Source organism: Epargyreus clarus, unplaced genomic scaffold (genome assembly GCF_041222505.1).
Source record: "Epargyreus clarus isolate Ecla_fem2 unplaced genomic scaffold, WU_Ecla_fem_2.2 ptg000007l, whole genome shotgun sequence".
In the NCBI taxonomy this organism is placed as follows: domain Eukaryota; kingdom Metazoa; phylum Arthropoda; class Insecta; order Lepidoptera; family Hesperiidae; genus Epargyreus; species Epargyreus clarus.
Window position 1 is genome coordinate 16,175,301 of NW_027332215.1, and position 62,358 is coordinate 16,237,658.

General features: G+C 34.1%; 3 protein-coding genes and 2 non-coding genes across 5 annotated transcripts; 2 read left to right on the top strand and 3 right to left on the bottom strand.

Moving 5' to 3' along the window:
* Positions 1–1,972: 1,972 nt before the first annotated feature.
* Positions 1,973–2,044, bottom strand: TRNAY-AUA (transfer RNA tyrosine (anticodon AUA)). The gene has a single exon. It is a non-coding gene; the product is annotated as a tRNA-Tyr (tRNA).
* Positions 2,045–15,110: 13,066 nt separating this feature from the next.
* On the bottom strand, positions 15,111–15,183 carry TRNAH-AUG (transfer RNA histidin (anticodon AUG)). Its single transcript has one exon. It is a non-coding gene; the product is annotated as a tRNA-His (tRNA).
* A 13,452-nt stretch (positions 15,184–28,635) lies between these two features.
* Positions 28,636–30,377, top strand: LOC140743520 (cytochrome b-c1 complex subunit 1, mitochondrial). The gene has a single exon (XM_083058992.1). The coding sequence runs from the start codon at positions 28,977–28,979 to the stop codon at positions 30,375–30,377; it is 1,401 nt and encodes a 466-aa protein (XP_082915118.1). The 5' UTR covers positions 28,636–28,976.
* A 10,904-nt stretch (positions 30,378–41,281) lies between these two features.
* On the bottom strand, positions 41,282–53,938 carry LOC140743521 (uncharacterized). The gene is made up of 8 exons (XM_073074853.1): positions 53,283–53,938; positions 50,653–50,826; positions 49,299–49,462; positions 49,090–49,194; positions 45,980–46,053; positions 45,043–45,283; positions 44,123–44,194; positions 41,282–41,637 (listed from the first exon to the last, which is right to left on the bottom strand). The coding sequence occupies exons 1-8, from the start codon at positions 53,466–53,468 to the stop codon at positions 41,469–41,471; spliced, it is 1,185 nt and encodes a 394-aa protein (XP_072930954.1). The 5' UTR covers positions 53,469–53,938; the 3' UTR covers positions 41,282–41,468.
* A 1,435-nt stretch (positions 53,939–55,373) lies between these two features.
* On the top strand, positions 55,374–59,051 carry frc (UDP-sugar transporter UST74c fringe connection). Its single transcript, XM_073074854.1, has one exon. It carries the CDS (start codon positions 55,630–55,632, stop codon positions 56,620–56,622), a length of 993 nt encoding a protein of 330 aa, XP_072930955.1. The 5' UTR covers positions 55,374–55,629; the 3' UTR covers positions 56,623–59,051.
* The last annotated feature ends 3,307 nt before the right edge of the window (positions 59,052–62,358 follow it).

Consider the following 62,358-nt stretch of genomic DNA (forward strand, 5'->3'; position numbering starts at 1 on the left):
TTCTGTGTTCATTATACCCAGTAATATTCCACTACAGTAACGAATGAAATTGCCAATGATTCTTGGTAAACAAATACGTCAACAGCGAATGTCAACAATATAGACCACTTTATTTGACAAGCCACTTTATTTGACATTGTTTACAGGGAACTTTTGGCAAAATTGCAGCCCTAGTGCCAATTGATAAAATAATTGTCCAAGTGCGAGTCAAACCTGCAAATGGAGGGTTCCGTACCACCAAATTCTTATTTATTTATTATTTTTAGTGTTTCTTATCCTAGAAGCCATAGAAGTACATGAATAATGAACATTTGATCTTGGTTAAAAACGGAACCCTATTACTAAGCCACAGCAGTCTGTCCGTCAGTCTGTCTGTTATAGGGTTCTACTGACCCGTAATAGTTTTTTTACAGAAGATGTATAACGGTAGCCGCTATAAAAAGCAATAGTTGTGGCGGTGGTGGCGCCGAAGTCATAGGTAATTTATTATTTTAACAAAAGAAAATACTTACACGGATTATCCACATTTATAGACATAAAGAGAAACATATAGTCTACTGTCTATGACTCAACATTATCCTGACGGAATCGGCGGGAATGTTCTAGTTCCGGTCTCGTGTTGGACCCACTTGCTTGCGCTGTCTGATATTATCTATCACTTGGCAGAGACAAGAAAAATATAGCATACATATTTATTGCGTTCGAAAACATTTGTGTATTCTATATTTTATATTAAACAAGGAAAGACTTACACCGATTATTCACATTTATATACTTAAAGAATGAGTTTATTCTATAGAATATTCTTTTTTTAAAGACGCATTAGATATTACGAGTAAGAGTATATGAATAATTGTATCATGGATTGATCAATACAACACAAGTTATGATTAAGTACAGGCAATAGATATTCAATTACTGAATAATATTATTAATTATAACGTAATAACTAATAAAGTGCAAATTTCTTAGTATTGTATGTGTACTTATCTATAATTTATTCGATTTATTCGTCGTATTTTTAATCGAGACTATAGTTAAGTACCGCGCGCGCTCTCTCCTCTATCTCGAAAACGGATATTCTCAATATACAAAAAAATAGTCAATCAAAAGTTGTAGAAAATTTAATTCTACACAATATTTATAACAAATACAAATAGCATAAACCCATACAAAACGAGATATTTACAATAAATGTGTAAAAATCCATTATTTGAGCTTTGGCCTTGGAATGTAGGTTTTGAGACAAGTTATATTATTCGTATACCTTATAAGTTCTACTTCTTATATTCATCATATCATTAAGCAAAACTATATTAAATAAAAGTGTTCATTCTTCTTATAGAAAAAATCGCTATTTCTTCAAATATTCTAAAATTTATATATGCACCTCTGATATATTCATTATTCATATCAAAATGAAAGCCGTCGAATTGTATGAACCTCACCGGTTACGGCTGACATGACTACGTATTGACATTTTCAAACCATGCGTGAGAATCGCGAATATAAAATATTGTTACAAATATCCATAAGCGTGGAGACACAGGAAATTGAAACGTGCGAATAAAAACAAACAACATTGTGCGGTATTTCATTTGTGCGAGGTTCCGTAGATTTTTACTTATAAACTACGGAGATGATAATTTCGTTTGAGTTAATTTTGAATTTTATTATTTGGATTTTCAATATATTTGTATATCTTTCCAGTGTAAACATGATTGATGTGTTTTAAGGAAGACATGTTCGAGACGTTAAACCTTAGTCTTAAGTGGACGTAAATTCGTATCTGAGTTATAAATATTAAATATTTTATAACACACAAACAATATGTGAAATTAAACAAGGTAAAAATAAAATAATAAAATCTATAAAATATTACACTGTATTAAAAAAATACATATGACCAGAGATAACAGAGGAAGAACTATTATTTGAAGTAAAAAAAATATATCACAAAGTGTCTATCAAGCGCCCCCGAGTGGATTCGAACCACCAACTTCTCGGTCTATAGCCGAACGCGCTAGCCATTGCGCCACGGGGCTATGTGAGTAACGGGCAAGTCAGCCTACAGTACCAGCTTTTACTTATTAAAAAACTATGCTTTTAGTTATATAAAAAAAACTATTCCAACGATGGTGTTTCAGAATACGTTAAGAAGTGTATCCAGCAATATTACGCTTTATATTAAAACAGGGGGGCACTGCATATTCATATGTACCGATTTTGGAACCAACCGATGGCAGCAGTTAGGAAATTGTAGAGGTTGATAAAAAATATCACTAACCTTGACATGCATTTATTATGATGACATAATTTTAAAAGATAATTTAACAAGATGCAAATATCTCATGATATTTGAATGATCAAATATCATGAGATATTTGCATCGTGTTAAATTCAAAATCACGATACAATGTACTTATATAATAATCAACAACTTTACAACTAATACCTATTTCTGCCTCATACCAGCAGTGTTAAGCGCTGCTGTGTTCTGGTTTGAAGGGTGTGGTAAGGGAGACATACTTATCCGAGGCGTTCCAGCTTAGTCCTCAGGGATGGCGGCGCATCTGTTGACCTCTGGTAGGAATATCTAATACTATCTGGGGTTGATTACGGATGTCCATGCGGCAGTAGCCACTTACGATCAGGTGGTCTGTATGCTCGTCTGCTACTCATAGATTGAAAAAAAAATAACCTTAATTGAACTTTGACGATTGAATTCGACTCGGTAGCGTCAAATGGATCATGCTTTTAACGTGTTCATACCCGATTTTCAATAATTTTTGATAATTCTTCCTTGTAAAAATACAACCGAGGTTTTTTTTAATATTGTCAAAACTTTAATTGTAAGTCTAATTGTTTAAGGTTACTTAAGATTAAACAATTACTCGATCTTGACCCACTATAAGACAGAAAACATTGAAGGACAATAAATTGATTTCAACTTACTTTTTAAATCATACGATAGTAACGCCACCTAAAGGTCCACAAGAATCATATAAGTCAAGCGGAATCCTATTGTACCCACACATTTTCATTAAAATAGTTGAATATTTCGGAGAGTAGCATGTACTAACGCAGTGACTTATGACATGTGACTTGTGTATGACTTATGTATGACATGTATTTGTGTTTACGTAATTTTCGAAAGACGAGAAAAGACGGTTACTATAAGTGTAAAAAGATTTTAGCAACATTTTCCGAATTATCAAAAGCGTTTTCAAAGTGATGATATCAAAGCGTTGTATAAAATGTATTGTATTTATTAAATTCATATCATGTGCATTGTACATGATAGAAAATAAGAATTCTATCTATACTTAGTTTCCTCATTTTCCAGGCTATTCGTTATTTGAGTAACGAAATGGAATTATCAGTTTTTTGCGTAACCTTACTGGTATTGTTATTTTAGTAAGTGAAATTTTTATTCCGTTTCGCCGGATATTACGAGATATCGTCTTTGTTTGTTTTCCTTGTTCATTTATTGTTTTATTATTTGTCCTAATATTCTTATCTCTTGTATTATAATTTATTTGACTTTCCTGTTTGTTAAATAAATATTTCCTGGAAGAGTGTCTTGTTAGCTAAAGATACCTATTTATTTCTCAACAGTAAATATAAAATATTTTTGCACTGTACCTACAGTCTGACTGCCACTCATAATATACTAATAAAAAAGACAAGCTATATTTCCTTCTTTAAACTGTATTTATTAGAACTTTTTTAAAAGAACACTCAGGCATGTTGCCAGTTAATCCATTACTGTCCCACGGCTGGGCACGGGTCTCCTCACAGCATGCGGAGGATTGGACCAAAGTCGACCGCACTGGCCAAGTACGTTTTTTTTTTATTTTTATAATATAGGAGTAGCAGACGCGCATGCAGTCCACCTGATGGTAAGTGGCTACTGCCGCCAATGGACATCTGTAATCAACCCTAGATAGGATTAGATATTCCTACCTGAGGTCGGCCACAGATGCGCCGCTACCCCTGAGGACTAAGCTGGAACGCCTCGGAAAAGTCTGTCTCCCTTACCACACCCTTCAAAACGGAACACAGCAGCGCCTAACACTGCTGTTATTAGGTAGAAATAGATGTGGCGGTGGTGCCGCCGGAGTCGAACCACTAAGGGTTCTACCACCTTCAAAAATTAACGTATTGAGATTTTTTAAATAAATTTCTGGGGTACGCACGTTTCCTCATTATGTTTTTATTCATTGTTATGGTAACTGATAATTAATTTCTATTCGCACATAACTTTGAAGAATGTGATGTGAATGCGTGGAATTCGAGCATAGCACCCACCTTATAAGAGGCCGAATTTCAAATAGCCTATAACTATCAATCATTAGCCTATCACTGCTTTTGTATCTTCACAACATTCTTAAAACCGGAACAAAGTAGCACTTAGCACATATAATTTAAAGGAAACAATGTTTAATCCAAGTAGTTCCTCAAACAAGAACAGTATAACAATTTTAAATGAATTAACTTGTTATAAATGTCCATTCATATTTTACACTGCGTCGAAAATTTGATTTACACAAGGGGGCCACGGGGCCATTAAAGTTTTTCGGATCCAATCTCCTCTGTTCAAATCCGCTAATGGCTCTTCCTATTATATTTTTATTTTCACAACTTCGCCGTAATTGGGGTGCTTTTGTATTATTTCATTTTTCATCAACGCAAACATTCTGTAACAATAGCAAAACATCCATGTATCAAATCATTTACTGTACGTTTAAGGCACCGGAACAATTCAAACTAAAAGTTTGATGAATTTATTATTAATTTTATTAATGACTATAGTTTTATCAATACGATGACTATGTCAATGGTATTATTGAAAACCAAAAACTCGACTGTTTAAATATATAGCCTTAATTACTCACTCACTTTATAGGACGTGTCAAAGAATGAGAGTTACGTATATACTTACAATGTACATACATTATATCCAAACGCAAGGGCAGTGATAGTCTAGTGATTAAGAAACTCGGTCTCTCGATCGAGGGGTCCGAGGTTCAAATCGCAGGCCCCACTTCTGATTTTTCAAAGTGTGTAATAGAAATTAATTATCACTTGCTAACCGGTGAAGGAAAACATCGTGAGGAAACCTGAGAGATTTATATAAAAAAAAGTCAAAGGTATGTGAAGTCGCACTTGGCCAGCGCGGTGGACTATGGCCTAATCCTCCTCATTCTGAGAGGAGACCCGTGCCCAGCAGTGGGACAATAATGGGTTGATGATGATGATGATGATATACAAACGCTTGAAAAACAGAACATTCCCTTCGCTCTCCCATACATGACTAAAACTTTAATTATGGTTAAAATAAAATACTGGCTTCATGGTATGACCAATTAAAAGCGTGTTCTTAGTGATATATTATAATAAAGACCTTACACATTTTATTAAGGTTTGTAGAGGAAATTGTGATGTAGTCTAGCTTACATAGCGTAGATAGGGCGCGTTGTCACCGATCCAATGTCCGGCCTGCCAACAACAGCTCCTCTGTTTGTTTTTATAAAAATAGCTGAACATATTCTGAGTTTATGATGAATTCTTTCAATAGAATATAAAAATATGTTTAGTAGAGTAATTAAGGTTATCTCGTTTAATTTATTAGAGAACAAAAACTTTTTTATAAAATTAGATAAGTAATTAAGCATAGGTAGTTCTTTTAAAACTGGTCTTTTTAAATTATATCGGAAATAAATATTTTTCCATACAGTACAAATTATATATAAGAGATTCATGTAATTATTTTACATGCTCATAATCTAGTACAACACTAATAGTAACAGAAGTTTCACAAGCTCATACTTATCGTAAATCATTTTATTTTACATGTCTAATGTGTATACCTTAAAATATTGAAAGCAGGCATATTTTAACATTTGACGAGTATAACTGAAAATTGGAAAACACTGAGAAACCTTTCCCGTGTCCAAAAAGGATGAATTAATGCATATGTATAATTAGCTTATTCCTTCATATTTATATTTACAAGACTCGGAAATGTCTGGGAATATTTTTAAACCAGACGCTTTAGCTTCGCGCCGGAAACCAATTAGTCCGTTGGCTCCAGCTTCAAATCTATTGAAAAGCCGTCCCTTTAGTAAAGCTCGATATCTATCTGGCAAACTGCAATCAGATGACTCCGTTAGCAGTTGATCGCTCAGTCAACTGATACTTGATCTGTTTTTTGCCGGGAAAAATAAGCTCGCTTTGGGATTAATATAGGGAGCAGCAGCCATTTGTAAATGGCCAATTTATGGACGAAATAAACACGAGATCAGTTTTCCAATTTAAATATAGTTTATGTATATCTCTAAATAATACTGGAGTAGCAAACGAGCATGTAGTCCTTGATGGTAAGTGGCTACTGTCACTCATTGGCTTCTATGATCGACCACAGATGCGTTGCTACAGCCAGAGGACTAGCCTGGAACGCCTCGGGTAAATATGTATATCATTATTTTAAACCGGAATACGACAGCGCTTAACACAGTTTTTATTAAGTAGAAATAGTTGTGGCGGTGGTGTCTCGGGAGTCGAAGCAGATGGTTAAAATCAAATTAATTATCATACCATATTAATATATATTTACCCCTATGTTTTGATAAGCTGTGTTGTTGATCGCAGCGCTATATCCTAATACCGTTTTGTATTTTCTAATATAACAATTCAGTCGACTTAATTAAATGCCGAAAAGGCTACTCCTCCGCTTCCTTAAAATAACATCGTGTTCACTTCAACAGGTAATACGCATATCAATCTTGTTACTTTCGAGGGTTCCGTATCCAAAGGGGGAAAAAGGAACCCAATAGTCCGCTGTCTGTCCGTCTTTCACAGTTCACTAGCTCGTGAACAGCAATTGATAGAAACTTGAAATTTACAGTGTGTATAACAGTGGCCGCTATAATAACAACGCGCAAAGGGTTCCAGATTCGATCCCCGGCCGTTCGGATTTGGATATCTGTTCTGGGTCTGGGTGTTTGTGTATTTGCCTTTGTTTGTGTCCACCGCACCCACGACAAATAGAATCCTAGTATAGTGCTGTATGAAAGCGTCTTTTTATTACCATTTTCTCCTTCCTTAAATCAATTAATAATAAGCGATATAAGGAATTCAATTATGACAAAATACGTTCAAAGAAACCAATGTACTCAGTTTCTATTATATTTTATTATAACAAACGTATGGATGTTCTCCCTTCAATTAAGGCATTCGTCTTTTTGTGTTTTATACAAACAAAGCGGTGAAAACGTATTCAAATAAAAGTGGATTCAGACCGCGCAATACAAAGGGGAGTATTGTCGAGTCGCGTGTTTTTTCACTCTAAACGTTTTACCATCTCCTAACGTACTCTAACTGAAAGGTGGGTACAGACTGTCGTAACGTAACATTGAATGCAACATGAAAGGAGCATTTCATAAGTGTGGACGCATAGCGGTTTTTTCGGACATCGACAATCATCATCGCTAATATTTGGTCTGGTTTGGTCTGGATGGACTGAACTACGTTCGCCGCGAGCTTACTAGAAACAGATGCGAGTGGGTACATGCTTAGTTCGTGCGCACTCTGTATCCATACTCATGAAGTGCTCCTTTCATGTTACATTACATGTTACGTTACAACAGTCTGTACCCACCTTAACTCCATGGTAATTTTCGCGTCATCAATCTATTAAACACGTGTTATTTTTCTGTTCGGTATCGTCAACTCATTACTCACTAATATTCCACTATTGGACAGGGGCTTAATCTCATAATGAGGAGAATTAGCCAATAGTCCACCATCTCAGTCATAGCCATATTGGAAGTTTTCACACGCGTTTGACAACTTTTTGTTTTTTGGTTTGTTTTTAAAGTTCACATTAGGTTTTTTTACCCATTTACTTAATCCATACCTTTGCAAATAGATTATTTGAAAAGGTTAGTTATAAAATAATAATAATTGGTCAAGTGCTAGTCGATCTCACACATGGAGGGTTCTGTACCAACAGATACATTTTTACTTTTAGATTTGATATCGTAGCAACAACAGAACGTCGTAAAATAAGCTATTTATTATTAGTATACGTTGTTAAAGCGGCCACCGTTTCACATACTCTCTAAAAATCAAGTATATATCTATTACAATTCAAGAGATAGAGCCCTGTGACACGTAACGGAAAGACCTTGGGGAAGATTACCAATTAGGGGAAGATCAAAGGCCTCACCAAAATGTCTGTTACGGAGTGCTTTAAAAGAAGACACGTAACGGAGTCTTTGATAGGTTTTCGTTTTTCCCTTGGCTTTGGAACCTTAATTATTAAGAATCATATTGTACCAATGCAAAACATTAACTAAGTTTAGGATAGCTAATCGTGTTTATTAAGCGACTATAAAGCATGTATGGTGCTACTTAAAGTAAATAACTTAAAGCTAAGCAAAATTCCAAGTACATACTATCACAGAAATTCCGCTAAAATTAATTAAACTCGTGTAGGTCTTCCAAGGTTCGTTTACTGCGATTGATTTGTACTTTGAATCACTAAACATGCTCAAATTAATTAGTCGCAGGTGAAAATTAATTAACAAAATAATGTGTCTTTGACAAATTTTAATTTGCTTTTATTTCCTCTGGGGCAAATGAAATTAACACGAAACATTTTCTTTCACGTTACTTCAAAAAATATGAAGTTGAACAATAATCTTATTTTTGAGGATACATATTTTAAAGTTCCCTGAAAGTTAAGCGTTGCTGTGTTATGGTTCGAAGGGTTTAGTAAGGAAGACTTTTCCGAGGCGTTCCACATTGTCCTCAGTAGCAGCAACGCATCTGTGGTCGACCTGAGGTAAGAATCTATTTTTTTCTGGGATTGATTACAGATCTACTTAGGCGGCAGAAGACACTTACCATCACTACATGGACTCATGCTCGTCTGCTACTCCTATATTATAACGACAGAAGACAAAAGACTCGAGCGTAGCCGCGGTATTTTGTTCAAATTTGCTGTATTCGATTTTGCAGTTTGTTCTATTGATAGAAGATATAAAACAATTGGTTTACTTATCATCATTTTTAAAATTATGAAAAAATATTTGTACTACCAATTAAAGGAAATTGTAAAACATATTGGAATTTAAGATCTTACTTGTAATTAAGGACGGCGGAAAACATGATTTTTGCGTAACAAAGGCAATTATTTTTGAAAGTCTATTTTTCTCCCTTGTTATTTACTTCTTTTCACCGTTTAATATAATTTTCATTACCTTTGTCATAGAATTTTGGAAAACATTTCGTTCAAATTTTTATCCTAAAACACGGCCGCCGGATTACAGATCGTCTTAAAACTTCTGACAACAGATTCGTCCCCGACAGATAGTGGTAAAGCTCTTATAAAGAATTTAGGGCGCACTTGGATTTAAGAACCCTTAGTTGTTCGCAGAAGGTTTTTACTATCAACAGAATCTCAGGAGAAGGATCTTCGGGGATTTGTTCTCGTTTCTTTAGTCGTTCGCTTATTTGTCGTTTATATATTTAGGCGGTACTAAAATAAACTTCCTGACTTTGTCTAAAGCAAAATATATTTTGTCTAAGTCGAAGCAACATAATTTAATATTTTTATCATTAAAAATTAAGTAGAAGCTTCATAATTCCAAGCAATGGAACATTTTTGTTTCATTATTGATTTGTAGCTTTCTCGCAGGGCTAATATATTAATGAATTATAATATTTTACTGAAAAACTAATGAACAATAAATTTCTTCAAAATATTTAATAATATGTGTCTGTGTGTGTTTAGTTGTGATGTACTCATATGTGTATGCTGGATGTATGGATGCTGTATGTGAGTGTATCTAGATTTTTTCTGAAGAAAGTTATTAAAATGGCTTCTAATTAAAGGTATTACGATATTAAGAGAAATTTCTTACAAGCGATAAATTATATAAAGTATTGCGATCACTAATTTAATTTCAAGCTTAAGCAACAGCTAAGTAACCCCAAGTCCCAGTCTTGTCGTTTTACGAGGAAAAAAGAGAAACAAATTACATCGATTACGTATTCTCGTGTAACTAATTCGAAAACGAACCATTTTGATACTTGCAAGACTTGTTAAGGACAAAAGATATCCACCTTGTGTAAGATAAGGACAGAAAATCTGACGGAATCCAATATCGCAATACATAATTGCAAATCTATGCTGTATCTCGATCTCGATAGCTCTGGAAAGCCGGGAAAACAGAACGTAGTCACCTGGAAAGTAATATAAAACTTAACAAGTTGTTGTTCAAAGGCTTCGATTAAGAATTACTTAGACGTTCGCTAAGTTATACCTGCATGATCAATATAACTTTCAGCACAAAGTGATTTCAGAAGTCAGAAGAAAGATTGTGTTCCTTATAGGGATAGGGAAATATCTTGTGTTAAGTCTTTAAATAGAAATTTAAATATTTAAGACATTTGAGAGGTTCGTTTAAAATAGGCAGATTCCTGTATTAGATAAACAGAATATACTTACTAGAGATGTGCCGAGTCAGGTCGACTCGATTCAGTACTCGAGTACTTACATAAACTCGCATACTCGAGTACCAATAGTGATACTCGAGTACCAGTAATACTCGAATACTGACGATACTCGTACACTACTACTCGTACAAGTAAAAACTTGTTTAATTTTGTGTAGTGAGTGGCGTTTTTTTTTTTGCTCTTCCGTGCTATTGGACTGTATGTTGTGGAAAGTACTCGAGTACTTTGTGAATACTTTGGACTCGAGTACTGACTCGATTCTTTTTTATATGAGTACTAAAGTACTCGAATACCAAAAATGGCCGACTCGGCACATCATTAATACTAAAAGTAAAGCTCCTACGCTTGTGCCTCCAGCCAGGTATGTGTATCTATATAAAACAGAATACTTTTTTTATGCGTAGATATACTTGGAAAGTTCATACACATTGACTATTCTGTATGTTTAGCCATGATAGAATTAGACCTGTGAATGAAACCTTTTAAGCTAGGAATTCCACTTCCTTAAATATGAGAAAACCCATCGTTTTCGTTTGATTTAATTAGGTTTTAAACATGTTCTTTGCCACCAACAGAGTGCCGGATGGTTAATTAACCAAATATTTTAGTTCTACTTTAGTACTACTAATTGGACTTGCTTCTTCATTGCAATGCTGATATAACTTATTATTAAAGTATACAAGCAGAGATCCCCTAACGAGCGATCACTAATGGCGCCGACAAAAGTTTGTGTTTTCTTTCAATCAAAAGTTAAATTAGCTTATTTGTCTTTAGTCGAAGTTGATATTTTTCATAAATATTTAAAAAATCTTTCGAATTTCGTCGTTAGTGTAAACTAAATTCATAATCATATTGTGATCTGAAAAGGTAATTAAATACTTCAGAGTAATGTTTATATTTTTAAGACATTGAAATTGCAAACGAGTATGCATTTCAGCTGATGATAAGTGACCACAACTACCTTCGGCCACCCCTCTAACTTCGGACATCCCTACCATGGATTCGTAAGAACTGTTGATAGATTTCAGATAGAAATCGTTTTTAAATCCTGCAGAGTATGCGCTATTAGTGGGTATTAAAATTACCTATAGGTTCAAGTAAGATAGGTTAAAAAATATGTTTATTCCGGAAGCAGGGGAAACCATTCAACTAAATTTCTACTGCTAGTAATTTGTCCATAAAATTAACCGTACTTTACACCTACAAGGGATGTGACACCAATACTTGTTAAGAATGTTTGTGGTTAACAATGTATCGGTTTTATAACAAAAACATGTCACCTAGCGATGATAATATGTGAAAGACAGCGTCGGGTGAATGAAGATGTTATGCAATTAACATGCCGGATCGATTTCCGTTTCCGCCGATGAAGGACCCTTGGGCGCCTGCTTTGGCTGGTACCTACCAGAGCATGGACATATGTACAACTAGAACTAATGCATGTGTGAAATAAGTTCGCTTATAATGCAATCATTTATAGTTTACAATGTTAAACAATATTTAAAATTTTAAATAATTATATATTAAATGAATTTCTATAAATTTATATCTATATTAACTTATTTCAAATGATTCTTAAAAACACTTGTATTATTTGAGTTCTATTCTTGTAGGTATATAATATTGAAGTAAAATTTAGAAGTGCTTAAAAATATTCATATCTTTATGGTGTTTGATCAGATAACTGATTAACTGAAATTACTTTCTAGGTTGAAAGATAATAGATAAATTTCATTAGTAAACATGTATATAGGTACTAGAACCAAGTCTAAACAATATAGCGAATCACCCAGCAAAATTAATGAGGTTCACGAAATATGGTTTCCGGTAGCCCGAATACACTAATAACCTACATATTTTTATGAAAATGGAGTAGGAAATGAGATTGTAGTCCACCTGATGGTAAGGATCTATTGCTACCTATAGGCATAATTATGTTTGTTGGCATGTTATGTCTGCAGAAAGATCTACCTCAGCGGATAAAGTTAGCACGCGTTGTTTAAATAAGCGCTTCTTTCTACTTTAAATAGTGCTTTTTCATCAGCCATGTGAGATGAAGCGAAAATATGGACGTACGTTACATTCACTAACAGGAGCGCTTGATTTTCATTGCGTAGACTAACGTAGCACCGTTGGGTATAGTTTGAACAAAACTTTAAAGTTGGAGAGAGCGAGCTTAGGATCGCATCACATCTACATCGAATTACATCTACAAGCGTCCGCGACGTTTGCAGATGTAACGGAGTAGATGTCTAAATGCTGAGCCGAATTCCTTTTGTCATATTAATATTACTGTAAAATGTACATCTATTCTTTCTGTAACTGTGTTATTATGGCAATAAACGTTTATTATTATTATTATTATTATTATTAAATGCGTTTATAATTTTTATAGTACAGCTTAGCTATAATTAAAATGGTCAAATAGTTTCGTAGCTCAGTTTTGACATTTTTTATGTGTCAGTGCCAGGGGAGCGACACGGGGTTAAATGGGATTCTTACCGCACTAAAACTTCCGAGGCTTCCATGATCTTCAAAGGAACCCAACCGGAGTCCCGAGTTTAGTCACCTCGCACTTATCTAATGGACAAACGTCCTAATGTTGAATTTATGTAGGCTACATTTTTTGTATTATAAGATATATAGAATGTAGAACCTTATATTAATTCCATAGGTGCCACCACTATATCCATTTTTGACTTAAACTTAATAATTAGGCAAGGCGTTTTAATTATGTTCTTACTAATGGAAACACATTTCTGATCAAATACAAGAAGTTAACGCATCTAGCGAGAACTCAGATTTAAAAATTTGTCAAGCTGTTTGGGTTGAAAGACGTGCTATATGAGACATACATGCATACGGTCGAAAAGCTTTACCATCCACGGACGCGTAAAAACGAATTTTAAGTCAGAAAAAGTGTAGAGTATAAACCACGTAACATGAGTTACATACATCCACGTAACATTACATCCCTTCCACCGTATAAGAACTGCTGATAGATCTCAGGTAGAAACGCTAATTCTACAGAAGATGATCTATTAGTAGGTATTTTAATTAAAGCTACAAAGCTGGAGAGTTGCGAGTGAAGATTGCACAATATATGTGGAGTGTGAACCGCATAACATGAGTACTAGGCTGTTATAAAATGTGTGCAGTGTGTGCACGTACCTACGTGCTCAAGCCTGTGATCGTGCGATCCACCTTGTCGACAGCTGCTATGTAGATTTCGGACAATTGAGCCACACTACAGACATCGATGGGTCTCAACGGAGACTTATCACATTAGTTTCGTGGAAACCTACATTAAATGATCCTTGATCAGATTAGTTTGTTTCAATTTACGTAAAAGAGGTTAATATTGAAGCAACTGCAAAACTCTTTATTCAGTTCCTATTTAAAATTGTCTATGGTACAAATTTTCAGTTATTTGTATGTCATATTATTTTTTAACTCCTAGTCAATGACAGGTTATACATCTATGCTCCTAGTATTATTACTATACAAGTATACTTACCAAACATAATAAAACATTAAAGAAAAAAAATTCTATTAATACATACAATTATATATTTGAACATTAATACCCGTTAATGCCCGTGTTAAATAATGAAAACCTTTTTGACAAATCGCTTTTTACGTGGGGACCGCAATTAGTTTATACATCTATGGGGGACCGTCATAAACACCCAGTATGATTCTGTCTTTCGTAACATCCGTTAATTGTTTCCGTGGTGTAGCGGTAATCATGTCTGCTGACGTGCAGAAGGTGACACGGGAACTGGTGTGACACGAGAATTTTATATATAAGATTTCCCTAGCCGGAAATGGAACGATTTTATTTAAAAAAAATGTATTATTCCATTTCAGCCATTAACGTTTAAACTATCGGATAATATCGCTTATAAGGATCAAATTCGGGGAAGTAATGATACACGTAAATAAGAAACTACATGTTGCCAACTCATTGGAAAACATGGTTTCCATTTCCAGTGTTCCAGTTCAGTCATATCCCGTATGGTTTAGTGACTGGGATACCTGGCTTTCACCCTTTTGACGAGGACTCTAATATTAAATGAAGTCTAATGATGGAGCTGGAAGTGACTATGCGATCTCATTAATTAAATGACACATCCCTATCGAGTATTGGTTATTTTGGTTGGTCTATGACAGATCTGGAACGTTACTATGGAAAATTATTTTATTATAACATAATATTCTTATAAGCAATTCTAAGAAAAGTATTTTTTATAGTTTAGGATTAGCCATGAAAGCCCACTTGAAAAGTTCACCCTGTATAAGAAAAACATAGAAATAATTACCCATTTTCACTACAAGGAACTACCTCTTTCTGTCTATTTGAACGCGATAAACTCAATACCCCGTCCCCCTTAAAAATGAACCTTAAAAATGAAAAGATTTGTACAAACATATTTATAGAACATATATATAAAAAATACGAGGTAGGACAAATTCAGAAAAGGAAAATCTCTGAAAAGAAATTCATAACCACAATGCTGAAAGAGGAAAATTTTAATGGAAAAAGGAAGAAAATAGAAAAAAGGCTGACCAAAGATGGTAAAGGCTCCCGGGTGGAATCGAACCACCAACCTCTCGGTTCATAGCCGAGCGCGCTTACCAATGCGCCACGGAAGCTATGGGCATTAGGGCGAAATAAGCCAACACTATGTGCCGCTGTTGTAACTACTCGTACTATTCAGCGGTATCTCGACGCAAAGAAGCTTAAAACAAAATATTTATGAGTGTTGTTGAATTTTGTGGGCCAATACGTAGGTACATTTTGTGTGATAGAATGTTTGTGTTTAAACGCACTCTTAGTGGTCATAAAAGGAAGAAGCTCTAACTAGCTACTACAACTAACATTATACTGCTAGTACAAAACAAAAATAACGTAGTGGCTGTAGGTGGGTACCATTGTACGAGTATTTAAGATAGTTAGTTAGTAAAGTTACTTACAAATAGCTACAGAAAAATTAAAATAAATCTTTTATATTTTACGTAACTGAAGGTAGTAGAACCTCTTTCTGAGTGTTCTATTTTGAAGGCTGTAGTAAGGGAGACATACTTTTCCAAAGCTTTCCAGCTTAGACCTCAGGGGTAGTAGCACATCTGTGGCCGACCTCAGGTAGGAAGCGAATATTATCTGGGGTCCATTACAGTTGTCGGTACATGGGCGGCAGTTGCCAATTACTATGAGATGATCTGCATGTTCGTCTGTTACTCCTGTACAATAAAAAATGCGCACGGTGGTAGATCGTCGTCAATGAAGCTGTTGTCATGCAAATGGTGTCTGCGACAATGATAAATTGGACATAGTTACACGAAAAGGATCCAATCCACAATATGACTTCATATGGATTGGATCTTTTTCGTTTAAGTATGTCCAATTGTTTCGAACCCAGAAATATTATAAAGTGACGACATTACTTTTACATATTGGCAGGGACACCGTTCCTCTACGGCAAATAACTTATGAATTGTAATTGAGTTAACATAGTTTAAAATCAATCGAAAGGAATTGTATGACCAAATCATATGGAATAGAAAACGTAAGAGGAATGCAGTCTGCAATTTTAGGATTTGTATTAGATTCCGAACCACGGGAATAAAAATTATTCTTTTTCATACAAAACAAGATACGAGTACTTAACCGACTTTTATGTCACTACAATGTAAAAAAAAATATAAATAAGTGTTCTGTTCTGGGGGGTTACTATCATCTCTTAAAATAATATTTTTTTAATCATACTTTTACTTTTTTTTTGCAAGAAATTTAACTTTTTAAGCAAAATATGACAATTTCAGATGGTTTTATACAATGGATAAGCGAAAAATTAATAAGGGTTTCAGTTTGTTAAACTGTGTATGACGGAATATTTTTCTGTTTTAGTACGGTAAAAATCTACTAGATGGACTACATCTAATTGCGAGTGGCTACTACTGCCCATGGACATCTGTAATCAACCCTAGATATGTACGTCTACCATCTTAAACTAGATACGAGTCGATATTAGGATATAAGGCATACGATGTATTAATGATGGTGCGAAGATCAGTTCAAGATAACGAATAACAGACGTGATGTTGCCGAAATGTGATAAGAACATCTTTAAATTTAATAACAGTGGGAACAGACCTGGAAAAGCAATCTGAATGAATTTGTGTATAAGTAGCGGTGATTTCGGGTCAGAGTATCGGATATAACAGCTCCCAAGTGCAGAGCGGGAGCGAATCTGCTTTATGTCTCCATTAAAACGCGGAATACCACGTACATTAGCCATATTTTTGCGTATACCGCTTACTTAAAGAATGCGTAAATATTTCGTATTTTTAAGGCTGTTCGTTAAAATTTTAGCTATTCCATTTCCATGGAATAATAATGTTTATCTAACTAATAATAATGATCATATATCCTTTATTTGCAGGATGTGTACGCGCTAAAGCAGTGATACCCTAATGGTTTAGAAATTCGGCCTCTCGATACAGGGGTCCGAGGTTCAAATCCTAGGCACGCACCTCTGATTTTTCAAAGTTATGTGCCTATTAGAAATTAATTATCACTTGCTTAAAGCGTTGAAGGAAAACATTTCGAGTAAACCTGCATACCTGAGAGATTAATATAAAAAAAATATATAAAGGTATGTGAAGTCTAACAACTTGGCCAGCGCGGCGGACAATGGCCTAATCCTTCTGAGAGGAGACCCCTGCCCAACAGTGGGACAATAATGGGTTGATGAGGTGACGTGACATACGCGCTTACAAATATTAGTTGTGAAAAAATCTTTATTAATTAGTTGTGATACACGAATATGCACATGTCTACCCCGCAATGGAAAACTTATGAATAGCTTGTAACCAATGATAGATCATCTTCTCAATTATCTTTTTCAAATGCACAGAACCTTCCACACGAACACTGTTATCTCGTTAGAGTTCAATCAATCACTCGGAACAAATGCTGCCAACTCAAATAATAGAACGGGGATGTAAGCAGTAAGGGAGTTTAATTACTTTTATGAAGTATATCATAATATGTTCACAGATTTTAGTTTTCTGAAATACATTGTAAGGTGCATTAATTTTACTACTTTAACACGTAGAGGGTTTTCGGTTCAATTTGAAACGGTGAATTATTTTACTTGTACTGGGTCTGGGTTTTCTCGTCCTCGCATTTATGTCCTTGTCATCTAGGAAATACTAGTCCACTACACTTACTTAGTAGCAAATGAGCTTGCAGTCCAGTCGATGATAAATGTTCACTGCTGCCCACGAACATCTGCGGTTAACTCCGTATAAAACATAAGTTCTACCTTATCAGAGATCAGTTCAACTTCTGATGACCAAAATGGTTGTTTTCTAAAGTCACCCAGCATACACACTCTGCCAGAAAAAAATACTTAACGTTAAAAAACGTATGGACTCTGGTATCTTACCGAACGAACCATACCCAATAGTTCTACAACTTGACAATCAGCGCCCTCGGTGGGCTGTATCAGAAATGATTGGAAATGTATGGGAAATACGTAAACAAATACAAAAACAGTCAGTTTTGTAATACGTAAACTCTCATACTAAGGGTACAGATAACACAACTGTGTACCCCATTTTTTGTAACTTAATCTCATTATTTGTTAGTAAAAAAACTTAAACAGTTACACATAATCATCTTATATATAAAATTCTCGTGTCACAATGTTACTTACCATACGCCTCCAATACGGCTTTACCGATTTTCACCAAATTTTATATGCATATTCAGTAGCTCTGAGAATCGGCTACTATATATTTTTCATACCCATAGATGCTAAGGGTTGTTCACGCTTAACATTTTTTTTATTTATATGGCAAAACAACGTTTGCCGGGTCAGCTAGTATAGTATGAAATGTCATTGCATATAATAATCGAACTTAATACATCAAATTATCGGAATCGTAGCCACAATCGTAGTACTCTATGTCTTTGTCAACGATACAAGTGGTCTACGACGTAGACAATAGTCAAGCCGATTATTTCCGATTTTGCTGAGTATTATTACGAGTATTTAACAACAAGTTTTTATCATATCACTAATATTCAAGTGTATTCATAGTTATATAAACGATAATAACACCTTTGCAAGTCTTTTTGTTTTTCTTTTTTTTTAATATTTATACACAGATAGATTTAAAATGGTAATTATAACCCAGCCAAATTGGAAGAAGAATGATTATCAACAATCTTTGCTTAGCAACCGACAAGGGGCATATAACAATAACCTTTTTTCATTGGTGCTATTTATTTACAAATAATATTGTAAAATTTAAATTGTTTTCTATCAATATTGCTTGTTCTATTGTGCACATTATGTCTGCTTTGAATTCAATATTGTCAAATATTTAATTTTACTTTGACTTTACTTTTAGTTTTCAAGATGAATTATTAAAATATACGAGTATTTTAATAATTTTTAATTCGTATTCAATTGTGTATTGAGTAAATTCATACTTCTTGTACTTATAATTAAATATGAAATTATATTTTGATGATATAAATTCATATTATATCATATTACAACGAACTGTGATAGAATTGGTAGATACTCATATCCAACCAACAAACCACTCTGCTGCGTTGTGGATTAGTGAAAAGTATAATAAGTTAATTTAAATTGTATTTAAAACACCAAATCAAAATGAGACCAAATGTTTTTACAACCTGGCATTCGTATGACATGGCCTATTTCTAGGGTTATAACTAACTAGTTTTTGCCCGCATACTGACAACATACATAAAACTGAAAATTCGTTCTTTCTTTGGCGCCAGATGGCGCCACTGTCATTCCAAAGAAAATTCGTCGTACCAACTCTGAAATCTTCGTGGGCTCATGGACAACAACTTTGCTAAAGATCATCACTTGATCAAATGCATAATTTACGATTCAATCCTTACTAATATCGATTAAAATAATCGACTTTTTGGTCCAAAAGATGAATTCTCCGATGTAGCGATCTTAGATCGCCATCCCTAGTTCCCGTGGGATTTCCGGGATAAAAACTATCCTATGCCCTTTCTCGGGTTTTAGACTATCTTTGTACAAAATTTCATTAAAATCGGTTCAGTGGTTTAGGCGTGAAGAAGAGACAACCAGACAGACAGACAGACAGAGTTACTTTCGGATTTATAATATTAGTAAGGATAAGGATTAACTTTTATGGATATTTTATTTTTCATTGTCTAAACGCAATAATATTAAAGTTGTGAAAGTGCATCGCATGTAATGAGATATAGAAATAATGGATATAATTTAAATATGAGTTTATCTGTAGAATTAAACATGAAAACAAGGAAATTAGTAATTTTTACAGTACCAGATTGTTGATGACCCTAAAATCGGTTTGTTTACATGAATTCTCTTGGCATCGTGGCGGAGGTCTACATCTTGGACGCGGTCGGCAACAGTATATTCACTAAAAAACTCAGGAACTTAGGAACTCAGTGATATTAATAATGAGTTGTTGGTGACTATAATAAAAGTGTTGGTGGTAAAAATTCGTTTCTTTTTAAAGATTAGAATAAGGCCTAACAGTACGTCAAGGTAGCTTTCAGAGCAAGAATTTTAGCGCCTAACTCGCTATTTATCATTACACCCATAATGTATTTTTAAATTGTAGTCTATACTTATGTTGTTTTGATCAAGTTATAAGGTACATATGTACGTCCAACTGCACATACTATCGCCTATATAGTATTTAGGGTAGGATAGAATTAGTAGTCCGTAGCATGTTGGTCGTATTTTCAAAATGTCCATATAAATCTGAATTTTTGTATTGACATGTATTTTGACCTATTTACGGCAGATCCTCATAATATCAATATAGGCTAATTACTGGTAATACCGGCATCGTCGAATCATAATAGTTCTACAACTTCTAAAAAAGAGACGAGGCTACCTACAGCGAATCACAATATCAATATTTATAAAAGACAGTAAGCATAGTGTTATCTGTAGGGCTTTTTCGCCTTCTAATAACATAGCTCTCGTGGCGCAGTGGTAGCGCGCTCGCTGATAAGCCGAGAGGCGGTGGTTCGGTCCCACCCGAGAGCAATGGGCAACATTGTGGTAACGTTTTCACATTTTTCTTTTCTGAATTTGTTCTACATAATTTTGATATTTATATTTATGATTTTTTCTTACCTTTTTATTTTTTATAAATTTTTCCTTTTTCACTTTCATTTTCGTTTTTATATTTTGCATATAACAATAAAATATTTTACAATCAATGATAATTTGTAGAAATAATATTTTATCTAAAATTATTTCAATATATAATTACATTAAATTAGAAATGCATATCAAAGAGCAGATCATATACTTAATCCGCAGAGCTCTTGTCACCGTCTCCGTTCCAGCCTCATTAGAACCGAGTGGTTTGTGCAGAGACGACGGCAAGAGACCTGATGGTGCGACTCTTGTGCCGTGGAAATTGGGTCGCGCCCTGGTGTGGGATGTTACATGCGTGGACACTCTAGCCCCAACCTACATAAATGACACCTGCAGTAGTGTTGGGGCAGCAGCCGACCGCGCTCAGTTTCTCAAGCGCCGCAAATATGCTACTATTATAAAAGATTATGAGTTTGCGGCGCTTGCAATTGAGACGTTGGGTCCGTGGTCGGCTGACATGAAATTTTTCATGAAAGAGTTGTCCCATCGGCTTATCCTCGCTTCGGGTGACCAGAGGGCTGGCAGCTATTTTGCCCAAAAAATTAGCCTCGCTATACAGCGAGGCAACGCTGCCAGCGTTCTGGGCACTATGCCACAAGTTGGAGTTTTGGACGATATCTTTATCTTATAAGTTTAATTTATTTTTTAATATTATAGTTGGAGTTTTTAATATAATTAGTATCATATTTTTATTAGTATTATATAGATTATTTAGTATTGTATATCAAAGAGTAATCTCAAATTATAAATACTCAGATTTCCTCTCAGAATTTGGAGGGTTGCTTTCCAGGAATACATCAGGTAGACATCGGATTACATGCAAATGCATAAAACGCCATTTTTGTGGCGTTATTGCATATTTTAGTACTATTTTATTGATAGTGCATATATCAATAGTTATCGTGTATTTGGTTTATTGGTTTTATGGTTCATAACTGTAAAATGGCAGTTTGGCGATGCCCCATTTATATTATTTCCCTTCCAATACGTAAAGAGTTGTAAGGGTCATATTCAAGGTACATACGTCGTAGTCACACCTTATTCAAACTTGCCATAAATATTACACTAATAATTATAGATTTTTCGATAAAACTTGACCGTAATGCCAATAACTAAAGACTCTGGCACCATTGGCTGGATACCCTATATGAATTTGCATAAATGAACGTAAAACTTAATAATACTTTATAAAGCTATATTTCTTGAGTGTATCACAATAAAAAAACATTTGGAGGAAGATGATATATTTTCATAAATACTTTATAACAATGATAATTATGACAAATAGCTTCCCGCCAAAACTCAATTTCTCCCGCCACTACGCACCGCGCCTCGCCGCATCACAGATTAAAAATCATTCTGCCACAACTTAAATAGTAATTTGTAATTGAATATTTTGGCCATATTTTGCCCTTTTAGTGCGTATTTGCATGCATATTTCGGCATTTTGATAGTGCATATAATGCGATGTCTAATCATTAGAAATATTAACCTCCTTCAATAATGTATATTAAGGCGCTGCGCAAACGGGGACACTTTTGTGTCTTGTGTCAGACACAAGCTACCGATGAATATTTGATTTCTATAGAATAAGTATGAAATCATTCAACTCCCTGCGCATACGTGTGTCCAGTTGCTTCCACTTAACACTATATTCATAACGATCAAGAAGTGTTCGGTGTCGGTAACTTTAAACTAAAAGTCGTCAGTTGAAGACACAAGCAACATTAACAAATTTCCTTACAATTACGGTTTCTTACAGCTACGGTTTCTAGTGGTGTCCCGTGTGACAGGACATCGGCAACTGTGTCCGATTGCCGACACGGGACACAGTGAGCACGGTTGCTTGAGATGGTGTGCTGTGTCAGTAACAGAAAGTGTCCCCGTTTGCGCAGCGCCTTAGGAACCTTTTTGGCGACGGTGGCGACCGATGAAACATTTCACCGAGAGTGATTTTTTAAATTTGTGACTTCCACTTAAATATTCACCCGAATGATAAAGCGTAAAACAATTTTTTTTATCTAGATTTATTAATTAAAGTGAATAACATATTTATTTGAATAAGGTTTAATAATAAACTGGAGAAAATAGGTTCGCAAATAGCCCCATATTTTTATTCATACTTTAAAGATTATAATGCTTATTGTGACTTACCCATAACAGATAGACATATGCCATCGCTGACTTGTAGATTTTTTTAAGGTGGACAATACTGTAGAACATAATTTTCATCTATCTGGTAGCATTCAGCCAGGGTTTGCAATGTAAGCACAAAAAAATGTGTTTATTGAGACATCACATTAGAAAGTGTTTTTCTACTATGTTATGCATGTATTATACGTATAAAACTTCCTCTCTTGAATCAGTCTGTCTATTAATAAAAACTGCATCAAAATCCGTTGCGTAGCTTTAAAGATCTAAACGAACAGGGGGACAGACAGCGGGAAGCGACTTTGTTTTATACTATGTACGAGTAGTGAAGAGACCTGTGGGAAGAGCCCAGCAGTGGTAAAGTGATGTATCGTTTTTTCAAACTGACCACGCTCGATTCGCGGCGAGAGAAATATACTTACAAAAAAATATATGCAATTTTAATATACCAACCGTTTCCGTTCCGTGGCGGGTAAAACCTAATAATATACTCGTATATTCAATCATTGAGCATTCAATAATATTTTTAGTCATTAGTATTTTCCAAAGGAATTTACTCGTATTTCAGGATCTTCCTGTCATTTTTCAGCGATATGGGAGCACTGGGCCGATACAGCAGCTGGGTATTTAGGTAGCCTAGAATTAAATAAAGTAAATAAAATATGCAAATGAAAGTTAGTTTATTTACTAAAAATCCTGAGACTGATAAAAGCGTATTCGTTAGCATGTAATGATTGTTTACAAAACTCGAGCAAAATTTGAACGAAAGGAAAATATTTTTTGTCACGTTCGCATCCTAAATGCTGGGAAAACTCGCCAAATTCAATTAGATTTCAGCGCGGGGATGTTTTTTCGTACGATTTACCATTTCTGATTCCTTTGTTTACGGAGGCACGGACGGATACATGCCATATTCCGTTTTCTAATGATTGTGTTTCACGGGATTTCATTTCATTTATTAAAAGCTTATAAACAAAAACAAAAGCTTCACGGACAAAAAAAATAAACGTTACACTCTACTATTTGCGAAATTTTCGTATATGCAATACGTAATTCAATTATCACTTCCTTTAACAGCGAAAGAAAACATTATGAGGCAACCTGCTTACTTGATTGTTTTAAAGATAAAGTTCTCAAAGGTGTGCGTAGTCTACCAATTTGGATTTGGCCAGCGTGAGGGACCTGGGCTTGAACTCTTGTCACTGTCACTCTAAAGGAGACCCATGACCAGCGGTAGGTCAGTAATGGGATGGCAATTTAATATCGATCGATATTAAATTCTTTATTTAAAATGGTCGCTCGTACAAGCGGCGGTAGAGAATATTACTTATTGTCACCGGTTCGGATTCACAGCCTTGGAGATTCTGGGAGAATTTAATGCCGCTCATAAATTCATTAGGACAACCTATTTGTCTTGGCCAAGTTGCAATTTAACGACCATATCTGAGCTAGTAGATCAAGTACGGTAGACAGTATCTATTGTAAATCATTTCCGAGCAGAGGCTCTTTTTTAGACAATTCGCTGAGGAAAATTAAATTGCTAAATTTTTTTGAAAACAAAACCCCGACTGTTATCGACTTAAATTAAGACTCATGTGAAATTTGATATCGTGCACAGACCATGGATACCACTTAACAGTAGGAGGGATGCGTAGTCATTTTCTGATTAATACATGTACCTATACGTATACCTATCTAAAGGTACGAATCCTTTTGCACAGTACATTATATCTAATAATCATAAAATATACGCTAATAGGAGCAGATCGCGGTGTAGTTGGTAGTAGTAATTGGACATGATTACGTTAGTAGATATAAGCGCCAATTCACCCCAATTCTCTTTAGTTAGGGCAATATATTTTGATTTCGTTCGTAATCTGTTTTGCTAAATAAACATTAGAAACATTAAAATATTACCGATTATAAATAGTGTCTATAAATAAAATATTCATTATGATTGAAAAGAAATATATTTTTGCTCATATTTTGCACGGTGGAAAACCACGAACGAAATGTCTGTAACAAATTAAGTGAACTGAAATATGAAGCAATTAAAACAGACATAACCATAAGACTGGGTGTGCACTGCCGATCCAGACTTGAAGCAATCGGGGTCCAGACTGGCAAGCGACCCCGCGCTAATGGGCTCGTTTATTCTCCCGCACGGAAGTGATTTTCGGGGTTCCGTACCAAAAGCGTAAAAACAGAACCATTACTAAGCCTCCGCTGTCTGTTCGTTTGTCCTTCACATGACTCTATATCTCTTAAACTATAGTTCCAGAGAAAGTTCACCGGTGAAATCTATAAGAACAAATAGGTACCTACTAAAAATAACAATAGCTTGAAAATAAACGGGGGTTGCAATAAAAGAAACCTTTATTTTATGTTGTTTTCCGCGTTATCTATTGAACCGTAACAGTCGGTTAAAAATTTTACAACGCAATTACTCTTATGACTGCTCTGATAAAAAATACTAAAATAAACAAAATAAATTAAAATTTGGTATTGGATTCATTTTACCATTTCCATGCTGACGTTTCATCCGACGTTGATTGCTATTTAAAAACTCTGTGTAGGTACGAAATGGATGTTCTTATAGAATAATAATTCAATTTCGAGTTGAGAAGATTGAAATTGGTAGAATAGCGTAGAACTGCGAATTAAAATGACGGGGTAGTTATAAAGTTATGTGTATGTGGGGATTATTTTTCGGGGTTCTAACCCCGGTCAGACAGATCTAAACGATGAATTTAGATTTTTATTCTGGGTCTGTATTTGTGACTTCATGGCATTCACGATATGCGAAAAATATAATGTGGGATTATGAGTGTAGAATTAAACATTTGTTAAGTAAGCGGGAGGGTCCGAAGTTCAAATCCCAGACGCTTACCTCTAATTTTGGGTACCTTGGCGGATTACACAACAATAAAGACGAGATAGCTTTTCGCTTGATATGACTTATTGGTAAAAATGCTAAATTCGTATACCTGAGTACCTTCAATAAGTTTCAACTGGTGTGTGAAGTTTACCAACCCGCATATGGCCAGCATTAAGATTACAACACTTCTTATTCGGAGAGAGCGTACGGTTCACCACATATGACCACATATGCCACACCCATGAATATCATTGTTTTCATATTATGATGTCTTCTACTTCTTTATAACGGCTTGAGTATGCAGGCTTCATAAGAAACTATTATAATATCATATTAGGAGTTAATTTAATAACTAAATTTATTAATTTTAAAGGTGGTAGAACCCTTTGTGGTTCGACTCCGGCGGCACCACCGCCACACCTATTTCTACCTAATAACAGCAGTGTTAGGCGCTGCTATGTTCCGGTTTGAAGGGTGTGGTAAGGGAGACAGACTTTTCCGAGGCGTTCCAGCTTAGTCCTCAGGGGTAGCAGCGCATCTGTGACTGACCTCAGGTAGGAATATCTAATCCTATCTGGGGTTGATTACAGATGTCCATGGGCGGCAGTAGCCACTTACCATCAGGTGGACTGCATGCTCGTCTGCTACTCCTATAATAAAAAAAAAATACTTCGTACAAGGCAGATTTTATCTTCTTTGTACACTTCAATAAGTCTTTGTAGGTCTCGTCACGCTGTACTTTTCTGTTATATATTCCGCATATTCCAGCGTTTTTAATAATTCGCTATGAGTTTTGTCTGTATGAGTGGAATTTTGTAGTAAATTAAACAATACCTTCCCGATAGCTTCAAACTTTTATTTATTAGTAACGGATGAGAATACCTACTGAAAATACAAGATAATAATAAAACCAAGAGAATTTTACACTTCCAAGACAATAAAGAAACAAAACTTAACTATAACCATAGATTAGTAAAGATACTTCGGCGCCTTGAAATTGAATGAAGCCACAAACGGCTTATTATAGTAAGTTCTTTTTTTGAATTCTTGACAAATAAAAACATTTTTAGAGAAAATTTACGAATAAATAACTAATACTGCGTAATTTACATTTACAATGTACAATTTACTTAATAAATAAATAATTATTTCAAATATTTTAGGGACATTTTAGCACACGGAGACGTGGCAAAACTTTTTTACGCAACTATTTCAATTTTCAAAACTGGGTACATTTTCTTGTTAGGAGTGAGTAATCTTTACTAATCTATGACTATAACGGACAACATAGGGCACATTCGATTCAACTGAAGAGCATTGTAAAATAATCTTTGGATAAACTACAATACTAAATTACTAGATGAAATGTAGTCTTGTCTAAATTGCTTCACGTTCTTCATTTAAGAAATTTCCTACTGTTTTTGTTAAAAAACGCGGTGTATTAAAATTGTTATACTCACTAACTCATTACTTGTAAATGACTTTTTATTTTAGAGCCTAGTAGTTTAGAAATCATAACCAAAGTTGAGCTAGATGCCTTGTGTTTAGCCCTGGTAAACCATGAAAACTTGTTGTGTTTTTATTTTGTGAAATAAAAAATAAATTTACATCAAACATCAAATAAAATTTCACAAACTGGCGTACTAAAACGTGCTTATAGTTTTATTTTAAAAGATCCATTTAAACGCTAAGGCAAAATCAAGCGGCGCGTGGTAAATCTTCGTACTTTAAACCAACGTTTTATTTATTTATACGCTGTACCTCGTTTCACACCGCTTCGATTTGCTTCGCCTCCCACGAGCAACATCCCGGTTCCCGCGTGCGTCGTCCGCAAACACAGGGAATAGATTGAAAGTTTTGTAAATATTTTCTGACATTCGATTCGTATTCAACTAGCTTTTTCGAAACAAGTGTAGCTATTTCTGATATCTGAAGTACAACAGTTTCTTGTTGTTTGTCTTTACCTGATATTTATCATTATAGTACAGTCAAATCACATAATATATTTATAAGTTGTAGTTTACAGGTAATTCTAATGTATGGCTGCTTCGGTGAATATCTGCATAGAATAGGCAGGGAAGCGACAGCGCAGTGTCACCACTGCGGGTATGCCCAGGATTCCGCGCAGCACACGCTCGAGCACTGTCCAGCTGGCAGTCCGAGCGGCGGATCCTGGTGCAACGGATAGGATCAGACCTCTCCACGGAGGCTGTCGTCGCGGCAATGGTCCGTTCTGGCGAGGCGTGGGATAGCGTGATTGCATTCTGCGAGCGCGTTATGGTCGCCAAGGAGGACGCCGAACGGGCCAGGGAGCGCGCTGAATCCGCGCGGAGAAGGAGGCGCCGAAGGCGCAGATAGCGCCCCCTGGCGCGGTGTCCCTGTAGTTCCGGGACTAGAATAGGGCTACGGTATCCCCTGCCTGTCGTAAGAGGCGACTAAAAGGGAGCTTCCGGGGTTGCGGGCGGCAAGATTGGGAGGTCAAGCCGTCCAGCAAGCAACTCCTGGAGGGCGGCGGTATGTGTGGTCGCATACCGTCGTAAACACCAGACGGTGTGGTGAGTCCTGAAATTCACCTAGGAGGAGCCCAAAGGGGCAACGCGTTCAGAGGACTCCGGTTACGTTCCGTAGGAGATCCCGGAGTCGGACGGCCACCGGGGGGGTTTTTCTGCGGTAAGAATCCCACATAACCCCGCTCCCACGACACTGGGTACCCCCTCTTGAAGGTTTCCCCCTCGTAAACAAAAAAAAAGGTACTTATAAGCAATAATATTACAAAGTTACAACCAAATTCGTATGTAGCTTCAATAAAGTACCTAGAAACATCCATCCACCCTCAAAAACTTACGCTTTTATAAGATATTCGTAGGATAGGATATAATTAGAAGCATGTAGCATGTTAGCTCACGCGGTGGAGTTTTGAAAAGTCCCTATCTAGGTTGAAAAGTCCATATCTCCGATTAATCTGAATATTCGTACAGACGCGTATTTTGAGCTGTTTACAAGTCAAATAGGATTTATTTGTTGTACAAACAAAACTCCGTTTTTTTTCTTTTTTGTTGACGTAATGTATCGTTGACATTTGAGTCAGATAATACTTTGAGAAAAACGAGATAAACGTAGTTCACGTTTCTTCTCAAGAAATATCCATATCGTTCTACAAAAAAGTGTTTCTGAGACATTTATTATTGTTCTTGAAAATGATACGACGCGCAAAAGCATTAGTATCAACCTACAACCCAATAAAACTTTTTGTTCGTGATTCGTGTTTTCCAGCAAATTTCCTAAACTATATTAATAATCTACCCACTATGCAGTACTCGAAACTACAAAATGGCCTAAACATAGCAACAGACGAAAGAGAGTGTTACAATGCTTGCATTGGATTTTTCTTTGATTCCGGTTCCAGATATGAAAATGCTTGCGAAAATGGTATATCACATTTCTTTGAACATCTCGCTTTTAAAGGTACACTAAGTCGACCCAAAACGATCCTAGAAGATCAAATGTCGTGCACTGGAGCTAGGTTTAGATGTTTCACCACACGGGAAATGAACGGATATTACGTGGAGTGTCATTGTGAGGATGTACCACGTATTTACGATATATTAACAGATTGTTTGTTTAATAATTGTCTTTCACGGTCTGAAATTGAGCTCCAGAAAAATACAGTATATTGCGAAATGCTGGAACACGATCAAAGTACTAGAGATCTCGTTTATGATTATCTGCATGCCGCGGCATTTCAAGGTACTCCATTAGCTCAAACTGTTATAGGACCAACTGCTAATCTTTATAAATTTAATCGAGACTCAATCCGTTGTTATCAAGAAAAAACCTTAGATCCAACTAGAATTGCGCTAATTGGAGTGGGTGGCGTTAAACACGAGCAATTGATTCAATTGGCTAGCGTTAGTTTGGATAAATTGCCAGGTCCTAGATGTCCTGAGCAACTTCCTTATCGGTATACTGGTTCAGAGATTCGTTTCAGAGATGACACAATTCCAGTAGCTCATGTTGCCATAGCAGTGGAAGGGCCTAGCTATTGTAGTCCGGACAACATAATCATGAGCTTGGCTGCTGCAATTGTTGGTGGATGGGATAAAACTCAAACTAGTGGATTAGACCTTACCACTCGAGTTGCCCGTTGCGCATCTACTTCTCAATTGTGCGAATCATACAAAGCATTTAACATTGCCTACAAGGATACCGGCCTTTGGGGAATTCAATTTGTGTCACCCAAATTGGTAGTAGACGACATGACTAGTGTAGCGCAAGACGAGTGGATGAGACTATGTACGATTGTTTCAGAAGGAGAGGTAGAAAGAGCGAAAAATGAGTTAAAAACTAAGATTCTTACAGACAATGAAAGCGCAGCTAAGACATGTCGTGCTATGGGACGGTGGATATTATATAACAAGTACAGAACTTCGCTTTACCAAAGATTGTGTGCAATAGATGCAATAAAAGTAAAAGATGTAAAGGAAACATGTTATAAATACATCTACGATAAATGTCCAGTAGTCGTGGCCGTCGGAGCAACGGAATGTTTGCCAGAATACACCAGGGTCAGGGCGGGCACGTATTGGCTGAGATATTAACTATCAGTAATTAATCAAAATATTATCTACAATCCGTAGTCTTGGCCTGCAGCACTATATCGCTATTCCAAGTAATTCTATATTATTTTAAATATTTGAATTACCGACTTTGTTTTACTTTCCATATGAAAATAAATACAGTTATAGTATATACAGTTTCTTTTATTCATTCGACATGGATCGAGTGGGTTTGAAGGTGGTAGAACCCTTGAGTTTCGACTCCGGCGTAACCACCATCGCCACACCTATTTCTGCCTCATAACAACACCTTTAAGCGCTGCTGTGTCCTGGTTTAAATGGTGTGGTAAGGGAGGCATACTACAGACTGTTTTCTGATATTTTTTAAGTATACATATTCTTTTAAACTCTGTATTTATTATTTTAAAGAAATTTGAATAAAAACTATTGACATTGTTATTATAATTTAAAATTTTTAAACTATTTAATAGCTGCTGGTTAAACTTTTTTAAACGCATTTTGTTATTAGTCTATATTCCAAAAATACTTTATTTTCTGTGTGTTTATTACAGAGGATATGCACACTTTGGACACTGTGATCCGACTGGATGCAATTTATTATGGACTTATCTATATTACAATTACAAAAAATGTTGTCAATACATGTAGCTGAAGATGTTGTTACCCTTGTAGGTTCACAAACACATTGTTTAAGTTAAATGATTTAAATAAAGTCAATAATTTAGTTGTTAATAAGCTATTGTGCAAGATATTTACATTAAAATCTCCACATATTATAATTAATTTATTACTTTTGGAAATTATGTTTAAAACATCCTCCAAAACAGTTTCAAAACAATAATAGTTATCATTACAAGGGGGCCTGTATACGCAAACCACAATATGTTTCTCCAGCTCAACACAAGACAATTCTATAGAACGCTCAACCGAAAGATCCACAATGTCTAAACGTTCTTTAAATTTAATATTATTTCTCAGTAATATTAAGGTATCACCATGAATTGCAGACTTACGGTTGAATGAACTGGCTATAATATAATTTTTATAAGGTATAAGCAATTCGTGATTTCTTAACCAATGTTCAGTTATACACATTATGTCATATTTATATTTCTCTTAAAATAATTCCAGTTCTAATTCTTTACTCGCAAGACCTTGTATATTTTGGTGTAAGATTTTTGCCAAATGGTATGTATGTACCTAATCCACATAATTTTATTGTAATTTAAATGTAAGTCGCTTGGAGGAGACGTTTCATTTAAGGACGGAGTTACGTCCCAGGCTATGCAAGATCACAAGCGAAATAACATAGACTTTCAAGAAGGTTTTAGTTACAGTGACCAAATCTACACGCGGTCCTACGATGAACTAATAAAAGAAACTCAACGTAGAAATAAATTTGCGTCTCAGGTCGTATAAAAACACACAAGGGATTGAGAAAACATCGTAAAAGTGTATTATTAAGTCCGGAAAATCCAGTGAGTCCTCGTTGTGGGTTATTCCGATGTACCGATGGGGTAGGAAGTATAATTAAACTGTTGCGTGACTCGGCATTGTTTTAACTTGATTCTGAAACAGGTTAACATTTATACCAAAATACAGATCTGTGGTTTAAACCTTTCACTTTTAATAAAAAGTAGCCAGTATTTTTCATAAATGAATACAACGCCATCTACTATTTCAAACATGATCAATGTAAGAAGCAAACAGTGCCATCTTTTGATTACTGTAAGAACTATAACGCTGGAGTAAATTAACTAATGCTAGCGCCCTGCGTAGAAGTATGGGGAGCTGCCTCCGTGTATTCGAAAACATCCGTTGAAAGTCGTTAAAACAAGGTGGCGTTAGTATAGCACATGGATAGATAAAATAAGCACCAAGAATATCTACGATTATTATATTTACGAAATAATTTTGGATTATGTAAGTAGTTGAGGTTCTGTACATTGTAGTTGAAGTCACAGTCAGAAACACCATCTATTAGCCTATATGTTACATTTTTTTAATGTTCACTGTCATGTGACGACCCGCGTGGCGGAGCGGTCACCAACCGGTCTGACGCGCAAAGGGTCCCGGGTTCGATCCCCGGCCAGACAGATATCTAAATGATGAATTTAGATTTCTGTTCCTGGGTCTGGGTGTTTATGTATTTGTCTGTATGTGTGTCCATGGCACCCACGACACAGGGAATCCTAGTGTGGGGCTGTGAGTGTAGAAAGCGTTTGTTTATTGTTTATCACTTGAAATAATGGCGCCTGGAGACCAACCCTCCACCATCATAGGTAAGCCAAAGAGCGTTTTTTTAATCTTCAAGTCATAGCAGTAAGAGCCACATGTATACATATTAAATTATAAAAATCATACAATGATTTACAACGGAATGTTTAACTTCAAAAATATTTTTAAAAAATCTTTAAAGGGTTCAATAAATAACAACAACATGCATACATTTATAATTTATTACTGATATAGACCTAATACAAAAATATAAAAAGATTTGAGTATAAAGGGGAGCGTACCAAGAGTATAATCAAACTTAAAGAGTAACGTAATCGATAAATCAATATATACATACACCTCGAGAACGTTGGAATGTATAAAAATGGCATCGTCGGGAATTGTGTAATAAATAAATGTAAACATTAGTTGATGACAAATAATACTATCACGATAAATACCATACTTTGACAAAATTCTAATGTAGAGATTCGATGCTCTTGTAACATGACACAGGCATGTGTAAACGCTGTTCAAAACAATACATATTGGATGTTCAATATCTGCGTTCTAGTGAAACAATCAAAATTTTCATACACTTCCTAGCTCTGAATACACCTCGCTGTATATGTAATATTTTATCTCATTGTGGGCAGTTTATTGTAAAATTTACAATATTTTATGTTAATTAAGATGATTTGAAATTAATTCTCAAGTTTATTTTGTTGTCGACTATTACAAGACTAAAGGAAAATGTAACAACTAGAGCGAATATATTGAACACCGCGCAACAATATTCCAAAACCTGTCAATTCCCTGGCCTTTTGGTGGTATAGCACACGTATGTATGTAGCACTTTTCTTAAATCAAAAAGAAAATCTGTTAAGTATTTCGTCTCCAGCTATCCAGTTATGTAATTTAAGACAACATTATTAAAAGTTATGTGCGCACCGGTTTTTACTAGAGCAATTGACAAATTTTCGAAACTGTTTCTATGTTACGTAAGCTGTTTGTAACATAGCATACAAATAACATATCGTCATAGTCGTAGAACAAAGACGGATTTGACAAAAATGCAAGATTCACTTTTTATCATATTTGGATAACGTATTGTCTAAATATTATTACTGCATTACAGAAAAAAATCTATGTATTTTAGTTTTAAAATTAATCAGTAGGTATTACGACGGATTTGAAATGCGCTCATAGTAAATGACGTTTGTGAATAACTTGAAATGGCTGCCCTGTAAAGTTTGGTATTTGTTAAATCCGACTTTGTTCCACGACTATAACGATATATCTGGTGCATAGTTCTATACTACCGTTGACTGAGATTCATCCGACGAATGCCTTAAACAAAAATACCTTTTTGGACACGACAAACAAATAATTCATAGCTATGGGAATGAGTAATTTATTAAAAACATCTCAAGGATTTTGACATCTTTTTTATATTTTTAAATATATAAAAGAAAATTAACTTAGTTTTTCCTTTTCATTCTTTCCAGCTTTTTCTGATTCTCCTACACTCGATGTGGATCTTACGAGGCTGCTTTTTTGTGTACAGAATATAAACATCGTAAAAATGTTTAAATTTCCAAATAGGTACGAATATGACAAAAAAAATCTAACGAAGTAAGCAAAGTGTATCCAATAAAATACTGATTCCCATAGTTTAAAATACAATCATAAAATAGAGAGCATTACAAAAGAGATTTTACGTTTCACTTCACAAATATAAAGAAATTATAACAACTAATCATATGAACAAAACGTTCGTTGTAAACTCAGATTACGCCGTGGGATTTTCAAATTAAAACTTACGTAAGATTACTTATAAAGACGTGAGTCACACGGCATACCTAGTGTATGCATACATTTTAAAATTAAAGACTCAAACTCGGTGAACGGCAGTGACAATTCAATTTCCAATACCCTTCTAAGTTAAACGAACCAAACAAATTAATAATCCCATTACAATCCTTACGCACGTCTAGAAAATCTAGATTTGAGCTTGCCCGTGCATTATTGTTACAGATGTTAACACTACCAGTCAATGTCGAATCTTTATCACAACCGACAATCAGTTCTTAACCATTTATTGTGATGCAATCACACCTTGTCGTTAAATCGACGTATTTAACATTATCCTACGTTCATTCTTTGAACCTATTGTAAAGTACATGATCGCTTATTATTATTTATCTATGCGAATATTCAGTTCTTTCCGAAAAACGTTTAAGACATTTGAATCCATCATTTACTTTACTATAGGACCAATATCCTACCGATTGTCCAACAACCATTCCAAGAAATCATCTACTCGCAGACTAATAGCTGCTCTGTTAGATCAACCTTATCATTTTATCACATTCGTTACACTTAGCAAGCAGCCTTACATTTCCAACTTACATTTGCTCTCGGGACAAACAATGTACACTGCACATAAACCTTGTTTTAAGCCCTACCTTTGAAGAATACTGGCCAATTAAAAGACGACTTTGAATCATTCTCTACACATAAATCTAAATAATAAACACCGACGTAACATTTACTACTCCCGTCCGTTATGGACAATCATTTATTATCATAAATTATAATGTGATCAATTCGTAGCCGATGACTATTTTTTAGTATTTTTCATTTTTTATGGTATTGCTATCCAGCCTGATCTTAAAATGTATGTTTATTTATATCAATAGCTGATTTTATGTGGTAATTTAAATAGATTCCGGTAATAATAATAAACTCATTCGTTGGTTGTCGCAAACTTGCATGGATTGCCTGAACTGTAATTATTGTGTGAATCAATAACAGACGCAATGATATTAACAACATTGTATAACAGCCTGCAGCACAAAATGATGAGACACGCATTAACATTGATAATATTACGTATCTGGATATCAGTGATGCTGATTCCATTTGTTCTAGAATCATTTAAAAATAAATTCTGAATAAAAAAATAGCACGGATTAGTGCAATAATCAATTATTATATAATGTAAATAAAATTGTCTAAATTCTTAAAAAAGAATTGACCAACTTATATACAAATATAAACAAAATAGAAATATAATAATATAATTAAAACAAATATATTCATCTCGCTGCATCATATATACAAATAAAACCGTTAAGTATGTAGCCTGATGCGGTGATCATTCATTAAAATCAATACTCATATTCATTTATATATGAGTAATCAAATTCCTTGATGTGTAGTAATTAAATTCCAATTGTTTATTACTGAATAAAAATAGCCAGAGTACATCACATTAATAGTAGTACATTTCAATTATAATGGCACCGTTTGCTTTCCTTGAACACTAGATTACAATGGACTTATAATTCTGTTTTGCAGTCTCTAGAAATTGTTTTGCTTTATTAAGCACATAATTTGATATCGATATCGATATACATGGAATATCAATAATTAAAATATCCAAGAATTTTCCTACCATTCTACCAACACATAAATATTACAAGTTCGTGTTTATTATCTAGCTTTTGCATTATCGATCGATTAATCGTTAAACTTATATATTATATAGAGAGACAGAAGATGAAAGGGTACGAAATTACTGTTTAAAATTAAATTTTAGAACAGCCGAACCAGAAGTATACTTGGGTTAATTCGAAAAGTAATGGTTAGAATAATTGTTAAATTTTGACACTTAATTACCCTGTTACATCTAAACATTGATTCAATAACATGCTACTGATTATTTGATTAATGTATTACACTTAGACATCGAATAGACGCTACGGACACTAAACTATTGTAACTATTTTTCGTAAAGAATTCCATAATTTGAGAGAATACTTAAATAATTTTACAGATTCTTTAAAAATAATGGAACAATACTTCTTTAATTATTAAAGAATCTTACAGGTTTGAACGAAGAACCTGGGTGCTGAAAATTGAAATTTAATGTTTAATAGATTTGTCCCAAAAAAATTAGGTTTTAGAGTCCGTACAGTACGAAAGATACTACGTTACAAATATATAGATTACAAGAAGTATACTGTTATTACGTTACACCAATAGAATATTAAGTTCTTATTCTACGCATACACTTATTTACTACACTTACACTAAAAAATATGTCATGGAAATAGACCAGTAAATAAATATAGAGATATTTGAGCACGTAGTAAAATTTCACTCTGAATATAAATTAATATATCGACAAAAATGGAATGTAAAAATATAAAACTTTGTATAATATATATACCATCTTAACCAAATGAATTTCGATGTGCAATAAATAAACTTTTAAATTATACAAGGCTCTTGCAATTTTATATATTCAATTTGTGTTTACAATTAAAATTTTGGTTAAGACGACACGCATATTTATGGATGTGCACTCAATATTGGGATCGTATTGAATTAGTGAGTTTTGTCTTATTTATTCTTTTAAATTTTGAATCAAATGTCAGGAACCCTTATATAAGAACCGCTGACCACCGGGGGGCATCCCCTAAAATAAAAGACTGAAGCACACGTTGTGACAGTTCAGGTTAGTGAAGGTTGTGATATATTTTTTTCTGAAACACAAGCCCATTAACCTTTGTCTATCTAACTTCTCATTTAAATAGCAAAGAAACTTTTTCGAGGCAATGTTTCTTACGGTGCAAGTATTATTTCATTTTACAGAAATAGCAAGTGGATCTGTCCAACTGATGTTAAGTAATCACTGCAACTCCAAATAGAACAGAAGTGCCGCCGAATATCCATAGATCCCAAATTCTTACACATATTAGGTACGGATTGTACCAGCTCAATCATATTAAACAAAGTGTTTTTGGTAAGCAAACACATCCTAATATTGAGTACATATACCAAATATATTTGGAATGTTTATATTTAAATTTGTAAAAACATAATACACTAAGGGCACGAAATACTATTTGGCCACATATACTGAGTATTAATTAGACCGAGAACTTAAACAATCTAAACGGCTTGGGGGCGCACAGCCCTTGTCTCAGAACCAAGCGCCGGGGTTTCAATAACTGCACCCTTATTTCCGACACATACTATAAAGTAAGAGCATTGGTATAAAAAAAATTTGGTAAAAAAACATCATAAATGCTATAACTATAATACAGCTACCAAATCATGGAATGTATTTTACGTAAACTTTATAATAATCTCGTTGAAATTCTAAAAATAAAAAAGTTACTTACTCTAAGAGTACTTACATAAATATCGTAATAATATTGAAGTGACGTTAATGGTTATCGTTTTGATCGGTTGATTATGCTGACTTATACCTAATGGAATGTAAAGACATACAAATTCTTACGCATGACAAGAGAAATATGTTAGTTATAACCCCTTAAAAATAATGGTTAGAAATACCCAAACCTTGTAAAATACATCAATAATAAATTGGACGTTTTAAAAAAAACTAATTTTTTTATATCTCTTTACCTAAATCGCGGTACAAACGCGCAAACGAGGACAGCAATGCAAATGTGCTACAAGTCTTACAACACAAATCAGTCCGGAATTATAAGATATGAAAATAATTACTTTTCAAAAAATAATGATTTGTAATATTCTATGGCAGACAGAATCATTCGTTCTTAATAGAGGCGGAACTTTGAACTGTTTTAGATTAGACGAAACCTAAAAATATGACATATGATTACTAAAAAGGCTTCAAAAAATAAAAACGCAATACCGCTCCATGAGCACGGACGCCACGACACACGCTAGCGCAGTGTGCAGTGCCCACTTGTTCACTTCCACTTTAGAAGGGAGCTAATGACTATTACACCTTCCGTATTCGACTTCAAAACGATGGGACAAGTCTTTCTTAAATTAAAGCTTTAAAACGCTGGTAAAGCAAAACCAGAACAATCAGACCTATGTTGTCAACGACGTTGATGGCTTTATCAGCAACAATCGTCAATTGAAATAATCGGTTTCACCTACAATTTTAAACTAAGCCCGTCCGACTTCGTCTTTGTGAGATGCCTGAAACATGTACTCGATAGGCTTGGCCACAATAAATCTATGGTGAACAAAAACAGGACAATATCTTACTAAAACAGTCGTTTCAAATTGAGGTACGAAATTTTCTTAAATTACCTAACAACCCTTGTATTAAAAAATAATAAAAAAGAATACATTATTACTGGACTAAAATTGTACGTATAAAAAATTGTTCTGCTCTACTCAAAACGTTACTTAAATGTGATCCTAATAATAGAAACTTAAAATACTAAGTAAAGCATATGTTTATAGATGAATATCATATACAATATCGTATTTGTACTACGTAGGTTATGCGAAAAAAATGCATATGGTCGTTGGACTGCGAGCGGCTTACACCGCGCCAAGTCTTGAGAATTTAGATGTTACTTAGGAGCGTCCATTAATTATGTGAGGTGATGTTAACAATTGTTCGACCTCTCGGTGAGATGTCGTGAAATTTGTCTCAATCCCCTCCCCACCGCCAAATTTCACGTGAGATTATTCAAAATTTGTATTTCTAGTGTAAATCTTTACTTAATTTGCGTCTAAACAACTGAAATGCTTTACTTTATGGTATTCGCGTAACCATGGTAAATGGTAGTGGGATATCGCCATATTTTAGTAGCGAAACATGTTTTGTTTAATTTAACTCAGTTTCTCCTAAATAAGTGACATTTGCTGAGACCATCTCTCTTCCTTGAGATTGGGTGAGATTTGGCTCCATCGTAATTTCCCCTTCCCCTGCCTTACGTAATTAATGGATACCCCCATAATTTTTGTACACTCACATTTCAATGGCAACGTTACTATTAAAACCTAATTGTTTCAATTGAGCTGCCTATTATTATACTTGTACTCTCCACAGTTTGTATGACTTGTCGAAATGACAAATTGTTGTACTTTAACCACAACGCGTTGAATAACGTTTTTCATCTTAAAATAATTCGAGATAAAACAAACCTAATAAAGAATACTTACCGAAACGTTATAATTATAATTATTTTATATTGTTAAGTGGACTTGTGGTATGTTGAGATTCTAAGATGGTTCATATGAAGCTGTATCAAGAACCAAACAAATCGAGGCGGCACTAAAAACCTTCATAAATATAATCAAAACGCAGGATGCGACAACTTTTGTACGTAACTTATAAACCTGAATACAACAGAAACATTTTATAGTTAAATTATGGAAATAAACGCTAAGTACGATTAAGAGGCAAAACATTTAATTCACACCCTGTGTCTGTAAGACAGGGATGTTGACGTTAAGACAATGTGTATAAGTTGTGAAGAACATTAAATGTATTAACCGATGCTAACAGTGGCTTGTTGAGACGAGAGACCTCACACTTCACTCAACAATACCCTAAAGACTAAGATTAAAAAGAAATTAGAATGAATAGCATGAACTGAAGAATAGAAGAAGACAGACAATTCGAAAGATCGAGCCCTGAAAGGAAATAAGTTACAACCTTATCGTAATACCAATTGATTAACATGAGTTAGAAGTTAATACACACTACATTACTGCTCATACTAATCTACACACCGATACTGGTAATAATATGAATTCTATAATTAACACTGAAATTGACAGGTGTTGTTGCCAAATAATTTTCCGGTCAACGCCTGCGCACGTGCATAACGACAAGATGCTACTATCAATGAATATTGCACAAAAGCCGCATTCAATAGTATTAATTATTTGGGAATAGTATTAAAACGCTACTACACATGCACAGGACCGATAAATACTCTTACTCGCTAGAGATCAAGGACAATCAAAGCTAAAATGTCAATTAGTATCACAAAGGAACATTCATTAAGCTGTTTAAATGGACGTAAAACATTCAAATTAAAAGTACGGAGAGCGGTACCTTAATACTAATATAGCGTTTGTACTATCCGATCCGATATCAATATCGATCCGTATCCGATCCGATCGTAAAAGATGTATGTCATAATGTAACTTTCTTATCTGTCGGTGTCCGACAGATAATATTCGTATATTTACTTCTCGTGTCATTAGTTATCAGAGTAATCAGAGGGCAAGTCCGATATCGGATCGTATAAGAAAACACTAAGGCTCGATCTTCACTAGAGATCCTACCGTTGACCATCCTGTATAAAACCATTCAAATATGTGTGAATATTCAATAGGGGCAAGACAGTGTTGTGTTATCTCTAGTGTGGACCAAACCTAAAGACTAAACACACTTTGCGGTCACTCTTGACAAACGCAGTTGACTGTTACAAATAAAACTATGTCGTTAGCTTTCATTTGCATTGTGATGAGTCTCAATAGTATGTTAATGAAGTGCAGTAAACACAATAGATCAACCGGATCTTTAATTGTATCATGGGTAACCGCAAAGAGCATACGAGCCTTAAATGGGCTGCCCATAAAATACTGCATTATGAGGAGATTAGGGAAGTACGTTTAATATATTTCCTTGATCTAATAATGGGAGGAAACATAGGATGATATAGAAAAAATATATAAGGGGAAGGTTAGGGAAAGGAAGAAAGGACATGTCACGTGACTGATGTCAAAAACCTTGTGGAATAGTAAAGGGTGAAAATGCAGTGGCGTGTCGTATTTTATGGTCGGCCCAAAATATTCAGCTTTTGTTTCGTGTATTACCAAGATCATTTAGATTTCGTTATGGTGCTGCCTCTTCGTGCGCGTGTTGTAGTTGCGCGACCGGCGGCACCGTTGTCCGCGCTTCTTCTTCTTCTTCTTAGCCTTGTACTTGGTTTGCACGCGGAACACCATGTTGTTGTCGAAGTGGCACTGTTGAGTGAATAGGGTGAAGAGTTGGATGGGATCGGTGAGGTCGTAGTCGTCGTCGTCATCGTCGTCATCGTCGTCGTCGGGGAGGGCGAACTGGTTGGCCGCCAATCATATGTTGTCGATATCTACCTCAGCGGGGGGCGGGACGGGCTCGGGGGTGCCGCTCGCGCTCGCGTTAGCGCTCGACTTGGGCGTCGCGTTGCCGCTGCCGTCGTTGCTGGTGTTGGCGATGGCGTTCGAGTTGGCGTTAGCGTCGGGAGTAGAAGTCGGGCCATAACTGTAACGTAAAAAACGGTAACAATTACACTTGTGCTTGCTAAGAGCCGTACATTCCTTTTGGTATTAATCAGTATCAATTGCATGCAATTTATAAATATAGCGCTATTTACGTAGCATTTGAACTTTAATTATGATCTTACACATATTTGCGAAATAAAAATATTTTTTCGAAAACTGTGAAAATGAAAACTAATCGCATTGCTGATTATTATTATCATATGCACTGTGCCCCAATAAAATTATTGGGGCTCAGTGCATATGTATGAATATACAGTATGCAAAGCTACATGCAAACATCGTGCTAACTTATACACTTATAACTTTTATTTATTTATTCTGTATTCGATTCTACATTCGCGTTAAAATCGCTATCGCTGATATGCTGCCTTTAATACATTAAAAATTTCCAAAAGCTTCTTAATTTTTGTATATAAAAGCATAATATAATATTCACTATATTAAGAAATCAATTTCCTAATAATAAAAACGAAGTATCTTAGAATCCTCTATATGATTTTCCAATGATTTAAATAAACGATGCAGTTGTCGATATCTCGCAAAGTAAGTCTCAATGGCACTTTAAATCTATTTATTTCGCTACAACAGGAAAACTTTACAGAAACAACCGCAGCATGCATTCAATTATGCGTAAGCCAGTAAATTATAAATTCTTCATTTCATTAAGACTACTACATAGTAATCTATGTAGTAGTTCGCAACTTAAACGATGTACTCAGGACATGTAAGCAATTTAACGTCAGTGCGTCATAGATGAAGTAACACGACAGATTCTTGATACGCTATAATTTATGTATGGAAAAATTCGACGTGAAGGAAACATTCCTTACACAACAAGAATATTTATTCAACCCTCGAAGTGTACGAAATAATCATTCAAATATTTTTGGAAACGTATATGCATCATATTTTATTGATAATAATTAACAAAACTAATCAGTTATTAAAGTTAATTAATGATTTATTCGATAAGTTTCTAGATTTTAAATCGAAATCAACCCAGAGTCTAAAACGTATTAAAAATCATACTTATTTTAAATAATTTATCCACGTACTTCAGTGTTTCTTTCTTAAAAAGTTAACATCGAAAACATACTTTAAAAGTACTGTAATTTTTATAATGTTTTTCGCAGGCAAAAAATCAACACAGCATATTATTCTAACATAACTGTTAACTCTAACGTCATTAACATCGCTGCTCTAGCAAAAATATTCCCAACACCAAATCATTTTAAACAGCTTGATTTTATAGTGTGGTCCAAAATGGCGAGATTCTATTCGTCTCTCTGTCACACTTTTGATGTGTGAGCGGGAAACATACTATGCCGCCATTTTGTATCACGTTACGCTTATATCAAACAAGGTTGCAGTTTGTAAACAAACATAAATCCTAACCAGAATCTTACACGCCGAGCTTTACACAAAAAAAAAACGCCAGCTTAACGCAACATATAATAAATTAATAGAAATATCGGTAATTAATTTTAGCATTCAACAATTTATTGTATTAATATTGTTACCTTGATAAGAGAGTATTAGAACAAACAATATATCTTCATATTACTTTGAAAGTATCGCGCGGATAATAATAAAATGACTTTAAAGATGGCGTCCAATGACTGTAGCTTTTTTTATTTAACATATTTTATTTCTCATATATTTTGCCTTCGTATTGTCATTATGTAACTGAACAATAATGAAAACACCTTATAAATAGATTGATAATAACGGTATTTGCAATACTCGTGTTCTGTCATTAGCATAACTAGTTCTTATATTGTCTATGCGGTTCTAGAGCCCAGTTTTTACCACAGACTAGTAATATTTACCAGGAGGCATTTTATTTTAAATATGAGTCGAATTTATTAACCGCTTTCTATATTTGGTAGTCTAAAGCTAAACGTAATCATAATAATATCTTGTAGCGGTCATAAAATCACTAACTCTAATATCACGATAATATTTCAATTTTTAAGAGTATTACTTGTAATTATACTCATTAAAAATAAAGAATTTAATCCAAAGTAATAGCTCTAACGAGATTCGCAGTTTCACATATGCTGTCATTTTTTATTGTAATCTTTAAAGAATTAAAATTATACATGAATTTTACTAAACAGAAAATGAGGATCCTATGTAGAACTAACAATACATTACTTTACAATCAAATGTCTATGCTATGAAAAGCTATCGCCCGTTATTAAAATTCAATCTGGACCAAATGCTTGGCTTACCAACGATCGACGTTTGATAAGTAAAAATTGGATAGATTCGAACGAGTTTTAAAACGTTTGGCTATCACCCTAATAGGTAGTAGATTTGTAATCGTAATCACCAACTTCTTTCGTATCATTCGTATCACATTCATTTATATTTAATTATAAAATTTGTTCTGTCGAGTTACGTATCTTCAGCGTCATGCAAGGGGTTCGTTCATGTTATATAAATATATTTAACTAACTCACTTCTCAAGATCTCTGTAGTCATTGCCGGGCGATGTTTCCGAGCGCCATTTACCGCCAACCATGTTTTGTACACTAAAACATATCGGGTAAACAGATATTCTATCAACCATTTATAAAAAATAGAACATAACAAAACAAAAAAAAATCAAAATAATGTGCAAACAAAAAACATAAATCACAAAACTGTATAACAAAAAATAAAAATAAATGTATTAATTATTCTCATTCTTAAACATAAATAAGTTAAAAGAAAATTAGTGTAGTACTCTGACTTGTATCGACAACGTGCCTTCTAATTGAAATAGTGGTATTTTTAAGTAACAATAGTGGTTTGTAAGACTAAACCTCTGGTCGTCAAACAACACTTAACGATGGCTTGCTATTTACCAGGCATTTTGGTGTAGTTTAGGACATTGAGATCGTCTGATCGCCAAACTCAATAATATCATTGAAATATCCATAAAAAAACGACGTATGTACGGACGTATGTAAGGTAAGAACTGATACTTCTTTTGCGTATTATTTAAAAAATAACTCGTGCGCGTATCAATGTGTATACGCGCAAGTTGTGAAATTATTAGTAAACTGAAGAAGCATTACAAAAGGTATGTACGTATCGAGTCGAGTATCATTACGTTCCTATGTCGATAACGTTTTCTGCACAACCTTTACTAACAAACTGTATGGTGTCAATTTTAGTTGTCGGAAAAAAATACTTATATTTTTTTCCAAATACTCCAAAAGAAGTATAAGTTCAAAAAGTTTAAAATAAATATTCTTCAACATGCATGAAACCGTTATAGAGATTATATTCCTACAATTTGGTTAGTGGTATAATGTTATAGTCACACAGTCTTCATTCACTTCTCAGCCCACCACCATGTCGGAATGAACACCAGTCAAAATAAATCTGAACTCACACTTGCCGCATCTGATCGCCTTGGTTACTGAGTTGCGCTAAATAAGCTGCCTGTTTCCGGTGATGGTACATGTGAACGCGTAGACATGATGGATTTCTCATTCGTTTCTGGCATATATCGCATTGTAGTGTCCCTTCCCTCGTGTCGTGTTTGTCTCGTATGTGCACTTTCAAGTTGTAGCGGTTCGCGAAGAATCGATGACACGACGGACATTTTACTCCTCCCGTTTTACAGTTCCATGCTGGTGGGCAGAGTTTATGCGGTCTATGTCAAGGCACTCGTTTTCACAAATATTTTGTTATTCGATTCATTCATGCCATTCAATAATAGGACTTCGAGATTACAAATTCGTGATACGAGTATATTGTTAATTATCAAAACAAAAATAGTGGAAACGAATCAAAACAGAATTGTATTTAAATATTCCGATCAATTTAAAAAGCAGTGATAATGTCGAAACAGTTTTATTGGAATACTTAGGTTTATTAAAACCTTTTGTATGAACATGATATGTCCGTAAGGTTGTATGCGAATGCACATATATGGTGATACGTTTATCTATACTGAATATATACAACATTAACTATTCATTCACTTATTGTAATAAAATCAACCTCTACACAAAAATAGTAAAAAAAAAAATAAAAATAAAAATAGTAAAAATAGACTACACAAAAATAGTTGTGGCTTTCTCTGCCCGTAATGTTTAGGACAGAGATAAAAATATATTTATTTCGCGAAATCTGGAATTTAATACAAAGCTCAGTCCGTAGCTGATCATTTCATTTTGTAAAGTTTGGTTATAAAAATGTAATAAACATTTTATTTAAGAATACATTGTTTTGACAATATCACTGCGAAGTATTATTATTATTGCAAATTTATAATTATTATTCATATTTTCGTTTTTTACATAATAATTTTCTTAATTACTTACTAGTTTCTTTAGCTGATTCTGGCAATACCAATACGTTATTAAACACGTCGTTGTCGAAGTCAATCAGAGGTTCACTGAAAATTCCGAAAAAAAAGAAACATAAAAATAAAGAACTAAAAAAATAAAAAGTGCACAATAAAACAAATTAAAAATTTAAAAAGTAACATTGATTATGTTACTTCGATCAGAAATAAATATTAAAAATAATAAAACAATAAAGAAAATACATAGTGCAAAAATAATAGCAAGTAATTTGCAAAATTTTAAAAATGTTAAATATAGTACTGTAACTTGGCCCTCTCCCAAAGCAGATCTTATGTAGTACGACAGCCGTATTCAGGGTTATGAAATAAATTGAGAAACAATTCATTATAATACGAATAAAACACGCTTATAAACGCTAACCTAACAATGACGAATGGAAGTTCTTCAAAATTAAAAAAATAACTTCTTTTTGTTACATATGCAAAGATCTTATAGAATATCGAAGTACTAGAACTAAAGGTCTAACATTAAAACGTTAAGCACCAGTAGGTGGGTTGTAACAGTAGAATTATTAAATGAAATCTGCCTGATCATAAAAATTTCGTAACTTAAAGCTCACCGCCCTTGCCAAAGGGAATTAGATTCGCTAATCTTTATGAATTGGCTTGGCATATTACCAACATCACTCAAGCATACTAAAGGAGCGTCGGTCATCCCTCAGGCACCCTACATGCTATAAATGTCCTATAATTAAAATCAATATCTTTATTCAGGTAGGGGTATCCGCAACGTCCAAGCGTCCATTACAATCCACCTATCATCTCGTCTAAATATCTCCCTATTTGCCGCATTTGTCTCCCCGGCGCCACCCACTGCAGTTGCCTGGGTGGCGTTACCATGCAACGGGAAATCAATAACGTTCCCAGGGATGTCTAGTCCAGATTTACATCTCGCCGCCGCGCTCGGACTCAGTACCAAGGCCCACCCTACCGCCCATCGTGCACCCGTATGAATCCCGTTGCCATGCAACGACAAAATCGATACAGCTTTCGCCATCCAACACGGCGGCAAACTTCATGACAGTCTACCTATAAATACTATTAGACCGTCTATTAGCATAACGTTTAGTTAAGTCAATTTGATATTATTTCAACAATTAACTTTTTCAATTTGATTTTGATTTAAATTCGTTGACGCGGACTCCTTTTCACCGTTATGAAAATATTTATCATATCATGGTTTTCTTTTTCATTATAAAATTACTTTCATATTATTGATAAATTATTTTTAATACGCATACCAATAATATACAATATTGATAATCGCACCATACTCGATAGGTTTGATTAATAAACGTACTTCTATTTCGAGCCTAACATCCACAAACTTTACATTAAAATTTACCTACTAGATTCGCGTGGGAAACATAACCCTTCCTTGGCAGTCGAGTAAAAAGTAAAGACAAAAGTATTCCGAGGTTCAGTATTCTACTACTACTACTACTACAAATAGAGACCCTAACACTCTCAAATAACTTTAGAATTTAGAAGAACAAATCTATTCTATAATACTATAATCTACAACTATTATGAGCTTCAAAACTAGTCTATGAAACCCATAACAAATAACTCAATTAAACTGGCCGAGAGTGTTTTCATTACCCATAAATACATCCCCGTCTCGCCGATCCCTAAATAACGACCCAGCGGGGTGCACCCGACAGGGTAAACAAGGTCTATCAAATGTTATTAATTCGCTTTAAAATCAATGTCTTATTTGTGGCACGGAGACCTTCAGACAAGATAATTTATTGCTTAGTAACATGTCGAAATATATTCGCTCTCTAGACGGATCGATATCATGAAAAATGTAACAGGTACATGAAAATATGACATCACCGACAAGGTGACTTTGAAAACTGTTATTGAATTTTTAAGATACCTACAAATATATACAATTTAACCGTATGTCTGTTTTTGATTTAAAAATAAACGAACATTTTTGCAAAGTTTTATGCTACTTTGTATGACTATAGAATAGGACACGTGGGGAGCTTTAGACGCAATTGAACTATGTCATAATTTAAAGTCAAGATATGGGACTTTATAGAAAGTGATAGAGACTATGTGTCGAAAATATATAAGATTTTTATTCTCAGTCAAGATCACAAAAGTTGGAACTAATGATTGAATGAATGATTTTGACGTAATTACACGGCATAATAGGAAACTTCACGAGTGTGAAGAATTCATTTAGGGCTGTTTTATGACCCGAAAATATCAGGATTAGTGCTTGAAAATTAAAATAGTTTGTATATGATTGCACGCGGACGGATCAACGTGGGGAAACTTATTTACCACTACAAATTAGGTGCCGAGAGCAAAGAGAGTATATACATACAGTATATTAGATTTAGACTAAACCGTCCAAGTAAATAACTTGCAAGACATCAGTCAGAAAGTTTGCACTCTACTCAATTATTAAGTTAAAGTATTTTTTTTTTTTGATAAATAGTCGTATGACGAAAATGTCTAAATGATTTTTTAATAAAACAAAAATTAGGCCGCTGCCAGTTTTAGTGTATTTTTTGTCTTAACATTTTCATTTTTTCTTTTATTAGCAACAAAATAATGTTGTTTAACTTAAAGATGTGTCATTAATGTTTAGAATCATCGAACAAATAGTATAAAAAATAATTAAAAGTATTTTTTTTCAGACAGTCTTACGACAAGCGATTTAGTCGTCATATTTTTTTGAGCGAGGTGGCCTGTTTTTTTTAACCGTCGAGGGTTAGGGTAGTATTTGTCTGATAGTATAATTATATTTTAATACGAAGTTTTTATAATTGACGAAAAGTGAAAAATAATTGTAATAAATATTGTTACAACCCAAAGCGCGTAACAGAGAACATTGAGAACATTGTGAAAACACACAATTTCTTTATTTTGTTTCATCATTCATGTATATCAAGGTAACAAACAGCACCTGTTGATTAAGCTCAGCCATTTCATGCGCCTCTGCAACCTAGATAAAGAGTAAACTATCCTATTTTCGTTACGTTTATTCGCCCTGCTGCAACAACTGCGTGGTACCTAAATAAAGTGTTTGTTTTAAATAAAACTTACCCATCAGAAGCATATTCGGCATTTTCGGGATGAGTCGGGCTGTTGTTGACGGCGCGGTTTTTCTTTTTCAGGTTGCTATTTTTCGGCGGGTTATTTTTCAGTAGACTGCAACAAGGTATAAAATTAATATTACATATCAATTTATACGAAACATTTAAAAAATTAAGGGCTTAATACAAAAAAAATTAAGCACCAAAAGTGAATATTACCGTTTCAGGGGGCTGCGTGCGGTTTCCTGGGGTATGATCGGTTCGATGGGTGATTCAATTGCGTAAGTGTCTTCTCCTCCGGGCATCCATTCGGCTTGGTGATCAACGGGTGGTTCAGGTCTCAGCCTCGGCGATACGACCATCGGCGGTGGGGATTCACTTCTCTGCAATAATTAAGGTCATTGTAGACGAATAAAGAAAACAAAATTTTAATCTCAGCATATATTAAGGGACACGTACTCTTCTTCTTAAATAATATATCAAAGTCATGATGATCATTTTCGTGGAGGTAAGTAGAAAACCCATATTGAACGGATTCAAGATTCAGCGCTGCACTGAACCGGGAGCGGGTAGGAGCTCGTTTATAAACTGGAGCGGGCGGCTGTGGCGCGACGTCGGTGCACAAGCGCGCGCATCCCACGCCGCCCCCACATTCGGTATGGGCGATCCCGCCCGCCCTTTGTGTCGCCTTAATACGCGTATATACAGGTGTAATGCCTATACGTATAATGCAATTCGATGTCGTTCGCCTATCTATCAAAGGGGTAACCCTAATTGGCCATTAGCCGAACCTTTAAAGACAAGCTTAAACATTACACATTGTGTTTGGTATATTTGCAAATACTTTTACACATAATTTTGTGAATAAAAAGATGTATTTTTTTAATAATCATTAATACATATTAAGACGTTTTGGTTCTCTGAAATTTTTATTTTCAATTAATTTTAATGCAATAACCAAAATATCAAGAATGAGGTTCAATAATGTAATTTGATAAATAGTAGTAAGAATAAATGTTATTATTTTATTATTGTAAAAGTAAACAGAGATATTATTTGTGGAGTGCAGCCAGGATGTTTTGTTGTACACCAACTAGATAAAATAGAAACATTAAAATTCAGATAAACATACTCCTCCAAATGACATTGGAGATTGGGCTCTTTTGTATCTGAATGAGTTGTAACTATGCATAGACTTTGGCGATTATTTAATCAATGTCAAAGAACTGAATCTTGTTTACCTTTCGCGATATGGAAAACCTAGACAAATATTTATTTAAGGGCAACAAAGGTGACAGATAAATGAAAGTAAAGCGAATCGATATTCATTAAATTGATAATGGTTCATGAAACATAACAAAAAATCGCCAAGTGCGAGTCGAACTTGCACACTTTAATATTTACATATTTTCAAGCTTGTTTATTTATAGTATTTGTCATTTTTGTGGCCAGTTATACATATTCTGTAAAAAATTCAAGTGTCTATCTATCACAGTCCAAGAGATGGAGTCCTGTGACAGTGATGGACAGACCTTGGAATTTACCCTTTGGGTACCCTAAAAATTATACTCACTTCTCGTCCACTAGTCAATCCCTTGACCTGAAGAAGCTCGGCAGTGTGCAGAAACGCAGAGAGTTCGGTTTGTCGGACGTGTACTTCACCGCGGTACATGAACTGAAGGAGTTGGCGTAATTCCTGGTGGGCGACATCTTTCAGAATGACGATTGGGTGTTCGCATGGGTTCATCTATTGACAAACATACTTCAAGTTTCAGAAATTTTGAAATTTATAATAAAATTTAATAATTACATAAATAAGTTTATTTTTATAATGTGTATTGTTAAAATTACAACCTAATCCCTACTGAAATCAATAAACAATGGTGATATATACATACATAATACAGGCATATTGAATAAATTAACTATTACACAGATTTATTTCATACGAGTTGTGCCCTGTGCTCTCACTCACTTTCACAATTATAAATACGCTTGAGATTTCATAGGTTTTAAATTTTGTTATGCAAAATCATAATTCTTTTCCTAAAATTACGTTAAATTTAGGAAATTAAGTTACTCTCTATAACATTAGCTTAATGCAAGTCAAATGCCCTTAAAACACCAACCTGAGATTAGCCAGAACAAACAGACAGATAGACAAAACTTTCAAAAATTAATTACCATACATATTATATGCATTTAGTAAAAAGCTGTTATCTTGACATTGCAAACAGACACAACATAGAGCTTTATATTCTATAACAGTATGTTTGTCTGTATTCTATAATTCTAACTAAGATAAAAGAAGTGATTCAAATTTATAACTTTACTAAACAATGCCATGTTCAAGAAATTACAATGAAGAGTGTTTTTGTGCTTATAAAGTAGTATTATAACTTGTTATTGTAGTTGGTAACACATTACAATTGCTACTGCTAAGCAGATAGTCATAAGATTAATAACCAATACTAGACTAATGAAAGGACACAAAATCTTGGGAACTGTAAGGTTAATAACATCCATTTATTTAAGTTTGTACTTAAATTTTGAAGGTGGTAGAACCCTCTGAGATTCAGCTCTCACCTATTTCTGCCTAATAACAGCAGTGTTCAGCACTACTGTGTTATGGTTTTAAGGGTGCAGGGAGACATACATTTCCAAGGCATTTCAGAGTGGTCCTCAGACATAGCAGTTCATCTCTGGTCAACCTATGGTAGGAATCTATTCTTAACTCGGGTTGATTACAGATGTCAATGGGCAGCAGTAGTCACTTACCAATACAATTCAATTCATTTATTGCAGGATAAGGTGGAATACATATATGAAATACATTAGTTCTGTGCTCCTATCCTAATCCAAAGGGTATGCAAATATGTCACATGCAATATATAGATTCTACAGCAGCTGGACTGCATTCCCATCTACCACTCATATATTATAAAAAATCTACAAGTTTCTGTAAATTACCTGTTTCTGTAAATATACAAGTATAACTCCTTTTCTCAAATATGCAGCGTCATTGTTATAAAATTTATTCAACAATGTTAATTTCACTTCAATTTTGTCAAATTCACGTAACAAGTGTGACACAACAAAATCATAACAATTTTATATTTATATAAAAGAAATATGTGTCACCTTTTAAAACTCTAGTGTCAGACTAAGTTATTTATTATAGAAAATATTCAAACATCTTTATAAATAGAGGTATATATATTTTAAATAAAGATATCAAAATTTTATTCATTTTTAACATGAAACTCAATATTTTAACTTGTGAATCCAATTGAAAATATCTCATACAATCGTACAATGTGTTTATTTCCATAAAATATGTTGGTGAAATGGAAGCGTGCTATCCATGATTGAAAACACTTGAAAAATAGATACTTATGGAAATTGTTAAATCATTTCACTTTTATGTAATTTATAAAAAACTATTTTGAATGTAAATATAAAAATATAATCATAAGTTATGCGACTGGTGCGACAATAGCGTCCCCTCCACTTTTAGAACATTACTTACAGCTTGTAAATATTTGCAGATTCGAGACATAATTACACTTTATTTTACAGCACAAGAGAAAAGAGAGGTAAAACGAATAGCAAACATGTTTAATACAAACAAAAATGTATCAGAAGTTATATTAAAATTATCTGATTATATTTGCCTCATTAGTGTGCTAACAGGCCATATCAATCCTTCACTAAAGTTTTCTTATAGATTATAGAAGATTTAAAAATAAATCAGAAGTACAAACATGTTTATCTCTTTTCATATGCCCTTTGAATTAGAATGAGTCCATGAAATGTTAATTGTTAAAACTATACAAGACTTATAGTTTCATGGAATACTTTCAGTTTAAAGGTAAATCTTTCCTTTAAAACTATATAAACAGGGGTAAACACACATGCAAAACAAATCCATACACTGCCCATCACTGGGAAAACCCATAATTGTCTTCAAGTATTTTGAATGTAATATATTGCCATACATAACAATAACAAGTTTTTATGTTATCTACTTATATTTCCATGAAATTAAACCAATATCAGAAAACAATTAAATACAGAAAATGAAAGGGTTTGTAATCTTAAATAATATGTATGAAAACAAAGGAGGCATTATGAAACTATCTAATGGTGGTCTGACATTATAAAAGGGAGGAGGAAAATAGCTACAGTGATAATGAGTCATACCTTGAAGAGTTCTTTGAAATACGGGCTGCAGACGGACAGGATGAGCTTGTGTGCATGCACATACTGTCCGCCCGCCGCCAACGTAACGTCCACCAGGTCCTCGCCCTCCAACAGGGCTTGAAATGACTGCGACAGGTTGGAGTGGAAATCGTTCCACCGTAAAGAAAACTGCTCTGGCATCGCCATCTCCTACTGAGACGGCAGCGTTCGAAACGAACTGCTGACGCCTGCGATCTATCTACGACTAACTGTACACCCAACTTTCAGTCTACTACGCGTCCACACAATGAAACATTGTACCTACTGAAACTAAACACAGATGCGCATTTCAGTACACATACACGTTTCAATGCACACAAGGGCGTATATTTACACCGCGAATAAACATAATAACGAAACTATGCGACGATATTAATTTTGAGAAGCGGATAATACACTATTGATTGGCATGGCAATACACGGAAACACTATCAAAATGTCGCTTGCTCAAATGCTCACAAAGAACCGTTCTAGACTCTTATGTATGACAAACATTCCATAACTATTTATTCATTGATTTTAAAAATAATTAAAAATTAGCAAAAAAATACGATTATTATTATTTCGCCGAGTTAATGCAATTCTAATAATGACTACATACTTTGTTTTATTTTATTAATTTCATAGATACATTTATTATTTCCTTGCTTGTCGCGGCGTAAAAAAGGTAAATCATTGTCTATTATATCACGTGGTTGGAATAGATTGCCATTTAAAAAATATAAACAACCCCATTCTAATATCAATTTAAGATTAAATAGGTTAATTGATACATATCAAAATAATTCCATCAAAAACATAAAATGCTCAAAAAAGTTGCTAGATCTGGTTCAATCAAGATAATTAAGTTATTAAAATAGGTACTTATAGGAGCATGTATTCAATAACTTTTGTCATTTATTTATACCCAGTTATATAACTCTTAAAATATTGTATGAACGTGTGTTGTATGAAACGTATGCATCTCGGGACGCCCGACAGAACTGATAACTTAAGATAATCTAAGTTTATGTATTTAACATTGAAATATTTTAACGTAGGAAAGGCTTATTCCTAAAAGGTTTCCTAAAAGGTTATTCCTTGAATATATGTATTTTAATCCATAGTGCTATGGGCAAGAGTGAGAGAGGAGGAGCCTGCCTGTATGTGTGAGAGAAAGGGAAACCAGACTGACTGGCGCCGTAACCATAGATTAGTGAAGATTACTCAAGACACAAGAAAATGTAACCAGTTTTGACAATTGAAATTGTCACTGTCATCTATTTTCGGGTTTGAAAAATATTAAAAAATGTATTTTTTATAGCAATTAGGAATGAGACGATATTTCTTCACACTTTTTCTTCGATTTCGTGTTTTTGCACAACTTAACTTAACTGCGCATGTCGGCATTGTTCCGTGTAAATTACACCATGACACCATGACGTTTAAGCCATTTAATGCCTTCCTTCAATTACAAGGCGGTGAGATATCTATACTTATCTATGGCCATAACGCGTTAAGTAATGAAGCTGTTTACCCTCCCATAAGAAGTTTTCATTTACAATTAAAAAAATACTTTATTTTTTTAAATATGTTTAAGTGTTCTTTTTTTACCAGAAATTGACAATTACACAATTCATTAAATTGTAATTAAACTAAAAAAAATATTTCACATTTTTTTCTACTATTATGTTGGTGGATATAACGACAATGAAGTTAATAATTATATAGTATCTAATTTCTCAGTTAAGATAACTATATAATAAAGTGAAGATATTTTTCCCAGATATTGGACAAAAATACTTCACTGGCAATTTTGAGACTAAATATGTCAATTTTTTTGTCTCCACGCAATGGAAAAATACACAAATATTTGTATCTAATAATATAAAATTATGTGATTTTTATTTATTATGTGAAAACATACTTTGAATATTATTTTAGGCGAATTACTCGGAACTATAATATGTGTTCCGAGGCGAATTACAAGACCATAGAGTATGACAGTTCAGACAATTTGCGCACAAAGTTGACTTTTCACGTACATGTCAAGTGTACGTCATAAATATTAAACTTCAACTGCTCCCGACAGATATTTGACATTAATTAGTAAAGTACGTTGGCATCTATGCCGCTTCATCAAGGTCTTTCTTTTATTTATATTTAATGAAAAAATTACCTTATCGACCATGAAAGTAACTTCGTGACCAAAACGACCATCCATTCAGAACCGTGAACGTCAGTGAGTTTCCTTTTCATTTGTTGTCTTAATCAACAATGTTAGTTTAGTGGATTAAAAAAAATAGTATTTATATTCCCATAAATCGCAATGACAGTGCTCAACAAGCAGAATGAGGCTGATGCCGATAAAGCCCTGTTGTTGATGAAGGTACTGAGCGCCGCTTTTTATGCTCTCGCTTCGTTTATGATAACGGTTGTCAATAAAACCGTTTTAACTACGTATGCCTTTCCGTCATACCAAGTACTGGGCCTCGGGCAGATGGTGGCGACCATTCTCGTGCTCTGGAGCGGCCGTTACATTAGAATCGTGCAATTTCCGCTACTGGACGGCAATGTGGCGCGTCGGATTTGGCCCTTGCCCGTTATCTACTTGGGAAACATGGCAACCGGCCTCGGCGGCACGAAGGAGCTCAGCTTGCCGATGTTCACGGCTCTGCGACGGTTCAGCATCCTGATGACCATGATTGGTGAGAGATTTGTACTAGGAATACGAGCCTCTTGGCAAGTACAGGCCAGTGTCATGGCAATGGTTGGTGGAGCTTTACTTGCGGCTGCTGATGACGTTACATTTTCATGGTCAGGTTACACCTTAGTTCTGCTGAATGATGGGTTCACTGCTGCCAATGGAGTATACATGAAGAAGAAACTTGATTCAAAAGAACTTGGCAAGTATGGTCTTATGTATTACAATGCTCTTTTTATGATAGTACCAGCAGCCCTGGTGGCCTGGCAAACAGGGGATCTAGAGCGCTCTACAGAATATCCTCACTGGAATGACAAGCTCTTCTTAATTCAGTTCCTCATGTCTTGTATTATGGGTTTTGTGCTCTCCTACAGCGTTATGTTGTGTACCCAGTATAACAGTGCCTTAACAACGACGATCATTGGATGCCTCAAGAATATCTTAGTTACTTATTTAGGTATGATAATAGGAGGTGACTATGTCTACTCTTGGCTGAATTTTGTAGGCTTAAATATAAGTGTGCTTGCAAGTCTTTTGTATACTTTTGTAACATTTAAACGTAAGCCAATAACGCACATGCTTCTCAATGAAGCAAATGCTAAAGTAGACACAGTATAGCCTATAGCGATATCATTAAATAATGTAGGTCAACCAAATGCTCTATATTTTTTGTATAGCATTAAGGGTTGCTACCAAAGATAGTTCTGTCAGTGATATGTTGTTGACATTTGGAAATGAGCAAAATGATACTGAAATTTATTAACTATATAATGGACTGTAATTTTTGAAATAGGAAATAGGAGACTACTTAAAATTACGGATAGTGAGAACCCTAACTTTAAGGATTTTGTCTTACAAAATGCACAAAGATATAAGTCAATTTTTCATAATTTATTTCAGTTAATGTCTAGTTGTCAATATATGTAGTATATGAAATGTTTTCAATATATGTTTTTATCTTTCAATAAAAATATTACTATTTTTTTCAAGAATTCCATCATATTAAATTTTTCTTTTGTCATGGTTAAATGATCATCAAAATCGTATCAAGAATGCCTTGTATGTTATGTGTCTTAATATACTACACTTTAAGTTATTGTGTAATTTTGATACTTTACAATTAAGTAGTTTACAGTTAATCATTATAGCAGAAGATTAATATTGAAGCTTAAGTTAGTTAAAAAGACATTAAAAACTTTCATATAACACTCATAATCAAAGCCATCCGTCAAGATCCTTATTGATCAAAAGCCTTGAATATCAGGTCAAATTTCAGCTTAGAATAATAAATACTTTGTATCATACTCTTTGTCTTAGAACCTTAGAAGACTAGCTACTTTTCACATTGGTAGTCGACAATTTAGCTGCTTTCCAGAAACCAGATGCAGCAATAAATATTACACTCACACATTTGAGTGCTGCTTTCAGTTACTTTTGCTCGATGCAGCAACTGGACTCAAAAATGTGATGAAGCATTAGTTGTCAAAAACACAATTTTTATTATGTTAATGCAACCGCTGCGACCGAACACAGCTAGTTGCCAAAATGGGAGGCAGTATTGATGCAATCGGCCAATGTTGAAACTGGCTAGTCTGCTATGGTTGCTAAGTTTTGTTGGTCTTGTTATTCATAATATGTCCACTTTTATTCAATACATTTGGGATATTTTATTAAAATCATTGTATTTTGAAGTGTCTACCAAATATTTTTCGAATTGTTATAAGTATTGTTTTGAATATCTTTTGCAAAAATTTTAGTTTAGAAATTTGCTGTATATAGTAATAGCTGACTTTAGTCATATTCAAATTATACTATAAATGTATGTAGAATAAATATATGTAGTAACTTCTGCCACCAACATTAAAATCACTATCTAATTGTGATAATTAACATAAGAGCTAATTTACATTTATACAGTACTTCTAATAGATTTTACAGAAGGTTTTCTTTGCCATATTTACCATTATAAAAAATATGACACTTGAAAAAAATATATTAATTTTTGGGCGCCAGATATCTTTGAACACCTTTATAAAATATGGTTAAAAAACTAAAAACCACGCTAATATTTCGCAAGGAAAATCGTACAACATGACGATCCTGATGACTACTAAAAGACAAAATTATTAAAATCGAGTACCTACTGTCATCGGTTCTTCATAAGTTTTCAAAATTTGGAATTAATCGAACCATTCAAAGTGGGTAAAAACCAAATTCAAAGATTCCGTTACATACCCAGATACATACATACAGGTCAAACTAATAAAAGCGTGGTAAAAAGATGCACGGTGGCGATACATGCATCTCTGCTTTGTAAATCTAAATCGAAATGGGGTCAAACTGATCACCCCACAACTAAATACAAAAAATATATAATCGTTTTAAATACAAGATTCTGTTGACCAGATTGTCGAATTTACTAAGTTTTTGGAGATGTGTTTTTCATTAAGATAATTATTAATGAATTTTTACAATGCAATGATGACAAAATTGGTGTACAGCATGTCCTTGCTAAAAGAAATAACTGACTATTCCGTTTCGTGTTATTAAGCAGAGGAAATATACGACATAATGAAGAGTTCACTTTCTCTATATTAACGAAATCCATCAAAACATTCGTAATCATTGAATGTAGTGTAAGTTGTACTTAAACGCCGCAGCACTTAAAGACAACTTACACATTCTAGTCTACTCTAGATTTGCATGTTTTTTATTCTAATAATCCACTTCTGGAACTCGTATCTCCGAGCATGTGCCTTATGAAGTTATCAACACCAACTTATGCTCAACATTACAACTAGCTATAGTAATCAATTCAAGTTTGAAACTTCTATAACTTCAGTTAGCTACGAAAAATAACATAGAAATTTAAATAATTACGTGACAAAATTCTTTATAGCCTAATAATCGGAACTATTTTCATTAAACAGGTATTATGTACCCTGGATCTAAACTATGTACATAATCCATACTGCCATTACACATTTACTAGTATTACTGTTCATTAAGTAATCATTTTTCAATATAGCATTGCTAGCTGTGTGGTACCTTTTAGTACTGTAGATAGTTATATACTTTATATATAAAGTACAGAAAACCCCAAAAAAAATAGTATTTACCTATATAGCATAATTCGATTTTATTTGTCATATCTATTTCACATCTGTAATAGTCCTTAATAAATCGCCCGGCAAAGGGTTTTCTTAAAAGATAGCGCTGTTTTTATCTAACATTTTCAACAATATTGGGTAGGTCAAGTTATATCTATTGCATAACAATTTTAATTGTGAATAACATTTAATTAAACATTTATTCTCATTATAGAAGCTTCGTATTAGTAGCATTCTCGTACCGCATTTATAATTTATCGTAGTTTGTCACATTTTACATAAAAGTACAAATAACTGTATAATTAAGTGATAGTAGCCAGCAATATTATGCCTTTAAAATATTCTTTGACGTAACTAGATGATTGTCAGGTGAGCCCTCTTAAACTCTGAAGGAGTCTTTAGCAAATACAGTCCTTTTTGAAGGTGGTAGAACCTTTTGGGGTTCGACTCCGTAAGCAACACCGCCACAGCTATCTCTGCCTAATAATGGTAATATTGATGGATGCTATGTTCCATTCTGAAGGGTGTGGTAAGGGAGATGCTTATCCTAATCCTCAGGGCAAGAAACGCATCAGTGGCCATCTAGGCACTAGTGGTAGGCATCTAATCTTACCTGGAGATCCTAGTTACGTCAATAGAAATATTAGAATTAATGTATCCATTAAGAATTTATACTTGTATGTGTGATATAAAGTAGGTTACTATATGGGTCTGCAATTATCTTAATTTAAGTAATCATATCGTAAATTTATAATCGTTCGTCACCCTTATTTCCAAGAAATATGTAGTTATTGTATAAATGTTAATTTTATTATTTATACTTTACATTTATTGGTGCAACTTTAAATTACTTAATTAATTACTGAAGTAATTTAAATTTCAATTTCAATTAATAAACTTAATTGAAATTTAAATTACTTCGATATATTATATTTCCATTGCGTCTTTCGATGTATTGACATATTTTCTATTCAATACTTTAATTCATCGTCTCTTGTGTAGATTACCATAGTATTTATACAAGTGAGCCCAAAACAATATCATGTAATATTACAATATAAATGTAAATTAGTGACTAACAAATCGAATCCAATAATGCATCTATTATTTATTAGATAATTATTTGAAATCATGTTCTCCTTTTCGCTTTACGCGTTCTTTGTGATACATAAAATTGTAATATTCTAGCAAAAAAGAAATAATAACAATGCTGTATTCTTTCTATCACACAACGACAAATGATTTTGTATTTCGAAGAAATAAAAAAAATATCTCAACTAGTCTCAATTAACTTGTCGATTGGAGGAGTTATGTCTCATATCCCCAATAATCTATAATTATGTACTTAAGTCCATGAAGTTTTAGAGGACGACAAACCTCTGAATACATACGGCTGGGTGAATTCCTTCCCCGTAAACGAACATTCGAATCTTTCAATTTTACGGGTAAACCTCAAGTGCGCAATATATAATTATATTTACATTTTATAAAGATCAAACACTAATAATATTTTGATTATTCCTCTTTATACTTGGATATGCTATTATCGTATTCATCTCAGAGCCTGGGTAGACGCTTGCAAAACATGTTTTATTGTACAGATACATAGTAATTTTAAAATGTTATAAAATGCTGTACATTTCACGCATGACGATTTATTGATATGGAATTTAAGACAACAGTTTATAAACTATCGTGTACCTGTTATCAAATCTTGATACAAACTTACATGCTATTAAGGTTTATATTATCATTATTAAAGGTTGCGCTAATACCGACAAAAGATATGTACTCGGCGAAGTGAGGCTCAATTAAAATGCTTTTAAAATTTTCATCTGTTATTGCCGATATTGATCATTGCACACACACTGTGGCGTATTTACACGTTTGCCGCCAGTAGACTATTTAAATTTTGCCGCCCCGTCCGACCTCGACAATTTAAAACCCTACATCAGAGCTGTTCAGAGTGGTCCAGACCAAATATAAAAGTGGACCAAATCAAAACTCATTATATAGATGGAAGGACCGTAAAACCAAATACCAACAATAATATTATGAATGATGTCAATAATTGGTTATCTATATAATTCTTGTTATAAAATGTGATTTATTTTATAATTTTGTTTGTACGCCAAATGAAAACCAATAACTAGATATTATAAAAATATTTTGTTTTTAAAGGTGCTAAATTACGTAATGTAGGTACATACTTCGCGGCTTTTTACTTTTCTTATAAAGGTTCCTACAAGGTTCCTACACATTCTGTAGCGCTATGGTCCCATTAATTTTTTTATGAATTACTACGTAGAACTCATTTAATAGTTGGCGTAATGTTATATTATATACATTTCGATTAAGATTTTTCAAATATTTTACACTTAGCTGTTAATGTAGTTATGGTAATTACTTTTAATAGTCCGATTCATATCGACGGTAAAATGAAATATGATTAGAATTTTAGCGATAAAAAGATAAGCTGGATTAATAATATTAGTAGGTACCTATCTAATTTATAACGATTAAAGTTGCACACGGAAATAAATAGATATCAAAGCCGTTCCAGTCACACATAAAAAGTTAAACCATGAAGTATTTACCGAAACTAATGTATGTATGTAATAAAAAAGAAAAAATCGAGACTAATTGATTTACCTAAGTAATTATGTTTTAAATATAAATAAAAAATAATCAGCTTGTCTTTGAAAAGTAATACTTCAAAAATATAATTTTATTATAAGCCAACTTCGATACAAATTTGATTAGTCTGATTATTAATTAATTACATACTTACAAATGAATGGTATAATAAAGCGGTTAATTAAAAAGTGGATAAAAATCGGGCTCAAAGATTCCGTTACTGTTACATACATACATACAAACGTACAACCCAAGCTAATAAAAGCGTGTTAAAAATAGGTTCTACATTTGTATGATACTTTTTGCTTTATCTAAAGTACGCTAGAAGCTATTATTTGCCGACAATATTGTCGGAAATAGGTTTATTTATATACATACGTATTGTATACAATTATGGTGGATAAATTCATATCCATATTTATATACATCTAGCTTTTAATTTTGATCAAATTGTGTATTTAGAATAAAAGATAATATTATATCAATGTCTACAGTTTCATATTGGTATGATATTAGCTCGAATTCCACATTATTTAATGTTGTCTGTACTATATGTTAAGGATAAATGTATTAGTTAATAATTGTCGTTGTTCGTAGGTGAATTGTA

Bases quoted from the DNA above. Each gene is read 5' to 3' on its own strand.
- LOC140743520 (XM_083058992.1), top strand. From the start codon at position 28,977: ATGATACGACGCGCAAAAGCATTAGTATCAACCTACAACCCAATAAAA.
- LOC140743521 (XM_073074853.1), bottom strand. From the start codon at position 53,468: ATGGCGATGCCAGAGCAGTTTTCTTTACGGTGGAACGATTTCCACTCC. The intron at 46,054-49,089 runs GTAAGTTTTATT...CGGAATTTTCAG, and splicing joins GCCGAATATGCTTCTGATGG to TGAACCTCTGATTGACTTCG. The intron at 44,195-45,042 runs GTGAGTTCAGAT...GATATGTTTTAG, and splicing joins GGCGATCAGATGCGGCAAGT to TGTACAAAACATGGTTGGCG.
- frc (XM_073074854.1), top strand. From the start codon at position 55,630: ATGACAGTGCTCAACAAGCAGAATGAGGCTGATGCCGATAAAGCCCTG.